Consider the following 72089-nt stretch of genomic DNA (forward strand, 5'->3'; position numbering starts at 1 on the left):
CTGGGGATGGCGGTGGGGCAGCGTTGAGCTTAGCAACTGACTATAGCTGTGCAGCTAGGTCTAATGTACTCTGGTTAAAGGGGGGGGCTGAGGCCGCTGGCCCCCGCCCCCCCGGCGCGCTGTCAACCCTTAGCTCGCCCCTCCTGAACTAGCTACGTCATGACTTCCTGCGCTCAATTTCAGGAGGGACGACCATTAGGTTGAATGGGCTTTATTGACAAGAATGAAGCATACAAGCAGCAATATAGCACATAGAGATAAGCAGCAAATACAGCAGCAACTAATGACATGAGCAGCAGATAGCATAATGGAATAAGCAGCAAGCATGGATAAATGCAGCACTATCTAAACTTCAAGCGGAACCTAGGAGTGGCATATGGATTCTACCATCGGATCAGTGTACCGCGGGTCACGATATATATAACGTTATATCGTGAATTAAGCTCTCCGTGGACACATGATCCGATACCCCCAAAGAAAGGACCCACGCGGGTCCCCCCCCAAAACACGCAATGCTTTAGAATCCATAAGGCTCCTAATCATCGGTGAGGATGATTTGTTTCCGCGGGCCTAACAGCTTGGACACTGCTGTGACCAGAAGCGCATATAACTAAACTAACCTATCTAAGCATACAAAAACATTGCGCCCAGCACCCAGAATACTTTATTAATTTATATACATTTTTATTTTTTATTTTTTATTTTTATGCATTTTATATTTTTTATACATGATTTATGCAGCCCTTTTTAATATTCTACCACCCCCGACCACCTTGCTTTGCTAGGGAAGAAAACCTCCCACAGTATACATGGCTCCGCCTGAAGCACCCTGATTACGCTCAGCTTGACGCAATCAGTCTTTAATCGACCGCTGGTTCGGTCACTCCAGCGTCGCCTGGCTGCTCATGAGCCTCTGAGCTTGGAGAATCTCTGGCCTGCTGAACCTGATGTAACGCACATAGGCTGCCGATGACCATCGACCCAGGGACTGGATTGTAGCCGAAGGCACCAGAAGGGCTGCTGAAGTTGCTGCTCCGATACGCAGGGAGTGCGGCGTGTAGAGGGCCGGCGCCAGGCCTTCGCTCTGGCACAACGCCTTCAGCTTATCAGCGAACCAGGCTCTTGTCATGGGCCTCCCCTCGGTGGTGCGAAACAGTGGATCATTAGGAGCTGACATCGGCCGGACCGCCAAATATCTCGCCATGGAAGTGAAAGGACAAAAAAGTGAGTTAGTTTTTGCCACCACTACCGGCGTGCCTACGCTAAATTTATCAGTTTTTGACTTTTTTAGCAAAACAGTATAATGCGTATCTTCCATTACTAAATCAGAAAAGCAGAGGCCCTCAGATGGGTCGAAAGTCAGGGTGCTCGCCGTGTATTCCCCGCAACGTAGGAAAGCATAGAAGGCGAATAATAGAACAGCTTCCAACATGACATTAATGTGCCATGCGAATAGGCCTCCCCTTAATTTCCCCACCAACCTGTGAAGCACCGCTATAGTGATAGGTAAGCGGCTATCATTGCCTTGAGTTCGCTCCTTCTTGATGCCGTTGAGCAACAGGTGAATGGCTGGGTTGCTTAGAATACTTGGTACCGTCGGGTCACGGCAACGGAGATGGAATTGAATGCCCGAAATAATTGCTTTAATGGACCCGGCCTGTAACTTCCTAGATTCGAAAGCATGAACTATGAACGCACACACCATTGGGATATTGAGGGGAAGCAAGGGACATGCAAAACGTTCACAAAAATTGCAGAAAAACCACCATGCTGAGTCATAGGATTTAATGGTGCTTGGGGCAAGGCCCTTACGCATGTATTTCTCTGCGGCCTCCCATAAGGAGACCAGGGGCCTTTCCTGAATTAATCCAGCGACATCTCCGCGAACGGTGGAACCGCCAGGCCTCTGGCTGCGGCCTCCGGACATAGCATGCGGAATTCCTGGAACTTTAAACGGGACAGAGCGTCAGCAATACGATTTTGTTTGCCTGGAATGGACTCTGCCCGCATGATGAAATTGTTCTGCAAGCCTAGCCAGGTAAGGCGTCTTACGAATTTATTAATAATGCTAATTGAAGAGCGCCCTTTATTAATAACTTGAACTGTTGCTTCGTTATCGCATCGAACGGAGATTTTCCTCCGGGCCCACTTGTCTCCCCATAGGGAGGCAGCTACAACAATGGGGTACAGTTCAAATAATGCAATAGATTTACAACCTTGAGGTAGCATTAGCATTTCATTTGGCCATGAACTGGCAAACCATTCCCCTTTAAAGAATCCCCCGAACCCGACGGAGGGGGCCGCGTCCGTAAAGAACTGCATGGCTTCGGAGGCCTCCTCTTCCTCATTGTAGAAGAAGGAGATTCCGTTCCATTGAGCCAGAAACAGTGACCAGAACTTGAGATCTGACCGGCTCCCCTCGTCTAATTCAATAATATCTGAGAGAGCCTTTTTTCCCTTTGATAGGTCGATTAATCTAGACACAAACGAGCGGCCGTGGGGAATAATGCGCATCGCAAAGTTAAGGTGACCTAGCAAGGATAGCAGCGCCCTTTTTGAAACGGCTGGCGCCTCCGCTGTTTCCTTAATAATCTCTCTAATTCTTAGGAGTTTCTCTAACGGCAAGGCGGCCTGCATTAGAACACTATCCAGCATGATTCCTAAGAATTCGATCCTAGTTAAGGGGCCGACCTTTTTTTCTTCGGAGAGCGGCACTCCGAGACTATTGAACACTTTGCGCACTGTCTCAATACCTCTAGCGGGCGGTGCATTAGCAAAATCAATAGTTAGAAAATCGTCTAACAAGTGGAGAACGAAGGGGAGTTTAAACGTGTTATACAAGATCCAGCATAGCGCTTCCGACAACGTGTCGAAAATGCGGGGGCTGCTGCGGCACCCGAACGTTAGCTTTACCGCAAAATACAGTTTAGAACGCCATTGAATGCCAAACAGGTGCCATTGTGAAGGGTGTAACGGCATAACTTTGAACGCGTCCACAATGTCCGCTTTAGCCAGCCAGGCTCCTGGCCCCGCGGATTTTATCATCTGAGCGGCCTGATCTACTGAAGCGTAAAAGAGAGAAAACGGTGGCAGCGGTATTAAACTGTTAATGCTAGGAACGGTGCCACCATGCGGGGCGGAAAGGTCGAAAATGAGGCGTTTTTTCCCCGAGTATTTCCGAGTGGCTAGCCCTATGGGGCTAACTCTGAACACGCCAAACGGCGCTTCGTCGAACGGACCTATTAAGTGCCCCTTTCCCTTCTCTTTCGCCAGGAGAGAATCCACTATGGATGGCTCCGCGAGAGCTGACTTGAGATTATTGCACACATGCGACACATTAGGCAACCAACAAAGCCCCGCTAGAAACCCCTGAGTCAAACCCGTAATCAGATATTTAACCCAGCATTTGTTCGGGTGATCTGATAGGGCAGCAGAGAGAGCCGGCACGTCCACTGGAGTTGAGGGATGCATCTTTTTTATTTTTTCCCATTCTTGGACTCCGGCCTCGTCCTCCTGGGACACACAGATTTGGGGTGGCTGTCCCCGCACCAACTGCAAGCATGCATATATTTGCATTTAGGAAATGTACAGACATTTTCATTAAACTGTATACACAAAGGAATATTGCGAGTAGGACCATACGACACCTGCTGTCTTGGGTTCGCTGACTGCCCGTACCCCATCTGCGGGTGCTGATTAGCGGGCGGGAAGGATTTAGGCTTACTTGCCGGATTCTGGGCACCGGTCTTGGGGCATAAGTCGGTCCTGTGGCTATGTGAGTCACAGACCAAGCATGACAGCGGCGGGTGCGCCGTGAAATGTCGGCTAATCAAACTAAGGTCTTGAACAGACCAATCGATGCGCTGGTTGAAGCGCTGGATGTGCATCGCAGCCTTCGAGGAGAAACTCTTGTGATACTCATAGAAGAGTCCTCCCCCATAAGTATAAGCTAAGTCGGAAATAATGGACATGTAATTGTCCAACTCGGCCCTGCGCTCCTGATAGATCTCGCACATAGTATCGCGATAAACCCCGAAGGCTACATTAAACTCCGCCAATGTCAGTGACTTAGACAATCTAGGATCGTTGTCCTTCAGAATAACTGAAAAGTCCCCGCAGTCGAGGAACCTCTCTGCCGAGGATTCAGCGGCGCATAAGAGAATCTTGACCAGATTCACATCCTGACCTGCCAACACATTTAAAGCATATTTAGCGGCGGTTTAACCCCAGCCAGCAATAGGGCCAAACAAGCGGTGCTATTTACCTGCGAGAATCTGGCTTCTCAGCGCTTCGGGGATGGCAGCCGCCGGGGAGATGAACGGAGACCCCGCTGCTGGCGCCGCGACTGCGGTTCCTAGATTCCTGCGAGGGATGAAGGGAGCCTCGCTGTCCCTCGGTGGAGCCCCGCTTGGCCCTGGACCTCCGTTGGACGGGCCTGCGCCGCTGTATTCCAGCCGCTGGATGCGCTGGTTCATCCCCGACAAGGTGGACTTCAGGTCCGCCAGCGCTAGAAGCACCTCCATGCTCGCGCCTTTGCCCCCGAAGCCGTCCTCGCCGCCGGCGGGGACAGGAGTGCTGCCGCTGGGTGCGCCGCTGCCGCTTGGTACGCTGCTGCCGCTGGGTACACCGCCTTTCTTCTTTTTCGGTGGAGCCTGGGTGTCGGCTTTTGCGGGCCTCTTCCCCTTGCCTTGCCCTTTCCCCTTGGCCGCCGGGGGCTCTTGATCACCGGCTGGTTTGCGCGCCGCGCACATAAACTGAAACAGCCCCTCGTGGCCGAGCCCCATCGGGGGTGACAACCCGTTCAGATACAGCTCGTCCAGAATCCTGTGAACTGGCCACTCCGATGGGTTCAGCGACTGATGCAGCCTAGGGCTTCTGCGCGGAGTAGCTGGTTCCTCCTGCTGAGCTGGTGGGACCCCGGAGTCCGGGATCATCTCGACTTCCTCTCCCTCACCCTGGGGCTCTTCCGGATCCGACTGAGAACTTCCCGACATGGTGAGTAGACTAAGAAGTAATAAATAATAGACAAAATAGAAAGCGAACCTCATTGATCTACTGATCAGCGACCGCGCAGGCTGGCTAGCCTGGTAGCAGCTCCCGACGACGTGGCAAAATGTGTAGCGATTAGCTCTCGTAGCAGCGACCTCCGTGGCAGCGTTGAGCTTAGCAACTGACTATAGCTGTGCAGCTAGGTCTAATGTACTCTGGTTAAAGGGGGGGGCTGAGGCCGCTGGCCCCCGCCCCCCCCGGCGCGCTGTCAACCCTTAGCTCGCCCCTCCTGAACTAGCTACATCATGACTTCCTGCGCTCAATATGCTGCATTCAAGTTCAGGAGAGCTTGGAAAAGGCAATTCTCTTGAATACTGCCTTCAGATATGGCATGGAAAGAGGGCATCTGCGTTTCTTTCACCATAGTGAAAGAAAACTGCATTCATGGTCTGGAGAGGGCACTTTTTACAAACAGGTAAAAGGGCAGGGCCTCACACCCCCTTTGATGTCTATGTGTGCACATGCCTGGGCACAGCACATAATAGAGGGTATGCGCGTGACATCACTGTTGCTGGAAGTTATGTGGGAAAACACCTACTGAGTGGCAAAAAACTCATTTCTGCCATTGACAGCCCATACATCCAAACAGAAAAGTCCTATCTGATTCTATTAAACAAAGTTAACTCACCAACATTGTGGCTGTACTGACAGCTTGAATTATCCTCTTTCTATCTGCAAAGTTTTTGTTTCATAAATATCCACCATAGGCATGTTAAGAGCTACTTTCTGTCCAGACATTCTGTGCAGGTTTTTATTTTTCCAAGTGTCAGAGTTTGGAAGCACTCATTTTCAACAACACAACATCCTGCTGCCCCCTGCATTATGTGCAATTTAGAAACAGGTGGTATGCAGGACTGTTGAGTGATTTGCAACTAGCACTTCCAAACTCCAATGCTCCATGCTGCTCAATGTTTTGCCACTCAGTCTAGATTAGGGGGGCGGGTCCCAGTGGACGTGCATACCTCTATATAGTCATGTGTAGATCAGCTGGCTCAAGGTGCTGTCCATGGTGCTGAACTGGAGCGACACTCTAAGATGGACACTATATATAGGCCACTTATCTCACATGTGGGAGGATTTTGATGGTCCTCACAAGATCATCATTTGTTATTAGGAACATTTTCAGGTTGGGAACTTGGGATTAGGATTTAGGAGGATTAAACATTTAAGGGCTACTGCCTGATTTATATCATACAGAGTTAGTTAATTAGTGCGCCAGTGTTTTGCACCGAAAATGTAGACGCTTGTGTCGTGCGTGCGTGAAAACTGAAGACTCGGAAGAGTGAAGTTAAAGTTGCACAGGATATTCAATGATAATATAATGCATTGTGACCATCTCACAACATGTGTTGCATGTCTGTGTTGCCAGTCACTCACCGACGCTGTGGACTGTTCATATGCCTCCTCTTGTCTTGACACTCCTAGGGCTGTGAAACTTGAAAGTGATATTTTAAAACCTCTTGAACCCCATTGCCCCCGCCGGCGGGGGCAAAAGGTGTTGACCTCTGAATAGCTGTCAATAAATGTCAATAAATCAATTGAGACCAAATCAAACTACAATTTCTTTGTTGATTATTGTTACAGTGGGCCTCCAGCATAGTAATCAGCTGCCATTGTACTTTTCATCGATACATTACTCATATTACAGTATTATTACAACTTATTGTTACTCGTTTTTGTCATTTTTCACCCTATACTTTAACATTACAAATATTACAGCACTACTCTCACTAAAATATCTGTAGAGTTTACATAGTTTGGAATATATTCATACAATTTTGCCTATCAATTGATGACACCTTGGTGAACAATTTCTCTATTCACTATATATGTTTTCAATGAGGTCTTGAGGCTCATTCACTATTCAGAAGGCAAAATTTCCAAAGGCGGAGGTCTTAGTCAATCATCTTTTCCTAGGTAAATGATCACAGCAGGACAATTTGGTAAGAGAAATGTGATGTATTACAATGCATTTGTGAATTTTCAGGGGTTAGCTGACATTTGGTGGGTCAAGAGAAGCCACAATCATTGTAGTTTTGTGTCCACAACTGTTCCAATTTGGGTATACATTTTAGGCGGATTTTTCCCCTGGACCCCCCTGGGGCTTAAGAGGTAGAAGAAAAACTAACTTAATTTATTGAGTGAAATTAATTGAGTTGAGTGAAAACAGAATTGTATTAATTTAATGTGGCATAAAAAACTGGGTCTCGCTGTATTGCTCAGGCTGCACTGCAGTGCCTATTCACAGGCGCGAACCCACTACTGAGCGGCACGGGGGCTTTGACCTGCTCCGTTTCCGACCTGGGCCGGTTCACCCCTCCTTAGGCGACCTGGTGGTCCCGGGCTCCCCCAGGAGCTCCATATCAATACCGAACTTAGTGCGGACACCCGATCGACATAGTCCACTGCAGCTCAGAACTCCTGAGCTCAAACGATCCGCCAGCCTCAGCCTCCCAGTAGCTTGGATTACAGGCGCACGCCACTGCACCCGGCGAGAAACACAGGCACTTCTAGGGCTTTTAACTTTGAGAGAAATTACGTCATTGATTATAATGCGCTCTACAGTACCACCTAGCGGTGAAGCAGGCAGGCTAATATCCTTCCTACTGTCTGTCTCTCCTACACCGTCTCCCTCTCAGCCATCATACTGTATGTCTCTCCAAACAGTCTTCTCTCTTGGCTACCCTACCCTTCTGACTAAATAAATATAGGAAAAACAGTTATGCAATCTGTTTTAGACATACAGTATGTTCTCTCATGACCTGTGGCATGTGGCTAAGTAGAAATCATCACAAACACACAGAGTACTTAAATAAACTTTATTTATTTAAAAAGGTCAGCAACCTTGATGTTTGACAAACCATGCAAACAGATGACATCAGGATTTAGGGTATGTAGTCATAGTAAAGTGCTAACAGCTTATGCCATCTTGTAATAAAACAGTAGCTAATCAAGGGGTCAACCTTAGAAGATTGATTACATCACATCAACAATACCAGCAAATCAGTACCCATTGCAATTCTATAAACTCATCTGATCCAATGAGCTTGACCTTATTCCAAATGTTTTTTGCATACTTGCCGCCACTATTGTTGAACCAGCCAATTATTTTTATTTAAAAGCAATGAAAATTGCATTTCTTATCGTTGTGTAATTAGTTCTTAATAATGCAAAACCATTGTAGTCAGGCTTCCTGCCTGTCTGTCAGTCTGTCCATAAATGAATTAGCTGATGTACATTTGTTGTTTATTTGTTGACTATTAAGGCTAGGCATATTGGAATGCAGAGGACAGCAAAGTTCTAGGGAAGGCTAGAGGTCCACTTATCTAACCGTTGTCAAATACTGAACAAAATGATGCTCATTGTGCTAGAACTCAATATCAAACATTTTCTGACTGAGTAACTTTACCCATTTTAACTCTCAAACTGAAAAGGAACCATTTCAGGATATGTGGGGAACGAGAGTAGAAAAATAGCACTTTTGAAGTTGAAAAAAGCTAAAGTCTAATTTTAAGACCTAAAGTCTAATTTAAAGAATAATTACACCCCACACAGTGGTACATTTCCCCGGGGGAAAACCAGACTTGCTACGGCATTTCTCTCTAAGTAAAGCTTTCAAGTACATCACTCTATAAAACTATAAAACGAGAGACTTAACTGTTACGGTGAGATATTGATCTGTCCGAGTAATCTGGAAAGCTGTGTTTCATGATAAGAGCTGACTTGATAACCTTTGTAATGCTTACATTTTATCCCCAAAAATGCAGATTTACAAACTTGTAGATCTGCAATTTTCGACGTATAAATGAAGTGTTACTTTCTATTTGTCCACGGTGAACGACTGCAGTCCAGTGATGGCTCTGCCCAGGATTAGAGCATGGATGTCATGTGTACCTGGAAAACAACAGAACCCATGATGACACATTGGTACAACATACAGTATGTACAGAATGATATCACACAGCGCACCCTGTAGACAATATGCCTTCAGGTTGGTTCTAGCGGAAGTGGCGGAAGTCCTGCGTTTAACGGAAGTTACGTCATGCGTTGCAGTCTTCCGGTGAAATTCTCACTGCGGAAGTTGAATGCTTTCTGCCTTATATTGTCACCAGGCTTTTCTCTTCGCAGATGAGTAAGCCTGGCTACGCGAGGCTACACACAGCCCTACTAACTAGGGTTAGGTAATTGGTTGGCATTATCACCTTCAATTGTAAATTATAATCATGAATACACTTATGAAGCGTGTTATAACAGCATGGCTCCGTAGGAGACAGAGTTGTTCTGTCTGTCGGTGTATCCAGAGCTAATCTCGTCCTAATCTGGACTGATCATTTGTTGCATACACAGCCACTAGGCCAAAAAAGTCGGAGGATTATTAAAGCACGACATCTCATTACTCCGACTATGAGACTACTTGTGCGGTTAGGGTTAGGGTCAGAGATGAGCACGGAACTCCATGTACAGTATGGAGATAACTAACGTCACGTTTTTTTTAAAGTGTTTTACTTCCTGTCATTTTGTAATGGAATTCAATTAGGCTCGTATCGGGCTGAAACCTTGTAATTGCCCAAATATGGAATCATGCGTCATGGATATGTCGTAGGTGACTGACGTCATAGATGACTTAGTTTGTGACATCACAGGTTGGCCACATGACGAATTGTAACCAACGGATAATGAGGCATCTATGTTTATATGTACAGTTGGTATACTGTATGCTCCGTAGCAGATCTCGCTCAGCCAGCATTTGTAGAGTAGCTTGGTTTGTGTGCCTACAACACATGTGGGCTTGTAGATTGGCTAGGTTTAGGCCGCATGACTCCCTGGCTCCCTACCTTCGTAGGTGTTGACCGCCTCCAGGTTCATGACGTGACGGATGATGTGGTATTCGTCGGCGATGCCGTTGCCTCCCAGCATGTCCCTGGCCTGCCTGGCGATGTCTAGCGACTTGCCACAGCTGTTCCTTTTCAGCATGGAGATCATCTCTGGGGCCGCTCTGGTGGGAGACACACACACACACACACGCACACACACAGTGTCATACGCCGTTATCCGTCATTTTTGGCCCAATGCACAATGGAGGGAAGGCAACGCCTGGATAATAATTAACCCCCGTCTGGTACAGAGGAGTTAGAAGTGTTATTTACTTCTTGTCGTCGATGAGTCTCCCTAGTTGCAGACAGGCCTGCAGGCCGATGGTAATCTCTGTCAGCATGTCAGCCATCTTCTTCTGCATCAGCTGGTTCCTGGCTAGCGGCACACCGAACTGGATTCTAAAAATCCCCCCCAAAAAAACATAATTTAGAGATCATTTTTACAGACCCCCAAAAGAAAATCTCTGCCATTAGTGCCATACAAGAGCAGCATAGACATAGACCAATCTCGCACTTGTAAGTTGATCTGGTTAAAAGCGTCTGCTAAACGGACGATAAGTGGACATTTGTGGAATACATTTAGTTTCTTTCATGAAAATGTGTTTTCAGGGAAGATATTTAGTGTAGAGGGGGAAAAGGTGAGGGGACAAAGTACAAATCCCTGGGGGACCCCGGGCCAAGGAAGTATATACGGTAAGGCAGGGGTCTTCAATGTTTTCAGGCCAGGGACCCCTTAGTTGAGAGAGAGATGAAACAGGGACCCCCGCAACCTTTTCATGGATTCCATATTGTTTCATAGTTTGACAGCACAATCATCAGTGTATTTTGGATTCATGTCAATTTGTGTTTTCTGATATTTAACCACTTGAACCGTCAATACTTAAAGGAGCTATAGTCAACCTTTTCTTGAAAAAGGGATGCTAAAATAAAAATAATGTTTCGAGAATATTTTATAAAAAAATAAGCTTCATATATGTGTTTCAATTAAAAAATGATCACAAAAAGCATAAAATAATGATAAAATAATCATTTTGGCCATTGTCGGGCCGACACTTTGTTTACATCCTAGTCTAACACTAATAAACTTGACATTTCACTCTGTACTTGGTCTGCTCTTTTTCCCCTCTACACCAAACCTCTTTACCGAAAATAGCCGATCTACAAGCTCACAACGCCTCGCAGCGCGAGGCGTTGTGAGCTTGTAGATCTGCTATTTTTGGCTACAGTTCTTAGAATATGGACGCTAGGGTAGGTGGTCAATATAAAAATCTTTCACACAAAGATTTGGAGGACCCCCTGTAATAACTGAGTTCCCCCTGTTGAAGACCCCTGCACTAAGGTTTAAGTGGTTAAAAACATGGTATAGGAAACGTATCCACCATGGCTGCTTAGTGCTTACCTGTCTAGCGTGTACTGGCGAGCGGCATGGAAGCAGAACTCGGCAGCTCCCAGGGCGCCCCACGCGATGCCGTAGCGAGCGTTGTTTAGACAGCCGAAGGGACCCTGGCACCGCAAAGAAAGATTTAAGAACTTAGTTTACACGCACAAGAAGCAGGAGCCACTTTAAAAAGAAAATCTAAAGCAGTGGTTCTCAACGGGTCTTTGAGACCCTGTGTCACGTAACCAATCTAACCATTATTTGTTATACTTTGGATATTCAAAAATATCAGATTATGAGTTGTAGATCTGCTATTTTTGAAAAAACATTAAGATTTGTGCAAATCTTTATATTTATATTCTTTTTTTTTTTTTAAACAATATGTTTATTCTTTTTTTTTTTACAGACATACAAAACAACATAATACAAGACCATACTGGATCACATACAGACAAAACAAGCAAAAAAAGAAAATACAACATACAAAAAGAATAACCAAAAAACCTGACACTAACACGACACATAAGAATATTAAATAATTCTGATACAAAGAGCACATATACTTTACACTATTTACACCCAGAGTCCCACGCCACAAGGCCGGACAAACGACCGCAGAGGGAATGCAACTACCCCACATCTGGTTCCTCCATTAAGTACGAGAGATCATTGCCCTTGACATACTGGATAAAATTCCCCCATATTTTCTCAAATATCTCTTGTTTGTTCTTGAGAGTGTATGTGATCCTTTCTAATGGAAGGCACAAAGACAATTCCTTAAACCACTGAGCGATGCTAGGTTACCCTGTCTTTTTCCATGAAAGGGCGATAACCCTTTTGGCTTGCAGGAACCCAAGATCCAGAAATCTAATCTCGTTGTTTTTTATCCTATGGCCAATCGGGTAAAGGCGGGCCTAATAAGAAGAGTTTTGGATCTAGCTCAATGTTAATAAGTAGTATCTGTTGTAGCTCCTTTCTAACCTCCTCCCAAAACTCCTTTATTCTTGGGCATGCCCACAAACAATGGAACAGAGTGCCTTTATCATCGTTACATCTGATACAAGTGTCCGGAATATTAGAATTAAATTTGTTCATTTTTTCTGGTGTGATGTACACCCTCATCAACCAATTATATTGTAGCAGTTTTAAACGAGTATTACTAGTCTGTGCTTGTAAATCAGAGTTCCAGGCATTAAATCTAGATTCAGATGATTCAGGCGAGAAGTCCACCAGGAGGGTATAAAACCCAGATATGATGCCCCTTTCAAAGGGATTCCTGATGAGAGCTCTTTCTATTATCGACAGAGGAGGAATCGTCAGAGACTGTGCTTGTTTAACCTTTATAAAGTCCCTGAGTTGGAAAAATTTAAACAGGTGTGTTCTAGGAATATAAAATTTAGCCATAAGTTCTTCAAATGAGAGCAGAGTCTTATTTTTGCCAAAAACATCTTTTAGTTGTTTGATTCCTTTTCCAGCCCAAAGCTTAAAACCTCCATCCGCCCTACCCGGGACAAATGCCTCATTCCCCCAAATCGGGCTGAAGCGAGAAATGGGGATGATATCGCACAAATATTTCCGAACATCTTGCCAGGCCTTAATCATGTTTTTAACAATAGGATTGGTTGTAGCTTTTTTAAGTTTACTTAATGAGTTAGAGTAAAGATAATTGGGCATCGGGATCTTTAACACTTGGGGAGCCAAACTCGTTCAGGGACGAGTTATGGCCACTAGGTGTCCCCCTGCCACAGGAAGTTATATCGTTCACAGACGAGGCAACAAACAGTTAACTTTTTGAGCCTGCAGCTGCCCTTTGAATGACCTGAGTGCATTACGTCACCCAGTCAGTGCAGGCAGCCCCTCTGGGCAAGACATCACGGAAGGACTTAACATTGCTTTAGATTCTACTTTGAAACATAAGAACGGCTTTATCTAAGAATGACATGAAAACAGCCCCATGGAAGCAGAGAGCTGATTGTTTTCACGGCGACACTTTACCGCGATTTTTGGATTTTAGTTTCGCGAGCGTTTGTAAACAAATGGATTATCCTCCTCAATCTTCTCTGGACACGCACGTGCACACGCACGAAGCTTGCGAGGCACGTCAAAACAAAGCGTAAGTCAATGGTGGCAGCAGCAACAGCTATAAATGTTATAAACCTTAGCAGCCCATGTGTTAAGGAATCTGATTCAATGTTTCTCAAACTAGGAGACCCCTCCTCTGTATAGTAGAACATTATAGTTCTCAGCTGTGCTGCCCAATAGTACCACAGCATATTGGGGGTATTTATATTCTTTTAAAGCGAACATTTTTAACTCAAATCTTTGCTTCTGGGGGGTCCCTGGAACAAAATATTTTCACATGGGGGTCCGCAGTCAAATACATATATGGCCCTTTGAGCACCACAGATGAAGAAACACGTTTTTCAGAAAACTAATTAGGATTTAGAAGACATGTTTAGGTATTTTTCAGGTCTTAACTCATACCTCGCGATCCCCGTAGAGCCCGTAGATTTCCCGCTGTACCGCGCTGCCATGCCCGTAGAGCCCGCATAGTTTAATTAGCTTTAATCATTATGAAAGGATTAAAAGTATTAGCGCAGATTTTCGCTGATTCTGGCTCTTTAGGCCCGCCCCCCTAACTGTATCCGGTCATTTCCGGTCTGGACCGGATCCAGCTTTCCGTATCCAGTCTGAGCCTGGGCCATAGTCCCGCCTCCATTGGTTTACTGTGTAACAGAAGTGGAAGCTACTGGGCGATGGAACGCTCGTTTTTCAATCTGATTTTTGCGTTTGGAAACTTTGATCCAGTCTCTACACGCCTGGATTATGATCCCCGCACATATCGTGCGTTTTGTGCGCGAACGTGTCCACGTGTTACCATAGCGCACAGTTGGCTTTTTTCAATGCTTTTTCATGTAAACACTGGCTGATAAGCAGAGATACAGCGTGGCAACGGATATGTCTTTTTCAATGGGGTTTTTTGTATTCGAAAGCTTGTCACCGAGTCTACACGTCTACTAGATGAGTCGCGCACAGATTGTGCACGATGCGTGCGCGTGCCCACGTTAAAAGGTAAGGACAATTTGGCAGCTGCTTACTACAGCTATGTTTAAAATGGCAGAGAAAAAGTTAATGGGTTAAACTATGATTGAACATTTTTATTTACAAAACCAGCTAGACATTTAGTCCAATGAGAGAATATAATATAATAACTCATGGAGTTAAATTCATTTTACACGTGCACACGCTCACCCCCAGGCCGGACACTTTGGGCAGCAGGTTCTCCTCTGGCACCTCCACCTCGTCCATGAGGATCATGCCGGTGGCCGAGGCCCTCAGGGAGAACTTGCCCTCGATCTTGGGCATGGAGAGACCCTTCATGTCACGCTCCAGGATGAAGCCCCGGACTTTGCCGTCGTCGGTTTTAGCCCAGACCACGGCGATGTCGGCTACCGGGGAGTTGGTGATCCTGTGAGAAAATAAAAAAAAACATTTTCTACCCAAGATGGAATGCTCCCTCGGCCAGGGGAGAATGTTGGTCTCTGAGCTTCAAGCAGGGCTGTGACCCTGTGGTCCTACCCGACACCAGGATCTAAATTACACATGGGCAACTGGCGGCCCCCACCTTCACTTTATGCGGCCCACAGGTTAGTATTAGAATACTGACATATTATTGATTTCAGTTACAATTCCAAACATGCAAACATGAGCAGCGTTAATGACTTAATTCTATAGTAGTAGCTTAAAGGGCCAGTTCACCTCTGGGGCAAACAGATCTTATTTTATTATTGTTTGGGACACGATCAACACAATCCTGAGTTATTCTTTGTGTTCAATCTGTGTTTTGAGATATTTTAGTATTTCAGCATGAATGATGATGCATTTTGCATCATATGATGCAGCATGATGACTCATATGATGCAAAATGCATCATCATTCATGCTGAAATACTAAAATATCTCAAAACACAGATTGAACACAAAAAATAACTCAGGATTGTGTTGATCGTGTCCCAAACAACAATAAAATAAGATCTGGTTGTCCCAGAGTTATTGTACTCCCAGTACTTGTCTTTTATACGTACAATGTATTTGTATTTAAATTCATAAAGTTAACATAAGAACATATAAATGCATTTGGAAAAAATATATACTTTTCAGGATTCCAGTTCGCTAAAAAGATTCAGCATTTCAATTCAAAAATAGCAAAAATAGCCGATCTACAAGCTCAAAACGCGTCACACTGCGGCGCGTTTTGAGCTTGTAGATCAGCTATTTTTGACTGTATATGCAATGTGGCCCTCTCGAGTGAGTGTAGAAATATAGTAGACCCATCATCATTAAACCCACCCCTGATCTAATTGCCTCAATGGGAGAGCACCTCCAACCACTGCAGATGTACAAGTTATATTGTATAAAAGCAGTAACAGATTAGTCAAATAACGTTTTATTCACTAAAGTAATTCCAGATTCAAGCTTTGGGCAGAAGACTTTGAACACGTTATGGTGGGAGAGAATGGAATGTGATGTTGGTGACAGCTGTTCAATAAAATATACAAAGAACATTTAAGCTGCTAGGAAACATGCTATAACTTAATTAACGTATGTTATCTGGTTCACACGTGTGCATCTGTTTAAAGCACAGATACACACTTTATAATTCAGAGAGAATCCAGCTGTAAATGTTTTTCTATTGTCTGGCTACAATGGTCCAGTGAAAAGACACTTTAAAATTATGTCAGATTGGGGTTTGGCAAATATGGCTGAAGGGCTCCCCCATGTGGACAAATACAGTAAAGGCCCATTCCCACTGGGCCAGACACAGATACAAATTTGTCTCCATTGAAGTGGAAGAGACTGAACTACCATCCACTCGAATGGACACAGATATTTTTTATCTGCAACAGATAAAAATAAACAATGTAATTTTGTTTTAACAGACCCAAGACTTAACCCTACCCCTACTAAACAAGGAAGTGGAAAACATTTTGCACTCAACTCTGATTTATACCCGTTTATTGAATTTAGACAATATCTACAAGCTCCTACTAATGTGTTCTTGTAGGATCTGGCACTGCTACAGCTCCTTGGTTGAGACCTTGTACCCCGCTCTATTGGCTGCTAAAGCAAACATATGAAATGTAAGCTTATTCTACAGTTACAGTTGTGATATACTAAATTCTGAAATATGATAGATACTATACAATTCACTCAGTGGTTCTCAACGCAGGGTCCCCCGGCCAGGGTTCCTTAAGGGGGTTCCAAATGGAAGCTTAAAGGTCTGTACCCATTTAGAACGGGTACACATTATTGTGTATCATTATTTTATGCTTTAACTATTGAAAAATAGCAGATATACAAGCTCACAGCAAGCTTCTAGATCTGCTATTTTTGAAAAATGTTGAAAATTCGAATTTTGACCCGATTCTATAAGTGTCTTTTGAATCCTTCTAAGGTTTTTTTGAAAAAACTATGTTTCTATGTCAGCAATCTGGCCAGCCATGGTCAAAGAAAAGGTCCTTTTCACTTAACTGGAGCTCAGTTAGTCTGTTCTTGAGAGACTACTATGTCAGTGGTGCTCAAACCTTTTCATGTGAAGGACCCCCAAAATGATATGTATTTGGCCACGGACCCCCATCTCAAAATATTTAGTTCCAGGGACCACCCAGAAGCAAATTTTGAGTTACAAATGTTTGCTTTGAAAATACATATATTCAAAGATTTGCACACATTTTCACGACTTTAAAAAAATAGCAGATCTACAAGCTCGCAGCTGTGAGCTTGTATATCTGCTATTTTTCACTGGTTAAAGCATTCAATAATTCTAGGCCTAAATGGGTTAAATAATAAAATAAAGACACATAAAACATGGAGCTATATCGTTCATTAGAGAACGTACATGGAATACTTAGAATGTCCATTTATCCTCCATGCTGGGAGAAGCAACAGTTGCTACTGTATAACAACAAGGAATTCTCTTTAAGAACAATTAAAATGCCTTTATTGTAATGGCATGGTGATATTAGACTTTTAAAACATTAAGCTATTGTTCTCTAATGTGTCTAATATGACCACGCCGTTACAATAAAGGCATTTTAATTGTTCTTAAAGAGAGTGTTTTTTTTGTATTTTTGATGTCCATTGTGAGCTTGTAGAGCAGTTATCTTCACTATGTTTACTTTGTCCATAATGACATGCACATAAAACATGGATGAATTATGAATTGATCATTTTATTCAATTACTGATTATTTTCATCATCGATTGATTTGATTAGTTGGTAACTATTGCAACCCTATAGTGTTTACCAGGTCTTTGATCCGGTGAGGGAGTAGGTGCGGCTGGAGGGGTTGTACTTGGCTCTGGTCTCCATACCGCCGGGGTCGCTGCCGTGGTTTGGCTCCGTCAGCCCGAAGCAGCCCAGGATCTCCCCACGGGCTGCAGGACAGAGCATGGTACAAAAACCTTAAGGCACATCATAAACCCCACACGCTGTCTACACACACTGGATCCACATGGGTCCTACTCCTCTCAGGCTCGCGACAAACATCGTGTAGAATGAATAATGTTTTTGGAGGCAGCGGTGCTAAACGCTCCTACATCTGGCTTTGTGTGTATGTCCGTCTGTTCGTCCTGCAGAGCTTGGCATTGGCCAAGCTTCGCTCAGGTCACCCCTGTAAATAATATTTTCATCTACAGCACCCCTGAATTACATTGTTACTTAGCAACTTCTGTTATTATTAACGGTACTTAAATATGCACATCTAGCGTCCCTATTCTAGTAGGGGGGGGACATGGTCCCAAAATAGCAGATCTACCAGCTCACAACGCGGCACAATGTGACGTGTTGAGACACGTTGTGAGCTTGTAGATCGGCTATTTTTTAGTGAAGAGACTTGGTGCACTGTAGACTGAAAGAGAACGCACCAAGTAAAGTGCAATTCCAAATATTATCAATTATTAAGTATTCTGACTTTCTGAGGTACCCCTGGACTTGCGTCAATGCACCCACTTAGGCAACCCTGCATTAGACATTGCTCTACACATGCATCTATCGTTTGATGTTCAGTTATTACCGGCTGATTGATCGTTCATGACTGCAGTCATAACACACACAACATTAGGCTAACATGAACATACAGCAATTCAGTTCATAATCACAAGTCGGGCTTCCGGTACGATGCTGAGCTGAGTCAGACGTGTGTCGCGTACCTCCGTCAAAATTGACATAACTACTATCTTAAATGGAAGAGTCGATCATAATCACAAGTCTCCACATCCCCCCTCGTAGTGGGTATATAATTTCACAAATGAGTTCTAATAACTCATTTTGCGGGTCTCCTTACCCAGCCTGGGGAGGTATTTCTCCTTCTGCTCATCGGTGCCATAGGCGTTGATGGGGTGCATGACCAGGGAGGACTGGACGCTCATCACAGAGCGGTAGCCACTGTCCACCCTCTCCACCTCTCTGGCGATCAGGCCGTAGGCCACGTAGCTGGTCCCGGCACAGCCATAGCCTTTACACCACGTCAAGGGTGGGGAAAGAAAAGAGAGAAAATGGTCGAACGTCAATTTTAACCACTTGTATAAATGTTCTTAGTTGACCAGGTCCTCCAGGGCTCTATACTAGGTCTGCTCCTTGGCTGAAAATCTACAAGATCACAACATGCACAACATTAACGCCATGCACACAGAGCGGTAGCCACTGTCCACCCTCTCCACCTCTCTGGCAATCAGGCCGTAGGCCACGTAGCTGGTCCCGGCACAGCCATAGCCTTTACACCACGTCAAGGGTGGGGAAAGAAAAGAGAGAAAATGGTCGAACGTCAATTTTAACCACTTGTATAAATGTTCTTAGTTGATCAGGTCCTCCAGGGCTCTATACTAGGTCTGCTCATTGGCTGAAAATCTACAAGATCACAACATGCACAACATTAACGCCATGCACTGTGAGCTTGTGAGCTGTTCAATTTGCTGAATTACAATATAATAAATGTATTTTACTGGGGGTAAAAACTAAATTGATATAAAAAATACTGATATTAACAAGGCTGTATTTTGTATTGCACATTGGGCCATTAGAGAGTGCTGATGTGAAGTAAATGGCAATATTGAATAGAAGAGATTTGTCGCCAATCTGGCATTGTTGCGACAAACACGTTCCTCACAGTTTAGTCCAACTATGCCACAGGCTCTGAGGCTTGTCTGCTGCCAGTTCTTGCTAAAGAACGTGATTGTATTTTTGTCTTGGAGAAAAACACATAACAGGGTCTCAAACCTTTCGTTTTTACGACCATTATCACCGTTATGTTATGACTGTCACTAAACACGGAACGACCCCACCTGGCCAAGCTGACAGGCTGGGTATATATATATATATACTGTACTGGCAGCAGCTTCTCTGTGTCAAAGGTCTTGGCTACTGGACAGAGTATCACAAGGAAGAGAGACAATATGGGCTGAGCCTTGTTGCTATTAGTAAATAAAAAGGCAAATACAATACAGCAGTGCATTGATTTGATACTTTATATTGGATTCATGAAAACATGAATATATAGAGACATACACATATACAGTGTGTACACACACACACACACACACACACACACACACAGACACACACACACACACACACACACAATAAATTGATAAATATTGTGGTCACAATTTATGATCCTACCCTCATCATAGGCTTACATTTTAGTAATCTGGCATGCTGTGGTACTATGAATGAATCAATAACCCTTTATCCCACATTGTGACGAAGTGATCACCCCACTGTGTGCAAAAGTGACCAAAGTCCATCCCAAGCTGTTAATTTGTTCTAGGTTTTGGGCATATTGTCAAACATAGTCAAAATAGTCGGTCTACAGGCTTGTAGATTGGCTAATTTGTTATTCTGTTATTATTTTGTGTATACATGGCTTAACAGCTGGACCCTAATAGTGTCCGTATTTGGTGTAGAGAGGTTTTCAGACCAAGGACCCCTTAGTTGAGAGAGCGATGAGCAGGGACCCCCCACAACCTTATCATAGATTCCATATAGTTTCATTGTTTGACAGCACAAACATCAGTATATTTTGGATTGGTGTTAATGTGGGTTTTCAGATATTTAACCACTTGAACAGTAAATACTTAATACACTTGAGCTTTCACTGTACTTGGTCTGCTCTTCTCCCCCTCCAAAGCTCTTTGCTAAAAATAGCCGATCTACAAGCTCAAGCTTGTAGATCGGCTATTTTTGGCTAGAGTTATCAGAATATGGACACTAGGGTTCAAGTGGTATAAAAAAGGGGTGAAAAACAAGTTTCTATCACACAACGATTTGGAGGACCCCCTGTAGTAACTCTGAGGACCCCCTAGGGGTCCCGGACCCCCTGTTGAAGACCCCCAATATAGGGGTTAAGTGGTGACTGAACACTCACCTCTGATGGTGGGACCCAGGACGCCAAGCTCTCCCATCTCTGACACGATCTCCCTGTGGAACACTGGCAGACATTTACATACAGGAGAAATCAGGTCAGGTTCGAATTCACTTTCATCAGGATGAACGTACTACTCAACTATAAGGCCACGTTTAGTCGACACCGGTCTCTAGAGGAAACGGCGAAGTCCCGCTGCTTTCTCACTTGTTATTCTGCGACGGACACTCAACAGATTGAAAACGCTGTAGTGTGCATGGAAGGTGGTTATTTTGCCGTTTTCTATAGAAAACAGTGTAGCCTGAACGGTGCCTAAAATGACCATTACACACCAAGTCAACATTATCGATAATCTCAGGACAAAACTGCCATTGTCATTCTGACCAAACAGACAGCTAAATGCATTCACATGACTTGGTGTTGTGGATAGAAGAAACCTATCATTCTCGTGTCAGAGAAATAATGGTTTGTATGACAAATGAAACGCCACATTAAATGAAACCTAAATGAGAGAACATTTAGGTTTCATGCTGAAAAGTTGGGGCATATTGATGTTCAGGTTTTTCCCCGGTAGCTGTGAGGAATAACCTTGCCAGTTAAACGGCTGTAACCTTCTCAACCTTTTGTCCTTGTCATCTGCTGAGACTACAATAAAGCTACTGTATATCACGGATTCAGAAACCACTGCTGTATGTCACGGCATTCTACCTTCGTTTCTGTTGGCCATCAGGATGCGGGGCATGAGTTTCTCCTGGCAGTAGTCACGGAAAGTGTCTCTGATCATGATCTCATCCTCCGTCAGCTGAGCGTCTAGCTCCAGGGCATCGCGCCAGTTGAACTGCACCTTGGCTGGTGGTGGTCACACAATTATGAGAACAATAATCATGATCGTAATAAGCCTTCATTGTCCCATGGGGACATTCGGTATCAGTCTTTTCAACAGACACACAAAAATATAACACAAGGACTCAAAACAACACATCACCGAGGCAGTCTGTTAAGTGCAGAAACAGCTAGATGGACAATACTCCTACTATAACAAACGTTTTGCAATTTTAGTTTAAGAGACTTTATAAGTCTTTCTACTAGTGGTTCTCTAGGGGGTTTTTTTATTTGTTTTTCTAGGTACATCATTGAGCATTGAAATCAGTTTAACCACTTAAACACTGTTCTAAACGTTGGATATTCAAAAATAGACAATCTACAAGCTCACCACGTGATCACAACAGCAACACTTTGTGAGCTTGTGGAGCTGCCATTTTCTTTATAATTTTTGACAATTTTTAACAAAACCTAAATCATTGGCACAGAATGTATTAAGGTGGGGGGTCTGCAGCCAAAAGCATACGTCTTTGACATGGAAATGTTTGAGAACCACTGAATGCAATGTATCCTTTTGATATATTATGTACAAATATATGTTCATTTATATCTGAATGCACTCAAAATGTTTTATCCTTTTGATACATATAAATATGTTAATTTCTTATGCATTTTTTACAATAAAAATATAAATAAATAAAAAGGTTATTGTGTTATAATGCAATAGAATAGTCCAGGGCAACACCTACGTGCTTTGGGCTTCTTCTCAGGCTTGTCCAAATCTGTGGAATTACAACCCAGATATTAGTTGGGTCAGAAATATACATTACACTTTGTCATTTTACAATTTGAAATAGCATTCACAGTCGTTAACACTGTTCATTTTGTAAGACAATGTCAAGACATGGTAATTACTAGTAAGCAATTTTCAGTACAACAGGTGGTCCAACTATCTATGGAACACATTTCACCAAGCATATTTCTACCATTCCTAAGAGGTCTGCACCTGGGGGACAGACATGCTCTTGTGTGCAGCCATGCTTACACGCCAGCATTAATAGTTTTGCTGACAGGTTAAAATGAGAATAGGAGGTGTAGAGCAGTCCTTGAATCGTTACAAAGTTACACAGGTCTGTGAATTAGGCCAGACTTAACCCAAAAAACTGACACGTGTTCACAGCGGGGTTGGGCTCACGTGTCGCAACTTGCAACTCTAGATTTTCTTTTAATATGTTGAATCTAGAGTTGCAGCACCAAATATTGGCAGCCCATACATCCAAACAGAAAAGTCGTATCTGATTGTATTTAACTACGTTAAACTCACAACATTGCAGCTGTATGGAAAGCTTGAATTATCCTTTTTCCCTTTTTTTTAAGTATAAAGTCAAATATGTCATTTATTTGTATATTTAAGTTATGTGTCATATCTGCCATGAGCAACTTCAAAGCCTAAAAGCCAAACATAAATGTAATTGTCAACGACAAAAAAAACACAATTAAATTGTTAATTTTTTTATTTAATATGACAGCTTGTAACCGCTTATAATAGCAGTATATGAAAGGCTTAAGAGTAAAAGTAAAAGGTATTCTACAGTAATTTCATATTCGCCATTACAACTCAATGCTGAATAAATACCCAGTCTAGGAGCAGGTGCTGCAGTTCCCTGGGCTCTGGAGGCTGCGATGAAGGCACACCTCTGTGGGTTGAGTAGCAGCCTGCACACAGCGCTCCGCAAGGCCATGGTGGACATCTGTCTATGAGATGGTATGGGAGACAGAGAGACTTGTCAAAAGCAAAACAATGAATATAACCAACATTTTTTTTTTAAATGAAATGAAGTATCCAATTATATACCTCTAGATTATTTACATTATAAAATCAAGGGAAAACTGGACATTTATGATAAAATATGGACTCCTCAGTCCTTACATATTCTTTCTCAGGCGGTCTGATATGAGGACAGGGCCCCAGAAGAAAAGCAATTTCTGCCGTAAAGCCTTGCAATGTGTGTTTTGTTGCTGTTTTTTAGCATCATTTAAACTTGTCATTGTGGGCTCGCCTATAAGGCGAGCACACTTTAGATATTGTCATTATTTCTATACTAGGCAGGCAGTCAGTGCAAGTATCAAAAAACTTCGGTTCCTTTCTACTCCTACATACTTAGTGAGAAAATGAAAATAAAAACATCAATGTGTTCAGCTTACTGTGGCGACGTGTGCTATTACTTTTTACAGCAATCGGCCAAATGGTGGCGCTGTAGGAAGCCTTCGAAAGTGCGAACTTTGAACAGGTATAGCTCATGCTGTGTTTGAGGTAAAGCCATGAAACCTGTATACATGTATGCGTCTCCTCATGCCGAACAACTTTTACGCTCTGACTTTTGACCTTTGACCTTTAGATCTCCCACAATTTGGAATTATATGAAAAACAGTAAAAATCTATCTCCTCCTGGGTTTTTTTCGTTACGCGCACGAAACTTTTTTCACATGAACTTTGGACCAATACGGTCAGATTTATCTCGGCGGATTTCTTTTAAAGTGAAATATAATTTTTTAATAATTCAATAGATATTGCCGTTTTATGCAAATTATTCTTCTGCCTCTAAATCATACATGCAAAGTTACACGTTCATGGCATTTGGCAAAGATGTAGAGGGTTAGTCAAAGTATCACTGAAACCAATTTTATTCCAATCGGCCAAAAGGGGGCGCTATATGCAGCGTTTGAAAATTCAAACTTCAAACGGGCATAAGTCATGACTCGTTTCGTTTTAAGACATGAAACTTGTTACACGCGTGCTTTGACTCGAGCGGAAGACATCTGTGTCGTTGTTAAGTAAGCTCCGCCCTTCGGTTTTCCGCCATTTTGAGCAGTTTGTAAAACGCGTAAACCCGCTTTTATTCTGGAATTTTCGCTCCACGTGCACAAAACTTTTTTTACGTGAGCTTTGGACCGATATCTAAAGATCTGTCAGATCGGATTTCTTTAAAATTGAAACATGCTTTTTTAAATAAATTCAATGAATATTGCAGTTTTATGCAAATTATTCTTCTGCCTCTAAATCATACATGCAAAGTAACATGTTCATGGCATTTGGCAAAGATGTAGAGTGTTAGTCCAAATATCACTAAAACCAATCTTACCCCAATTGGCCAAAGGGGGGCGCTATATCATTTTGAGCAGTTTGTGAAACGCTTAAACCTGTTAGGATTTTTTTTTTTGCAATTTGCATGAAACATTCTACACACAATCTAAGGACCTTTATCTAATATGCCTATGAAGTGCACACACACAAAAAAATTATAATAATAATGAATATAGCTGTAAGCAGCGATAAAGTGTCCAAAGCCAAAAACACCTCAAATCATGAACACAGCCTGCAATGTGCGTGAAATCTTGCAAACACATTCCCAATAGGTCAAGGAGCAGATACCACCCTTCTTACATTGGCCTGTTATAGCGCCACCAGCGGGTCAACTTTTGCACAACAAATTTTTGGAACAAAATGGACCAATCTTTGACGTCAGTAACGTCAAAGAGAGCACTGCCTGCGATCTTGACATTTTGTACTTTTATAGCCATTGTTTTCTGGCTTGAAGCGAGCCCACAATTGTTTCGAAGGAACAATATTTTTCTAGTGACAATATCTAACCGTCATATCAAGTTCTCCTCAAAACTTCGGTTCCTTTCTACTCCTACATACTTAGACAGAAAATGAAAATAAAAACATCAATGTGTTCAGCTTACAGTGGCGAAGTGTGCTATTATTTTTTACAGCAATCGGCCAAATGGTGGCGCTGTAGGAAGCCTTCGAAAGTGCGAACTTTGAACAGGTATGGCTCATGCTCTGATATACGTACAGCCATGAAACCTGTATACACGTATGCGTCTCCTCATGCCGAACAACTTTTACGCTCTGACTTTTGACCTTTGACCTTTAGATCTCCCACAATTTGGAATTATATGAAAAACAGTAAAAATCTATCTCCTCCTGGGATTTTCGCGTTACGCTCACAAAACTTTTTTCACATGAACTTTGGACCAATACGGTCAAACTAGTCTCGGCGGATTTCTTTTAATGTGAAATATATTTTTTTAATAATTCAATCCATATCGCGGTTTTATGCAAATTATTCTTCGGCCTCTAAATCATACATGCAAAGTTACACATTCATGGCATTTGGCAAAGATGTAGAGGGTTAGTCAAAGTATCACTGAAACCAATTTTATTCCAATCGGCCAAAGGGGGGCGCTATACGAAGCGTCTGAAAATTCAAACTTCAAACGGGCATAAGTCATGACTCGTTTTGTTTGAAGACATGCAACTTGTTACACGCGTGCTTTGACTCAAGCGGAAGACATCTGTGTCGTTGTTAAGTAAGCTCCGCCCTTCAATTTTCCGCCATTTTGAGCAGTTTGTAAAACGCGTAAACCCGCTTTTATTCTGGAATTTTCGCTCCACGTGCACAAAACCTTTTTTACGTGAACTTTGGACCAATATCTAAAGATCTGTCAGATCGGATTTCTTTAAAATTGAAACATGCTTTTTTAAATAAATTCAATGAATATTGCAGTTTTATGCAAATTATTCTTCTGCCTCTAAATCATACATGCAAAGCAACATGTTCATGGCATTTGGCAAAGATGTAGAGTGTTAGTCCAAATATCACTAAAACCAATCTTACCCCAATTGGCCAAAGGGGGGCGCTATATCATTTTGAGCAGTTTGTGAAACGCTTAAACCCGTTAGGATTTTCTTTTGCAATTTGCATGAAACATTCTACACACAATCTAAGGACCTTTATCTAATATGCCTATGAAGTGCACTCACACAAAAAAAAAATAATAATAATGAATATAGCTGCAAGCAGCGATAAAGTGGCCAAAGCCAAAAACACCTCAAATCATGAACACAGCCTGCAATGTGCGTGAAATCTTGCAAGCACATTCCCAATAGGTCAAGGAACAGATACCACCCTTCTTACATTGGCCTGTTATAGCGCCACCAGCGGGTCAATTTTTGCACAACACATTTTTGGAACAAAATGGACCAATCTTTGACGTCAGTAACGTCAAAGAGAGCACTGCCTGCGATCTTCACATTTTGTACTTTTATAGCCATTGTTTTCTGGCTTGAAGCGAGCCCACAATTGTTTCGAAGGAACAATATTTTTCTAGTTATTAGTGTAATGTTGGTCTGTTTTGATGGTGTTTGCTTTTGTTTGTCTGCTATACACTCACTGTACTGTCTTATAAGTTGTCACAAAAGATAAAATATATATAAAAAATGAAATGATTGACATCAATACAAGTCAACCACCGTATGAAGGCAATGCACTAGCCTTCACACATATGACACTCTAGTCTCTATATCTCGACAATCATTCAACCACCACAAGTTATTAGTGACATTACATGTAGTAATAAAGCAGTGGTTCTCAATTTTTTTTATTTCAAGGACCCTTCGACCCTTCGAGCCATTAAGAGTGACCACAAAGATTCCGACGACTCAAGAGTTCCAATTTTTCAGTATCCTCTCTCTCCGATTTACAGACTTGTAAGGGTCTGTTTGGTGACTGAACTATCAGGCATTTAGCTGGGGACCCCCTGTAACCAGTAACCACTCCCCACTGATTAAAGAAAATAGCAATACGTGCATTATAGAGCTCAGCTCATCTTGCTGTAGCTTCACAGAATGATCAGTTCGTTGTCTGTCCTGAAATATTTTCATAGTGCAAACTGCAAATCTCAACAGAAATTGGTCTCTTATAAAGACTCCAGACGGTAACCGGTCTTCTCGCCAAAAATCCAACTCGCCAAATTGTCCACACTCATTGGGCAGGCTTGTCAATGCTCCTGGATTTGCCAGGATGATTGGCAATTACATCTACTATGTTAAATATTTTCTGGGGGAGGACCCCCAGATGAGAAGTCATTATTAAGGATGTCTTACTTTGCTTCAGTCATCAAATCTGTACACCTACATTTGGCATTTTAAGGCTGAAATTGTACCCATGCTAGTAAAGCAAGCCTGATAAAAGTATCAAACATGCACAAAATTCAACAGAACACAGGAAAATATATCTGTTAAGAAGTTTTGGGGGAAGGACCACCAGACCCCTGTTGGGGAGTTCCTAGCTCTGGTCCATAGCGTTAGTGGAGTTCTCCCTAACGCTATGTTCCTCTACCTCCGTATTCCTTGGCAAAACCGGAACACCCCGCCGTCTGGTCCAAAAATAACAAAAACTGTTTCGCCCCTCATCAAACCAAAGGTATCAGTGGACAGTTGAAAGCTTACTCTACTTAGTGGACGAGGTCTGAGCCCCCCACCACACGATTAAAATACATTTCTAGGGCAAAATGAAAAATATTCCACCGGATGGAGACGCTCTTCCAGGTTTTTACGAAACAGCGCTTCCAACGTCGCAGAGTTGAATAACACCCAGTGAGACTAATGCTCAGTGTAATTCGGTCCTCTGACCTGCGCGGCAGTAGTGAGTTGGCACCTTGATGGCGACGACAAATAGTGAAAAACGAGAAGAAATGGAGTCTCCATCCGGTAGAATATTTTTCATTTTGCCCTAGAAATGTATTTTAATCGTGTGGTGGGGGGCTCAGCCCGCGTCCACTAAGTAGAGTAAGCTTTCAACTGTCCACTGATACCTTTGGTTTGATGAGGGGCGAAACAGTTTTTGTTATTTTCGGACCAGACGGCAGGGTTTTCCGGTTTTGCCAAGGAATACGGAGGTAGAGGAACATAGCGTTAGGGAGAACTCCACTAACGCTATGGACCAGAGCTAGGGAGTTCCGTGCACCCCCTAAAAAATAAATCTCCTGGATTCTCCTGGACTGACAGTCCAATGTTGACAACCCTGCTCATTGGCGAGGTGTCCTAGCAAGTTGATTTGGCGAGTTGGAAATTTGGTGAGTGGAGTCAGTGGACCTGTATTCCTACAGACAAATTGTTTGTAGTTTGTGTCTCACAGAGACAGCTTGAGTTTCTTTTAGTACTGGGACAAACAACCGGTCTCATTTTAACAAAAGACAAACACTATATCAGACAAACTGTCTCTTACCATCTCTCATATATACAGACTAGGCTATTTCTCATATACAGAGAGAATATCATTGGTGTAAAGTAACATTTTTATGCCAATACTTTTGTACTATTACTCAAGTACATTTTGAATTATGTACTTTTACTAGCCATAAATCATAACTCTTGTAGAGGTCGCTTATATTGGGACGAGAATAAACGTCCCAATATAAGCACACACCACAAAGATTCCGACGACTCAAGAGTTCCAATTTTTCAGTATCCTCTCTCTCCGATTTACAGACTTGTAAGGGTCTGTTTGGTGACTGAACTATCAGGCATTTAGCTGGGGACCCCCTGTAACCAGTAACCACTCCCCACTGATTAAAGAAAATAGCAATACGTGCATTATAGAGCTCAGCTCATCTTGCTGTAGCTTCACAGAATGATCAGTTCGTTGTCTGTCCTGAAATATTTTCATAGTGCAAACTGCAAATCTCAACAGAAATTGGTCTCTTATAAAGACTCCAGACGGTAACCGGTCTTCTCGCCAAAAATCCAACTCGCCAAATTGTCCACACTCATTGGGCAGGCTTGTCAATGCTCCTGGATTTGCCAGGATGATTGGCAATTACATCTACTATGTTAAATATTTTCTGGGGGAGGACCCCCAGATGAGAAGTCATTATTAAGGATGTCTTACTTTGCTTCAGTCATCAAATCTGTACACCTACATTTGGCATTTTAAGGCTGAAATTGTACCCATGCTAGTAAAGCAAGCCTGATAAAAGTATCAAACATGCACAAAATTCAACAGAACACAGGAAAATATATCTGTTAAGAAGTTTTGGGGGAAGGACCACCAGACCCCTGTTGGGGAGTTCCTAGCTCTGGTCCATAGCGTTAGTGGAGTTCTCCCTAACGCTATGTTCCTCTACCTCCGTATTCCTTGGCAAAACCGGAACACCCCGCCGTCTGGTCCAAAAATAACAAAAACTGTTTCGCCCCTCATCAAACCAAAGGTATCAGTGGACAGTTGAAAGCTTACTCTACTTAGTGGACGAGGTCTGAGCCCCCCACCACACGATTAAAATACATTTCTAGGGCAAAATGAAAAATATTCCACCGGATGGAGACGCTCTTCCAGGTTTTTACGAAACAGCGCTTCCAACGTCGCAGAGTTGAATAACACCCAGTGAGACTAATGCTCAGTGTAATTCGGTCCTCTGACCTGCGCGGCAGTAGTGAGTTGGCACCTTGATGGCGACGACAAATAGTGAAAAACGAGAAGAAATGGAGTCTCCATCCGGTAGAATATTTTTCATTTTGCCCTAGAAATGTATTTTAATCGTGTGGTGGGGGGCTCAGCCCGCGTCCACTAAGTAGAGTAAGCTTTCAACTGTCCACTGATACCTTTGGTTTGATGAGGGGCGAAACAGTTTTTGTTATTTTCGGACCAGACGGCAGGGTTTTCCGGTTTTGCCAAGGAATACGGAGGTAGAGGAACATAGCGTTAGGGAGAACTCCACTAACGCTATGGACCAGAGCTAGGGAGTTCCGTGCACCCCCTAAAAAATAAATCTCCTGGATTCTCCTGGACTGACAGTCCAATGTTGACAACCCTGCTCATTGGCGAGGTGTCCTAGCAAGTTGATTTGGCGAGTTGGAAATTTGGTGAGTGGAGTCAGTGGACCTGTATTCCTACAGACAAATTGTTTGTAGTTTGTGTCTCACAGAGACAGCTTGAGTTTCTTTTAGTACTGGGACAAACAACCGGTCTCATTTTAACAAAAGACAAACACTATATCAGACAAACTGTCTCTTACCATCTCTCATATATACAGACTAGGCTATTTCTCATATACAGAGAGAATATCATTGGTGTAAAGTAACATTTTTATGCCAATACTTTTGTACTATTACTCAAGTACATTTTGAATTATGTACTTTTACTAGCCATAAATCATAACTCTTGTAGAGGTCGCTTATATTGGGACGAGAATAAACGTCCCAATATAAGCCACCTCTACAAGAGTTATGATTTATGGCTATACTTTTACAGACAGAGTATGTATTTTGTCCACCACTGGAGACAAATACTATCAGACAAACTGTCTCTTACTATCTTCTCATACAGACAGACTTTGAGAGAGAATATAGCATTGCTTCTAAATAGCCAGCTATTAGCTTTATGTAACGTAATGCTCTCTATAGTTAGCTTAGCAAGTCAGGTGTCCCACTATAGCGGATTATTCGCAAACATAAAACCCACGTCCACGAAGTAAACGGACACACAGTGCATTTTCAACCATCTGAAAAGCCATAAGAACCGTTAAAAGCACTTACTCTAGCTTTAGTGTACAATATGTCACGTTTGTTCACCTCTCAGGTTGTTGACACCAGAGCAGTAGGAGGAGGACGTCCAAAAGAGGCGTTGCTGCCTACGTCATGACGTCAACGTGTCATGACGTAAACATGTCATGTCGAGGATAAAATGGATAAAATGAGTTCATTTGAGCGTTATTTCACAGACACGTATTTCATGCTAATTAACTTGTTTTTATAAAAAATTGAAAAGAGGAAATTTTAAAATAATTAAATATAATTTCTTCTTTTGTAAAAAAAAATATAATATCTGTCAAGAAGTCACAGCTGGAAGCCTGAACCATTCAGAAGTGACAAAATCAGAACAAGCAAGGCCAAGTGGATTTGTTCTTGTATCAGAAACAAAACATTTGCCTTTCCTTTGAGACGTTTGTCAAGTTCATTGTTCCACGGGTCATTCGTTTGCTCAGAGGAACCAACTCAAAATGAACCCCAACGCTCCCAGCTACCCCATGGCCTCCCTGTATGTCGGGGACCTGCACCAGGACGTGACCGAGGCCATGCTGTATGAGAAGTTCAGCCCGGTCGGAGCCATCCTCTCCATTCGAGTGTGCAGGGACATGATCATACAGAGGTCACTCGGATACGCCTATGTGAACTTCCAGCAGCCGGCCGACGCCGAACGCGCCATGGACACAATGAACTTCGAAGTGATCAAGGGGCGGCCCGTGCGCATAATGTGGTCCCAGCGCGACCCCTCGCTGAGAAAGAGCGGCGTCGGCAACATCTTCATTAAGAACCTGGACAAGTCCATCGACAACAAGGCCCTGTACAACACCTTCTCTAACTTTGGCACCATCTTGTCCTGCAAGGTGGTGTGTGATGAGAGCGGCTCTAAAGGCTATGGCTTTGTCCATTTCGCGACACAGGAGGCAGCCAAACTGGCCATTGAGAAAATGAACGGCATGCTACTCAATGACCGGAAGGTATTTGTGGGAAGCTTCAAATCTCGCAAAGAGCGCGAGGCTGAGTTAGGTGCCCGAGCCAAGGAGTTCACAAATATCTATATTAAGAACTTTGGCGAGGACATGGATGATGACAGTCTGCGGGAGGTCTTCAATGAGTATGGCAAAGCAATCAGTATTCGTGTCATGAAGGACGAAAGTGGCAAGTCGCGAGGCTTTGGCTTTGTGAGCTTCGAGAGGCACGAAGATGCTCAGAAGGCAGTGGATGAGATGAATGGGAAGGAGCTGAATGGCAAGCTGCTATATGTGGGACGCGCCCAGAAGAAAATGGAGCGACAGTCCGAGCTCAAGCGCAAATTTGAGCAACTGAGCAAGGAGCGAGTGACTCGCTACCAGGGCGTAAACCTGTACGTGAAGAACCTAGACGACAGCATTGACGACGAACGCCTGCACAAGGAGTTCATGCCGTTCGGCAGCATCACCAGTGCCAAGGTCATGATGGACGGCGAGCGCAGCAGAGGCTTCGGCTTCGTCTGCTTCTCGTCTCCGGAGGAGGCCACCAAAGCCATAACGGAGATGAACGGCCGCGACGTGGCCGCCAAGCCTCTGTACGTGGCCCTGGCTCAGCGGAAGGCGGACCGCCAGGCTCACCTGATGCAGCGCATGCCCGGCATGTGTGCCGTAGCCAACCCGGTCATCACTCCCTACCAGCCAGTCCCTCCCTACTTCATGACAACCATACCGCAGGGCCAGAATGGTGCCACCTACTACCAGGCCGCCGGCCAGATGACCCAGCTCCGTCCCACCCAAAAGGTGCGGACTCAACACCTACAAAACGTGGCGGGTGCCATGCGTCACTTACACCGTCAGACCTCCGGCACCGCGAAGCCTGGGTCTCGAGTTCCCCGCATATTAACCACCTCTCGCATCATTCAGACCATGGGCCCTCAGCCAGCTACCACTGCCACCGCCGTCACTCCCATATGTGGGGTCGTCCACAATCCCCGACCCCAACGGCACATGAGCAAGCAGAACCAAGGTGCTATTGAGCAGCGGCCTGCTGCTGTGTATGTGCACGGTCAAGAGCCCATGCTAGCCCCTGCTCCTGTGGTGTACGTGCAGCCTCAGGAGCCCCTGACTGCTTCCATGCTGGCTACTGCTACTCCACAGGAACAGAAGGAGATGCTGGGCAATCGCCTGTTCCCCTTGATCCAGAACATCAATTCCAAGCTTGTGCAGAAGATCACCGGCATGCTGCTGGAGATGGACAACTCGGAGCTTCTCCCCCTGCTGGAGTCGCCCGAGTCCCTCCGCTCCAAGGTGGACGAGGCGGTGGCCGTGCTCAAGGAGCACCAGGAGCACCAGGCCAACGAGGCCGCCCAGAAGAAGAAGAAGAATTGGCCGCAGCAGCAGCAGACCAAAGCAAAGGGCGCTGTCCCCAGCATCGACACCCAGGGAAAGGGGAGCGTTGAGACTAGCTTCACCGATGGGGAGGAAGGGGAAGGCCTAAGCAATGAAAAACATGAAAATACATTCAACAAAATCAATACAATAATAAATGTATAATGAATAAGTAAAATAATGTAAAAACAAAGAAATCCTAACAAAAAAAAGGAAATACCTCAATCCAACCAGGCCTAGAGAAGAGAATCTCAGGTCTTGTTAATTCAAGTAAAACCTAAAATAAAATAAAAACACGTAAAACAAGAAGCAGTGCTCTTCCGAGCACAGATCTCCACCAGGTCAGGTATATTATTGTGGCCTCCTGGTGGCGCTATAACAGGCCAATGTGAAAAGATTGGCATTTGTTTCTTGACCTAGTGGGAACATGCATGCACAATTTCACCAAACTTGCACGTTGTGTTCATGATTTGAGGCATTTTATTCAAAACGGACAAATCCTGCAAACTTTGGAAGCCAATCATAATGCTGTGTGCACTGTGTGCACAGTTTGGCAGCGACCGGGCCAACGGCATGACCGCATGGGAGATTAGCTGGTGACAGACGGACGGACAGACATACGCACAGACACACTGACGGACGGACGGACAGGATGCAAAACATAGTCTCTCCCCATGCCTTCGGCCTGGTGGAGACAATAAAAAATATCAACGAAATGCTTCTATACCGGTACCTTTTAATTATGAACTTTTTTTTTCTCATTTATTATTATGCAAATTAAATTAACCTGAAGCTATGGGGTGGAGACTGCCCCTCCCAGAGACACCCAATGGAATTATTGTAGCCCTATAGTCTTTTAGATAAGTACCGGTAGGTGCCTTCCTAACTCCCATGTTAGCACATAATCAGCTTGCTGTCCTGTGGTTTTGCTCTCCAAAATACTGGACTGGTCCTCTCGTTGACTAATGCTGCCGGAATCCACTTCTGGAACCCTCTCCCACAGTCTTTGCCAGCTAACAAAGAGAACGCACTCAGCAGACGTCTTGTGGAGCATTTACACTGGCCTTAACCTTGTCAGCAACTGGATGAGTCTCTTGGTGGAATCCCTCTGGCACCAGGAAGACATTTGCCCCTCAGATGCAGTCCTGCTGCTGCTGGGACCACCCCATTCTGCACATATCTAAATGGTGTCATCCTCGGTCACCAAAATATCATCTATCCACACAACTACCTGGTTAAAGGAATAGTTCACCCAAAACATGAGTGTGTTTTCTATAAATTATACACCCTTATGAAGCCTTGAATTCATGTGTTTGTCGCATTCCCAAGCCAATAATTTCACAAACAGCGGAGTCTTCGCTAGTCCGTTAGGAGATTCACTGAGTCTCCTATACTAGCCGATGAATCGCTCATCAAATTATTGTCTCAGGAATGTGACAAAAACAAACAAAATCTCCATGTATTCAAGGCCTCATTTGTGGGCCAGTGGGGCCCCAACGTTACAGTAATGTACAGTATTTTTTGGTCTGGGCGGCCACTAAAAGATGAGGGCCAATCCTTCAGTAGCACCGGCCCGCAGAGCAGAGAGACATCACATGATTGGCCCACACACTCAAACCAAACATATAACAGCTGACACAAGCCCACACCGCGTTGCTGCCTCGACATGTAGATCTATATTCGGTTGCTGTGGGACCTTTCCCCCCACACACACTCAGGAAGATGCCTCACTGGTGTACTTCATGTGATTTTGTTAGCCACAAAATAGAAGTCCAGGCACTACTGTTTGCGTGAATAAAACATACTAAAAAACAAGAAATGACAGTCCTTTTATACCAGCGTCTTGTGGACTAGCCTTGTGGAGCAGTTTAGTGGCCAGTTTAGTGGCCTTGACGGAATCCACTGGGAACTGAATTCCGTCTTACCATTTATATTATAATAATATAAATAAATTATAAGATAATATAATAATATCTAATAATATATACATTCACACTTGTTCTCCTCCTTTTTATCCATATATGGTAAAGATTCAGGAGATTTTCGCATACTGGATGACATCATCGGCTGACTATCTGTATAGACCAGCTTGGAAAGCTGGTAAAAACAGACAAGAAACAAGAGTTAAGGCTGTTATCATCATCTAGTTGTTTTGATAGGTCACCATAGTTACCATTAAGTTGAATTAGTCCCAGTTGTCATGGTCACTAGACGTCTGACCATATCATCATATCACCTTGAACTCCATATATGGTGCTCACTAACACATTTACATCTGACATCATGGACTCCATATTAGGGCATGGCTGACCTTGAGAGTCCATATATGGACTCAACGTGGTATCACCAAGATGACTCCATGCAGCGCCTCAACGGGTCAGTATGAAAGACACTTCAGTGTCTGTCATTTGCAGGCGGCAGCTGTTCAGGGCTGTGTTGTCATGTCCATCATCTCCATACGTGTGGGTAACTTGCAGACAGACAAATACAACAAGGTTCCTGAGGTTCCTGATTTAGATTAAAAAAAATAAAATACAGAAGATAGATGGCCTGTCAGCATGCAGACCAACAGCAAAGTTACTCAAGTCGATTTGGATTTGTTGGATTCCGATGGTAAGTTGTGTGTCCTTGTTGGCGTGACCGGTAGTGTCGCAGCACTGAAGCTGCCTCTTTTGGTCTCCCAGCTCCTTGAAGTACCCGGCGTGGACGTACGGGTGGTCGCCACAGAGCATGCCGGGCACTTCTATGACCCCGGTGAGGTCCCCGTGAAACTCTACAGAGACAAGGACGAGTGGGAGCTGTGGACGCAACCATCGGACCCGGTCCTGCACATCGAACTGAGGCGCTGGGCAGATTTATTTGTCATCTCCCCGCTCGATGCCAACACCCTGGGCAAGATCGCCAGTGGCATCTGCGACAATCTGCTGACATGTGTAGTAAGAGCCTGGGACACTGCTCGACCTCTGCTATTCTGCCCCGCCATGAACACGGCCATGTGGCAGCACCCCATAACAGCGAGGCAGGTTTCCAGCCTCAAAGACTTTGGATATGTGGAGATCCCCTGCATTGCCAAGAAGCTGGTGTGTGGCGATGAAGGTGAAGGGGCCATTAGCTAGGCAGATAAAGTGCATATTACAGGTGAATCGTTCACTTGCGGATACAAGCACCAAAATTGGCACACATACTCCTTAGGCATTGCTCTTTTCAGAAAACCATCTGGCCAAAAATAAAATCAAGATGGCGGCCAATTTTCATGATGGCCGCCATTGAATATACAGTAATCTTGCATTCCGCAATAAAATCCCATAGACTTGTCCTATTTGAATAATTTTGGTGTCAAATCATACATTTATCACTATGTAGAATCCAAATTTGGACCCATGAACTTACTCATTGGCTTCCTTGTACCATATATCAGTCCCGGAATCTTAATATTCTGCTAATAGTGTGGTGCGATGCGTCCAAAAAACAGCTCCCGTAGGATTTTTGTGCTAAAATTGATCTTTTTGCAGATCCTGGTTCTATAGAGTCCAAACTATGAGAAAATGATGGGTGTCAACTTTTCCGGATCCCCACCCCCTTTCTGGGGGTCATCTAGTTTGGGACCTGCCAGAACAGTACGCCAGCCAGTTAATGTCCAATTTTCTTAATATTAGGGTTGTTTTGTAGGTTTTAAAACATTCTGAGTTCATTTATTACACTTTTGAAGCAGCCAGAATAAGCTTTCTGACTTTTGGTTGGGGTCTTTCCTCACCTGGGACCCCCCAGATGGACCCCTGAGCCTTTCTCAGTACTCGCTCTGCTCCTGCTCCAAAACAATGTCATATTAGATCATAATTGAAGCATAAACTTTTTTCTGAAAACAAAAAAAAAGTAGTAACAAATACCAGGGGTCTTCCACAGGGGCTTCGGGACCCCTGGGGGTCCTCGGAGTTACTACCTAGTGTGATAAGAAGTGTACTTCTAAGGATTTCTTTGCTAAAATGTATTTTTTTACTGCTTTGGCTTTTATAGGGACCAAACTGTCAGAAAATGATGGGTGTCAGATTTTCCTGACCCCAGCCCCCTTTCTGGGGGGTCATCTATTTTAGGACCTCGCAGAACAGTATGTCAGCCAGTTAATGTCCAATTTTCATAATATTAGAGTTGTTTTGAAGGTTTTAAAACATTCTAAGTTCATATATTGCACTTTTGAAGCAGCCAGAATAACCTTTATGACTATTGGTGGGGGTCTCTCCTCACCTGGGACCCCCGGAATGACCCCTGAGCCTATCTCAGTACAGTCCTTGCTCTGCTCCTGCTCCAGAACAGTGTCAAATTAGATCATAATTGAAGCATAAAAGCTTTTGTACCTGTACCTGGGCTCTGTAGCTAATACCAGGGGTCTTCCACAGGGTCCGGGACCCCCAGGTGTCCTCAGCGTTACTACAGGGGGCCATCCAAACGGCTGTTTCAGTTTTGGCCCTATTCTTGCAAGAATAATATTAGAAACTGTTAGTTTTATGTATCCTGGGTTTATGTAGTGTACTTGATGGTTTATTAGTATTCTCTATTATTTACTAGTTAGATGCCTCAGGGTGCCAATTCTTTGCCATCTGGCCAGTGATGTATCGGACCTGTTACCCATATATGAAGACCCCCTGGTACCCATATATGGAGATCCATGTACTGTATATGGAGATATGCTGTGAGAGCCCAAACATGCTTACCCAGTTATTTGTTATGTGAAAGTACTATGATGTCCATGACAACTGACAACATACCCTTTTATGCCCATACATGGAGATCCCTGTCTGTAGAACCAGTCACACAGATATGGGCTGTCTTGGCCATCTGTCTTGGCCATATATGGATTCTGTTAGTGTGGTATGTGGCCAATGTGGCCTCCATATATGGGCATTCCCATATGAAGTCCTGTTAGATATGGGCTTAATATTGAAGACATCAGGGAACTCCATATATGGACCTTGTCATACATCTTGAATCTATGACCTCAGCATCAAAGGCTGGATTGGGGTATGTCCCTGTGACAAACTATTATCATGTCCACTAGGGGTACTTAATGTACATCAAGCAGCCTCACAGAAACAGGACATAGACTCCTGCCCTATGAGCCTCAGGGCTGGGCAGTGGGTTGCCTTTGGCCAAAGACAGAACTTAAAGTGGATTCTGTTCATGACCTGTGTTGCACTCTTGCAGAAAAGAGCAAAGGGATGCTCTTCTTCCATGCCTTCACTGGCTGCGATGTTTCAGCATTCCGCGGAAAGGGGAAGAAGTCTGCGTGGCAAACCTGGAATGTTTGTGATGAGGCTTCCGGTGTCTTCAGCAAACTCAGCCATTACCCACCTGTAGTGGATGATGAAGACCTGAAAACCTTGGAGAAGTTTGTTGTCATGATGTACGACCGATCCAGCACAGCTGAAGGTGTCAATGATGCGAGGTTGGACTTGTTTGCTCGGAAGCAGAGGCCATACGAAGCCATTCCTCCAACGCAAGCAGCACTGAAGCAACATGTGAAGCGCGCTTCCTATCAAGCGGCCTGCATCTGGAGTCAGTCAACAGTATGTCAACCAGAAGTGCAGACTCCTGACAACTGGGGCTGGACCAAGAAAGGAGATCTGTGGCAGATTGATTGGACTGAGCTCCCACCCATTGCAGAGAGTTGCCAGCAGCTGACCAAGTGTGGATGCAAGTTGGAATGCTGCAGTCGATGCAAATGCTACCACTTTGGTCTGACCTGCACGGCACTGTGCAGCTGCAGGTGCGAGGTTTAGAAGCGTTGTAGTCTAGGCCTACTATACTAATGTACTATACTGCCTAGGCCCTAGATAACAAAAAAAAAAGAAAAGACAAAAAAAAACTACCTCCTGCCTCGACGGGATCATCACCTTATCGTGGTGAGGCAGTTTGCGTGTCTCCATGACCCCCAGAGCTATGTCGGCAGGAGTCTTGTACAAAGAGTGATCCCACGGCGCTATTATATCTACCATGCATTTTAGCCGCGTCAGCCGCTGTGCATTGAAATCCGCTCTGTTGAGTTACTACATTACTACATTACCCCCCCCCCCCCCCTCACACACACACACACACACACACACACACACACACATACACACTATAAACCTCTAACAATACTAAGATATACACTACCACCCATTTTACCCGAGTCAGACATAACACAAACCTCTAATTTAGCAGAATATTAGGATTCCGGGACTGATATATGGTACAAGGAAGCCAGTGAGTAAGTCCATGGGTCCAAATTTGGATTCTACATAGTGAAAAATTTATGATTTGACACCAAGATCATTCAAATAGGACAGGTCTATGGTATTTTATTGCGTAATGCAAGATTACTGTATATTCAATGGCGGCCATCTTGAAAAATGGCCGCCATCTTGAAATTTGATTTGGCCAGATGGTTTTATGAAAAGAGCAATCCCTAAGGAGTATGTGTGCCAATTTTGGTGCTTGTATCCGCAAGTGAACGATTATTTCTGTTATCTGCCCGGCTACATGGCGGAGGTGTCAACCATCATTAATTCCATCAAACAGCATCTTAAAAAACGTGAAAGGAACATGTGAGCATCTATGTCATGTTGTGTGCTGTGAAGAATGTGATGTGATGCAACCCACTCAGTGTCTCGGAGCAATAATGATCATTATAAACCATTTTTGTCTACTCACTCTGTCTCAGAGGAGGGCTGTAGACATTACAGAAACCCACCTAACAGTGACCATCATCCATGCATCATCCTTGGGAATCCAAGCTAATAGAAATGGCAGGCTAAATATTCCTAGAAAGTTAGCATGCTATAATAGAATAAGCCATTGTTCTAACATTAATTAATTAGAATAAAATAATAGTTTTTTGAAATGTCCAAACCTGCCCTATCAATGATGTCACTGGTAGGCACTAGGCAGGTTTCTGAACTGACCCGTCCTCTGGGACACAGGCAGAGTAGACAAAATGGTGCCAGGTTATAATGAGCATTAGTGAGGACCAATATGAAGATATAGGTTGGAAATGGGTGTGTTTTTGATGATATTAACGTATAGAAAAATTATAAACCTTTTTTTTTTACTTGTTTCTCCAAATGTATTTGATTTGGAAAATTCCCACTTCCCATTGTTACTGCTATGCTGTGCTGAGCCCTACTCAATGGTTTGTTAGGGAGACGAACGAGCAAGACAGCATGAAGTCGGCAGCCACTTCTATTCACATGACAGTGAGGAGTTTCACTAGAAGACAAATGTCATGATACATGGGCAGCTAATAAAGCGAAACCGTCCTGAACACATTACACCCATAGTACTCAGATAACTTCACTGGCTCTCATGTACTGAACTGATTTCAAACATAGAGGTATAGATTTCAAAATACTAATTGTTTCGAAGGCTCTTAATTGTGCCAGAATGCATCTCTACGTACAAACCAATCTCACTACAGTAATTAACATGCAGTTATTAGTCCCAGGGGAAGTTTAGACCTTACTCAAGTACCCCTACATTTCATATCAGCACCACAAAAAGGGAGAAAAAAGGGGGGAAAGTCAAATAAAAACAATGTTGAATGTCCCCCACATATAATTTGGCTGCAAGTGAAATCTCATTCCGATCATTGTATATTTTACAGTTTGGCATGCCAAGATAACATCCTGTTGTGAATGGGGTCAGGCAATGTAGGCTAGAACTTCTAGAAGCAGCTGGCCTTATAATGCCATAAACGCATGAGTCAAACAGAGTGCAATCAGTCAGCTCCTGTTATTGGCTGAATTGTGAATTATTGAATAGGTGACATTAATATTTAATATCTTGAATGTTATCTGGACAGTTGAAATATAAGGTTATTGTTTGCTGTTGCAGTGACAACAACAACACATTCAATATGGACAATCAAGTGGGTGGGTGTCTGTCTGTCTGTCTGTCTGTCTGTCTGTCTATCTATCTATCTATCTATCTATCTATCTATCTATCTATCTATCTATCTATCTATCTATCTATCTATCTATCTATCTATCTATTTATCTATCTATTTAGATATCTCATCATTATTGCTGCATAAACATGAGCAATATAATTATAAAGTGTATATATCAATCTGTGTTTACATCTCTCTGTTTCCCCTGTTTTAGAATAAAAGGTCCCGTTACTGAGAGCATTCCGTTGAGTGCGTAAACTCCCGCCCACGTTGTGGGATTGGTTTAACCATACTGTCAATCGAAGGTTTAACCATTTTGATTGGCTGGTACTCGACAGTCGCCCCCCAGAGGAATTTCTCGAAATGTTTTGAAGCCAGTTCAGATTTGGAGAGCGGACTTCAGCCAAGTGTTCAACTACTGACACAGACGGGACGACAGTAGCAGGCAGCTCTATCAAAGCTGGGAATTATGGTCTAGCGTTCCTTTTTTGGGGTTTACTTGTAAACAGAAGACACAGCCCAGCACCCGATCACCATGGAACTGGAGGAGAAACCGAAATATGGTAATTATTTAAAGCTCAAGAAGTGATCGACCATATGGCTTCGCTGCATCTGTCCCCCTGTCCCGGCTGGGAATACCACTCTAAAGTAGTTTCCCTTTCATTTCTTTTTTTTTTTATTGCGATTGTGTAAGAAATGGTCTTCCTCCTATTTTTCCATGTCGAGGTTGACATGGCTGCTTTTGAGTTTAACTGTAACTCACTGGGTGTGCAATATAGTCTAACTGTAAACGAATCTGAATCAAATTAACCCTAATATGCCATTTTCCACTTCTAATTGACTGTGACAGCTGCATACAAAAACATTGAGTAGTTCACTTCTGGGAGTGGTGCAATGGACTTTAGATCGAGCTACTACACATACTGTATAGCCTATTATGACTTCCATGGGCATGCATGTGTGAGTTGAGTTATATTGCCTCGTGTAGGCTATTGCCAGCCTGCCAGGGTGTACAATGTCCCAGTTAAGCCTGTGCTTATGTGCAGTTGTTACATTCCACAGACTGCTATGACAGACAGGAGAATGACTGAACACTTTACAGGGTTATTTCAGACACAACCACGATATCAGTCTATGTATAGGGCATAATTAAAAAATGCCTTACACATAACAGTGGCATTCAATGGTTGATTTCAATACAATGTTGTTTGTTGTTTTAACTTTGTACCTAAAACAGTATTACATAGTCATACTTATATATATAAATATATATATATATATATATATATATATATATATATATATAAACACACACACACACACACACACACACACACACACACACACACACTGAATGTGTGTGTGTGTGTGTGTGTGTGTGTGTGTGTGTGTGTGTGTGTGTGTGTGTGTGTGTGTGTGTGTGTGTGTGTGTGTGTGTGTGTGTGTGTGTGTGTGTGTGGGTGGGTGTGTAGGTGGGTGGGTGGGTGTGTTTGTGCTCGTGCATGCATTCATGATGCTCAACTCTTGTAATTTTAGCTTAAGCTTTAGTTTCATTTCTGATCTCTCTAGGCCTAGGGTGTTGTCAAATAGGAGTGACCTGGCATGGTCCTCCAGCTGCTTTCCTCTCCTGCTCTCCTCCCCTCCCCTCTCATCTCTTCTCTTCTCCTCTCCCAGCCATAATGAATCCTTAATGCTTGTTTTCCTCTTCTGCACAGTGCACACACCCCTTTTCTGCCTCATGATCACTAATTGTGTTTTCAGTTGCTGATACCCATTTGAGACCCTTTTGCACTGGACATTACAAAGGTGCATTGTTTTCAAAAGGCCAGTGTCATATATCACATGTGTACCTTTCAAGCACATGAGTGGAATACAGTGATGATGATGATGATGATGATGATGATGATGACAAACAGGAAGAATGAAAGGGAGTAGCTTAATTGCATCTAGACACAAGGAACTGACCGATGGTGACACTCGCTTGAGGTCAGCCGCAAAGTTTATTGCCTCAAGAACACTATGATTAACCTTTGTCATCTACTTTAACTGACATAATGTGTCCGACCCCATGAGACAAAGTCATAAGAATAGGGTCGGGGTGATATTGTGTGGGATGGATCTTTTTTGTCCACCTCATGTGAGATGAGTCATGATGTTTTTCACATTACATGTTTTAATCTCCTCATGGCAACCTTCAACGGGGGTGAACTGAAGGAGATGGTCTGATAAATAGAACTGCAATGATGCTTTTCCTGCATGGATACATACCGGTACAGAGCAAAGAACATGCAGTGATATTAAACCGTTTCGATTTCCTGGCCGTGATATCAATGTTTCAATTCGTGCCCTATGAATCAGAGAGTGTTGCAGTGTTGTTGTAGATATTGTATTTGCAGGGTTTCTACTACTGAGTATTTCAGAAACGAGAGAGTGTCTGCTACTCCGCATAACGCACTCCACAATCCACTACTACTTAACATGTTGGAGTAATTTCAGACTGTGGTGTCGGGAAACCTCAATGACAGGCCGGGATCTGAGCCTTCCTACAGCCATGCCCAGTGGTACATAGAGGGTAATTACAGTATATGAGCCCGATTTAGGAGGGTGGTTTAAAACCTGATCTCAATGCTCTCTCATCTCTGTTTTACAGTACATACATCAAGTTTGCTAAATTGAAGGGTTCGTTTTTTTCTTTCAGCTACTCTAATTAGACCTTAACATTTTGGGCTGCTCCGTCTTTCTTTTTCAATTGACTTGTTACCTTGCAGTCCTCTTGTTACAGTCATGTTGAGCAGACAGCCCTGCCCTGGCCCAGAAATAAGTGCCAGTCACAGTTTCGCCTTTTCCATTTTGATGTGAATGTGTGATTATGCCTGCAAAACACAGTCATACCCACTTAAACAACATGCTCTTAAATCTGCCACTTAGCCTATACGCTCTGAAACTGAATGGCATGTCAGTGCTGCCAGAGATTTAAAAGCTACAATCTGTATGTTTCATATCCATTGCCTCTCAAGATAGAGAAACTTAATCGTTTTCCGCTGTAGTGCCCAAACTGTGGAACAAGCTTCCACCCCACGTTAGAGCGTCTCACACTGCTTGTGTTTAAATCACGTTTGAAAACTCAGAGACTGAGAGATGCTGTTTCCACAAGGCAATGTGTCTATATGTTGTCCTGTTTATTTTGTATTATATTTTACTCTTGGCATTTTAGTAGTTTAGTTGTTCAATGCTGCCATTTTAAATGTGCTCTATAAATGAAGTGATGTGAGAGAGGTAGTTACTATGTCCAAATTACAATAAAGATGGCTGCACATTTAGTGTCCACTCCGTTGCACTGTCTGCTTCAGATGACTTAACTGACATTGTCAACTAGTACATTTCTCAGTGGATCAACCACTGCAACTGAAGGGCAGATCTGAATCTGGGCCCACCCAGATTGATAGGTTAGGTTTCCTGGGGTCTTGCCTCAGCCCTATGTTTCCCCACCATATTGAGAATCCATGTGAACTTCGGACTTCCGATAGTATCACCAAGATGCTGTAGCCACACTGATTGTGGCCACTCTACAGTACATTATGCTTATGATTTTGCATCAGGGGCCTTTCAGACATGTCCCAGAATTGGCAAAGCGCATGTGTTCTAGGCCCTCCTAGAGCTTTTTTTTTTTTAAATCCTCTTAGTAGACCTTGTATTGAACTGTACTTTCCTGTGCTTTTTTTTGTGCAAACTTCTGATAAAGTATTCAATCAATCAATCAATCAATCAGAGTCATTATCTGCCACTGTCGCAGATGTGTTAGTTACTGTATATTGCATGAACATACTGTACCATATAAAGATTGCTAAAATAACATTTATGAATTAAAATAAGTCCTGGATTGTAGCTTTAAGGCTTATTGAGGGCAGGTAGAATTTGAATGTAGAGGTGAAGCATACTTTCTGTGGTGAGTTAAAGGGCCAGGGCCACCCCTAAAGACCCATGGGAACTTCCTGTCTATTTTTGTACAGGGCATTGGCCTTCCTTTTTCCCGACCAGTAGCATTGGCTTGTTGACCTTGGCCGATCTCGCAGCCTTTCCTCAGCAAAGCTGTCACTCCTTGTTAACGAGAAAACGTGCATTCTTGGCCTTCTGCCGGCCCCGTCCGTTCTATTGGGTGTTCCCAGACAACATGTTCTTTAAGTTTATGACATTTGGGTCAAAACTCTGCATATACTGTAGGGTGTAGTGGCACTAATAAAAGGTTATGATGAACGCTGGTGCCGCTTTGATATGATTTTCAGACAGGACAATACGATCATGTTTCCCCCTTCTTACTTCATCTGCTGTCGTCAGTAAACCGCCTCGCTAATTAGATGGATTCTTGAATCCGTTATGAAGCGCTACTGCAGACTGCTGATAACATGCTGTGCTGCGTGTTCTGTCGAGACAGAAAAGGTTCGGTTTCCAGGGATTGCACTAAAAATAGTGGACTCTACCATCCTTGACTTATCACACAATGCACGGGGATGTTTGCGTTGGTTTCTTAATTCTGTGCAGTGGGTTATTGTTGGTGTTGTCATTCCCAGGTTCACCTTTCATTAATACAGAGCGGAGGACAGTTGTCAGTCTTTTTTCAGTTCTCTGTGCTCTAGTCGAGTCTAGTCCTCCTAGCCAGTGGCATCAGTTCAGCAAAAGCTAGGGTATGGCAAAGATGGGAGTCCTCAAGGAAAAGAGGCATTACATGCTGCGAGGCGTTGTGAGCATGTAGATCGGATATTTTCAGTTTTTTACACAGGTTTCTATGGTTTCTTGGGCTGCATGGATATGGCAGCCCGGAAATGGTTGTTAAGCGTGCCACAATTAACAATAATGCATTGCACCTGTGCAGCTGACCTGCGGAACCTGGGAATATACCATTCTGTCAAGATGGGGAGAATACAAGCATGGAGAATATAATCATAGTACCTTGTTAAAGTGACCATTTAGTTAAATTTTGCATTTGTAGTTATGTTACTGTAATATAACAACATAATAACCAGCGCAGATAGACAAAAAGACATTCATGGATTTATATTTAAAAGTAACTTTTATTCTCCCCCCCTGGACCCAGGGTATGGCAGCTGCATACCCCTGCCATACCCAATTGACGCCCCTGCTCCTAGCCACAGTATCAGCAGGGGTTGTGTTATCTCCAGCAGACAGCCCTTTTGGCTCGCTAGACGTGAACTCCATGTAGTCATTGCTGTCACACAATGACTACACTATTCTTACTTGTGTAGTAAATGTGTCATCCGCCACATTTACTTCACAATGTGTCGGGTGGTAGCTTTTTATTACATTTTAAATGTTTCCTCTTTTGGCTGAAATATGCACAGTGTGATTGGCGTATCTTTTGCTGTCTGAGATACAGTAGTGTTGAAGTTTCACACAGGAAGCTGGACATTAGAGCACCACCACGCCCACTTAGAGGTTACTGTAATGAGAGACATGTGGGGGAGAGAGGCAGAAAGTGGCTTCCAGATCGTATTATGGTCTGCCTACTGTACTGGCTGGCTGGCAATGACATTGGCAACCTCATGCAGTGCTAGCTAATAGATAGATAGAAGATAGATAGAAGACAGACAGATAGACAGACATACAGAGTAAATTGATAGCGGCAATTAAATTCATAACAATGGTCTACTCATCAGGCCAGTCAGCTGAGTTACTAAACTATAACAACAACAACAACAGCAGCAACAAGCCCGGCGGCACGAGGGGGACGCCTGGGGCTCATCCTCCTCACTCGGACCGCCCGTTCCCATCAGTGATACTCGAAAACAAAGGCGAAACACTAATTTGCCTAGTGATCGCAACCTTAAACTCACGGATGGCCCCCCTAAGCCATTGAGTCCTGCCGCCGGGCCTGAGCATCAATGACATAGTTACCATTCAGATCACCCATTTTCAACCAACCATGGACCGGGAGTCTCTATTTTGGCTATGTCATTATATTGAAAACTTGATGCAAGATACAACGTGTTGTGTTGTGTAGATCGGCCATTTTCACAATAACATGATATTTTTTCTAGCTTTTTTGTTTCGCTTTACTTTCATTTATAGTCATAATGGTCCATTTGTGTTAATGTTTACAAATAATGCATCTCTTGCGACTTATGTCTTGAAACATACCCCAACTGTTGAGTGTGACAATACAGTTTATATTGTTATCTCAACATGTATAGAATTGAATGATAGGAGGTAGGATAGGGGTTTGCCGTTCTGACTGCAAAGTGGAGTTTATTCCAGGCTCGGAGCCAGGAGAGAGAAGAGTCTAGGATGTATCTGTATAAATCATTGTTTGGGAAAGAGCAAGGCATCTCATAATTCAATAAAAAAACAAACCTGCGTGCCAAATTGTATTTGTCTTTGTAATGATTTTAGTGGATGCAGCAGAGCATGAATGCCACACACAGTGTAGGTTTTTGAGAATTGGATTAGACCCCTCAATGAGAATGCTTTTAACAGATTAAAACTGCCGCCCATTACTACTCACTGTGTGGGTTCCAGAAAGAATCTTTGGCATATGATTTTCAATAGAACAATTACTTAAATAACTCCTTCTCTACACCACAGAAACAATGTGTTCTTCCAATATTAGTGACTTTTTATCAATAAAAAGGAAGATGTAGAAGAATGAACAACACAGGAACAATGCGGTGAGTGTGTGATGTCTAGTATCATGCAGCAGCAACAACAACAACAACAACAACTCGTGAATGTAATTACAATTACATTTGGTAGTACAGCAGTAGTCTGTTTTTTCCACACACAGTTTTTGTGGGAGGAAAATAGGCCAATGGCAGATGGGCCTGCCCTTTTGCAGTTAGCCATAACAACAGGCTGGATGGAAAGTTTCAGTCAGTTTCAGTTGAATGCCACTGTTCCCCTCACAGCGTGTTTTCGAAAGAGTTTGAAACACATAGATAGACCATAGACACAGGGAGGTTGTCTGCTGTCGGAATACTGGCCTCTTGTAGAGCTGCTTGAGTGAAAGCTACACATGCTCTCTAATTGCTTTCTACCAGAGAATGTGATGAATCGCATCCAAGAACTCCCATGAATGCGAGCAGCAACAGTGAAGGAAGGCAGTTCTGACGTCACTACTGTAGCAAGAACCCTAAAAGTTGGTTCGGAAGTGACTATTCTACAGGTTGGAAGATGCAGATGCGATATAAACAATTAAAAAAAGCAAGTGAAAAATCTTCATTAAAAAAGATAAGAAAAGGGAAACTAATTTGCCATTGACAATTGAATTCTCCACATTAAATGGACACTTTGCAACACATTTCTGGAATCAAACCTGGGGCAACTCCTGCGCCTAATTGCAATTTCTACTTTAAACTGAAGGAAATGCGTCCTGTTTTAGAATCTAGAACGGAACCAGTTCTAAAACCAAAGTTATTTTGGTGGAAAAGGGGCCTCTGTGAATTTGTGCGAAAAATGCAATACTACAGTATGCCCACAAGATGGCAGTAAACACTTGTGCTTTACTGAGCAGGGGACATTGGGCCATATGAGGTCATCTCCTGTTTTGTCAACATTAACATAGAAGTGAGTGATGCATTTGGCTGGTTCAGGAATTGTTGAAACATGTACACCAAATCTGGGCAACCACTTTTCAGTTGAGTTGGTCAAAAATAACCATTATTATATAATTACCCTTTATTGTTTCTCCTCGGGTAGTCAGAATTAATCTTTACTTTTAATATTACATAATCGCTCATTCTTTATGTTGAACTTTGAATATTACTGTACCTTGTTATGGGAAAATAGCCGATCTACAATAACCTGCCCAAAATAGGGATGCCAGCCTGGCAATAATTTAACCGCTTTCAACCATTGCCAGGTTGAAAGTGGTTAAATGATTGACTTATTCTATACTTACAGCCAATAAGACATAAAAGCAATGGTAGTTTTCACTGTCTGTAACTTGGTGATCGTGCCAGCCTTGGAAAACGGCTAAGTGATCACAACATGCCCAAAAAGGTATAGCCCACTTAAGCCTCTATCAGAGTCCAGGGTGAAGAGCTATTCACTTCACCGCAGTGTAGTTTTCTAGCTATCACCTATATACATAACAAAGCCTAGGTGATAGCTAGGAAACTACAACGAGGTGAAGTGAATAGCTCTTCACCCTGGACTCTGTTAGAGTCTTTATAGGCTATACACAGTCAATGAACAAAACTTGTTGTTTGGGCGTTCTGCCAGTGGATGAAATGGGTTAATTTGAGAGTCAAATAGCCATTGTGTTCCTTGGCGTCCACAGCAGTTGAGATAGACTGCACAGTGCACACCTGGCTGAATGTCATCTAAACCCTCCCACCTTCTATCTAACACATGTTTCTGATAACAGTGACTGGTATTCGACCAAATAGCCAACATTCTTTTTCTCCCAATGCAATTAAATGGGGATTTATTCTCAAAGGAAACATACCTGTTGTGTTTACAAATCAAGGCTGCAATAAAAACAAACTACTACTGTAGGCCTACAGTTAAACCATAGGCCATATGCCTACTAAAATAAGGACATAAACATAGGTGTGTAACATAGCTCTCTCTCTCTCTCTCTCTATCTATCAATTCAATTACATTCAAAGGGCTTTATTGGTATAAGAAAACATAGGTCTACAATTGCCAAAGCAGAAGTGTACACAGTAGGCTACAGTATAATCAATCAACATAATACAATCAAAATAAAATATGTACAATTGAAAGGGGTCTCTCTGTCTCTCTCTATCTGTCTGTCTCTCTCTTTCTCTCTCCCTGAAATAGGTTGGGGTCGCCTGTCCGTGTCAAACTAGTGTCTACACGTCCGTCTCTCGACCCCCTCCCCCGCTTATACGTGAGCTGCGTCAGCCTGCGTGCCTGTTTGGCCAGTTCAGTTTAGCAGCCTACCTGTCCGGGGAGAAACAAAAGAAAGAGAGGGCAGATTGGAGAAGAGAAAGGGGGGAGTAAGATGAGACCAAATCTGCTATATGGGAGAGAGAGAAGAGAAAGAAGGGGGTGGAGAGAGAGAGAGAGAGAGAGAGAGAGAGAGAGAGAGAGAGAGAGAGAGAGAGAGAGAGAGAGAGTACACTACACATTAACCACTTCACCCTAGGGGTGTCAAACAGTTTTCTCGAGTTTTGAATTCCCTGGATATTTCTATGTTGCAGTATTTGATACTTTTACTTAAAGGAGTAGTTCACCCCAAAATGACTTTTTTTCTATTGATTAGTCACACCAGGAGACTTGAGTTCAATAATACTTTTTTTGTATTTGTCGCATTCCTAAGACAAAAGAAATGGGCATGGGGACCCAAATGCATGGGCCTAGATGGGGACCCAAAAGCATTTGTTTGAGAATCAATGGGGTAAATTTACTTGACCCTTGACCCTAAATGTACCCCCATTGAATCTGACCCAAATGCTTTTGGGTCCCCAATCCATCCCTTATTTGGGTCCCCATTCAGAATCAATGGGGAAAAATGTACTATAATTTTTTTTTTGTCTTAGGAATGCAACAAATACAAAAAAATATTATTGAACTCAAGTCTCCATGGTGTGACTAATCAATAGGGAAACAAAAGTCATTTGGGGGGTGAACTACTCCTTTAAGTATAACATATGTGAGTTACCTTTTCCACCAACGGGGGAGGAGACTGGAGAGAGAGAGAGAGAGAGAGAGAGAGAGAATGAAACAGGTGGAGGAGATTTCACAGCAGAGCCTCTCCTCTCCTGTTGCAGCCAGGGCACCGCCATTCACACTCTGACTGGTCGAGCAGGTTTTACCTGTGTGTTCCCTCCCTCTCTCCCTCCCTCTTCATTTGGTCAGAGTCAGAGATAGCCTACTAAACATGAGTGGACAGTAGCCCCAAACTGAAGCCAACAATAGAAGAGGAAGGGTGTGTGTGAATTAGGAGGAAAGACTCAACGGTTGTTTTAACTCCCCAACACTCACTGTCCTCGTCAGCAGAACAGAGAACAGTCAGTGTGACCTAGAAAGGATTGTGAAGATGCCGGAGGAGGGAGGTTATTACGGAAAGCATGGTAACTATGAGCTACATACCCGTCTGACTGCACTTTATGTTGACTTCAGAACTTAGCATTGTTGTAGTTTTATTTAAAGCCTAGGAACTGCACCTTGCTCAACGGCTCAAGTGGAGCTTTACTTTCCCACTGCAGAAAATGAGTTTTTGTAAGCTCAAGGTGTTAGATAGATAGTAGATACCTTTAAAATCAGTCGCACAGAGAAGTATGTTCCTTTTAAAGTCAGCGTAGCCTGAGGCAGACTGGCTTGAATGAGTGTGAGAGGCACTGAGAGCTTCTGTAGCCTACTTGGAGTGAGAGCTTGTCCATGTGCAAATTTGAAATTGTAGCATTTTTTTTTAAATATTTTATGTTGACATATTCATACACCTGTGTTTGGAATGTTAAGTCACAGGGGAAAAAATATGATAACATTTTAATTTAAACATTTACATTTTCCAGTCAGTTTTGGGGAGCGCAATATTGATTGATTTTAGCAGTTCAAAAAAGGAAACACAGGAAAGTACTGTTCAACTTCCATTGGGGTCCTTTTTACTCAATTCATCAAATTTTGGTGGGGTTCTAAAGCCCCTCCCCCTATGAAGAACATTCATTGGGGGCCCAAAGTGAATCCTTGTCCCCAGAGGGGCCCATAATGTGGCAGAACACCCCTGGGCAGGTTTCTGAACTGTCCACAGCCCTCATCTGAGAGATACAGTCAGATTAGTGTGAGGACCAATTATATGAAGATAGGCCGTTAAACATGAAGTGAAGCGGTCCTTTAACAAATGCATCACTTTTCTAATCACTTGGAAGTAAGACAGTTGTGGTGGTAGCCAGGAAGGAAGGGACTTGCCATGTGTGTGATTGCACCAAGCAGGCAAGTTGCATGTGGTTTGCACCATACGCAAGTTGCATGTGGTCAAGAGTGCTGACTGCTGTTTGATCTGCAAGGTTCTAGCCGGTTGACAGTTTGCTTCCTGTTTTAGTTTTTCTCTGTTCAAAACAATATTTTCAGATTTTTATTTTTATTTTTATTGCAACCATAGGTCGCAGTTTAGTATGTGAACGGTCACAGCTTGACCGTATCTCTGTCTGTCTGTCTCTAACGCCTGACACTGTGGTTCCCCTGACACATCACTGTGACATCACATGTGACATCAGTTTACTATCAGAACCGCCACAGTTTGTCCGTAGACGTCCGTCCATCTGTCTGGACATGTACACTTTTTTACGGTCTATGGGTTTGTCGCTCTGACATCATGCTCTGACATCACTGTGATGTCAGGGGAACCACTCTTAACAGGGGCGGCATAGGCATAGCTCAGGGGTAGAGAAACCGTTATCAGAGAACGAAGGGTACCCGCAGGGTTCCCAGTTTGAATCCGGGCTCCCCCTGAGTTAATGTCGAAGAGTCCTTGAGCAAGACTCTGAACCCCTAGTTGCTCCCGGTGAGTAGGTTGGTGCCTTGCATGGTTTCCTCCGCCACCGGTGTATGAATGTGTGTGTGAATGGGTGAATGTAATGCACAATCTCTGTAAAGCGCCTTGGATGAAAGCGCTATATAAATGCACCATTTACCATTTAACAGAATGGGTTTGCCGCTCTGACATCACACTCTGGCTTCACTGTGATCTCACACTAACAGAATCCCTTTTATGCCAATATATAGAGTTCCCTGATGTCGTCAATATTAAGCCCATATCTAACAGGACTTCATATGGGAATGCCCATATATGGAGGCCACATTGGCCACATACTGTACCACACTAACAGAAGTGTGGCATATAAGGGTATGATGTCAGATGTCATAGACATCATAGGACTTTCACATTTTTGGGAAAGAATCGATCAGAATCTTGGTCTGTGCCAACTCAAATTAACAGCATCACAACACCACATCAACCGCCCGTTCAAATTTGATGGCTGATTTGTGTTTCATTATGTTTGTACAGGGGTTGGCACTGTACAAACAACGGGCACAAGTCGGTATCCTTTAGGCCTTTATCATAGCCCTTAGCACACATTTGCCCCATGCCTTTTCACGCGTGAGCGCAACCCCAAAACATTGTCATCATATGCTGCACCATACTCCCATAAAGTTTTGTGCTCCTTGAGTGTAACGTTTCTAGATTCTACAAGCTTGTTTTAGTTTTTTGTCTGACTTAAATACAGTTTATACGCATGAATATTTTATACAAGTGAAATTGAAAACATTCAAGATGAGTTCATATTCGTATACGGTATAAATATTAAGTCTACAAGCTGTGTGCTATGTATCTTTGCTGGTGCTGTTGTTGACAGTAGAGGTGTGTAGGATTGCAGCTATTTCGTTATCAACATTTTATCTTAGATAAATGTCACCGCTACAGGCTGGCTAATACTTTGGAACATGTGGGAATAAAATCAACACTTATTTTATTATAAAGATGTGTACTGGCGAATATTGTTGTAGATTTGTACCTTATTCGGCTTCCCACCCCGAGGTAGTCCTTGGGATGCATTGTATTGTAGAACAACCCTTATCTTGTTGCTTGGTAAACAATAAACCTAGCTTAGTTCAACTATGTTTTGTTGCCATACTGCAAAGGGCGCCTCAGTGTCATAATTCTGATTCAAATCAACACCACATTATAGCCTGGCGAGTGCTTGATTCTTGGGACTGATCCTCATTTTAGATTGATTTATTCAATACTTTATTTGTCAGAAATGTAAACAGCATGAGGTACCTCATGCTGTTAAGGTCAGACATTTAGGCTATTCAATAAACAAATATAAAACACTGTATGTAGGCCTACAAAGGAGAAAAGGGAGAAATGTCGCCTGTGAATGTCACCTCCTTTCTATGGGAGGTGGTTTGGCTTCTCGGCTGCCGATTACAGATGTTTTTTTGACGCACATTTTTGTATGTATAAGCAAAAAACAAGACAAACAAATGTATTTTATTTCATCACAACTCCACAAGCCCTATTGAACATCTTTCAAAAAGGATATGACCAAATTAGGGACTCCGGGTTGAAAGTGGTTACAAATCAAACTGCAGATACCTATGCCATCAAAAAAGTCAAGCTCATTATTGAGCCTGGTTCTAACACTGATTATTCCCTCTAATTGGAACCTGTGTTTGGTGGATGTATATCTGTCAGAGAGAGCTTTGTCTTGGTAAATGCATGTAGCAGCATTAGTATCCTGTCCACATACATTATTAATGAGCCGAGACGCCACTGAGAACCTTATACTCCTCGGTCTAGACCCGGTGGTTTGTGCGTCAGGAGGATGTGGATTTCATGGTTCTGTTGTGCTGGGTGGTATTTACAGTCTTACTGTATCTCTCCTCCTCAGTCACTATGCTCTGCACACTCTGACTTTGAATAACCTGCTTTTGTCTGAATGTATGAGACTCACTGAATCGTATCAGAACATGATGCTGAACTGGCCTCACCTCCTTTGGAGTCACATGTCTTGATTGAGTGCTTGAGGAGAGAAAAAGTGGACACACACACACACACACACACACACACACACACACACACACACACACACACACACACACACACACACACACACACACACACACACACACACACACGCACACAGCAAATTGAAATATTGATGTTCCACTTTGCAGGTTGGCATGGCTTTGTTGGTGGTGCTATTGTCAGACAGAGGGCTTTGTTACTGAGAGAAGTGTTACTTCCCCCAGGATTTGCTATGTCAGTCTGTCATTATTCCTTGCATTTTAGCTGAACATCAAATTGAAATTACAAACATATATACAAGCTTATACTTTGGTGTGTTTGAAAGAAATATGTGGTGATAACTTGGTCTATGCAGGGGTCTTCAATGTTTTCAGGCCAAGGACCCTTTAGTTTAGAAATAGATGAAGCAGGGACCCACACAACCTGTTTATAGATTCCATATAGTTTCATTATTTGACAGCACAATCGGTGTATTTTGGATTCATGTAAATTTGTGTTTTCAGATATTTAACCACTTGAACCTTCAATACTTAATAAACTTGACTGTTCACTCTGTACTTAGTCTGCTCTGTTTCCCCTCTACACCAAACGTCTTTGCCGATTTGGAGTTCCCCCTGTAGTGACTCTGAGGACCCCCTAGGGGTCCCGGACCCCTTAGGGGTCCCGGACCCCCTGTTGAAGACCCCTGGTCTATATAGTCTGACATTCATGGTCTTGACATATTGTACTAGCAACCCTAAAGTTTTCCAATTAATATGATATGATATAGTTTTGTGGCAGGTGTTATCTTTACCCCCTCTTGTGGCCTTGGCAAGTGCATTCTGCATGGTAGAGGAGTCACCAGGGTGGAATTTCTCAGGTTTCTAGGCGTGTCTACTTCTGCCTGTAGGGGAGAATGTGAGGACAGAGGTTGAATCCACCCTTAGGGTGCCCACACACCAAAGTACCTATGAGAGTGGAATCCGCATTCTGCCAATGCATTTCATTGAGAATGGAGCAGTTTCATGCCAGTAGAGGATTTCTGCAAAAAACGCAACATTCTCATTGAAATGCATTGGTGGAGTGCGGATTCCACTCTCATAGGTATTTTGGTGTGTGGGCACCCTTAGTTCATCAACCCTTAAAATTTGCAGTGGTGGAAAAAAATACTTCATAAAAAGAAAATAGTGTCAATACTGCAATGTAAAACTGCTCCGGAATTCAAAATCATTGGCGTCAAAGTAACAAAAAGTACAAAGTACTCATTGTCAAAAAGTATTTTGAAAATAGCAGGTCTACAATGTGTTGCATCGCGTGGCGATATGTGTGGCTGAAATGGTTGATGTGTTTTGTAATAATAATCAACATCTACAAAGTAACTAAAGTGTTCAATGTAGTGAGTAAAAGTACAATATTGTCCTCTAAGATGTAGTGGAGTAGAAGTAAAAGTATTGCAAACTAGAAATACTCCAATAAAGTCAAAATACCGGTTTGTACAGTACAGTACTTGAGTAAATGTACGTAGTTACTTTACACCACTGAAACCATCTGCTGCTGTGTAAAACCGTTTGATTACTCGGAGTCAGAGCTCTCATCAATGACTCATTGTCTACAGTAGCACGGTGCAAGCTGCATGCTTAAAGCTTAAAGATAATTCTGTTTGTGTCTGTGTTTGTAGGTGAACCAAGGAAATATGATCCCGCCTTCAAGGGTCCGCTACATAACAGGTGAGTTGGCGGTTTGGTATTGTTCGGCGCTGTCACATAGCTGTCTTCTATGTTTTGTTAATTGTGAAATTTCATCACCGGCATCCTGTTCTCTGTATTCCAGGGGCTGTACTGATATCGTGTGCTGCATACTCTTCATTCTTGCCATCCTGGCTTATGTCGCCGTGGGAATACTTGGTAAGGAAACAGCGCTGTTGCGTAGTGTGTGTCCCAATACGAACCTTGTTTTGATTATGTGCTGCGTTGACATTAGGGAAAAATGACAAAATGCCCATGTGCATGCTTACTAACTTAGCTTAATTTGTAGACTTGCTTTAAGTGTCTTGACAGACACTTTTGTCCCGCAATGAATATTGGAAGAGGGAGGGGTGTTACTGTGCTAGAAACCAATTTATTCTGAGGCAATAAGACTGTTGAAATGGCACCATGGTGGTAGCAACTTAAATATATATGTATAACATATTTGAGGCATGTCACTACCCTAGTCTCTCTTCCGGTCACTACACTTCACATATCAAACAAGCCCTTATGATGATAAAACATAAAAGACAAAATGACTGTTAACTATTGGAGCATTATTCAGGCTGCTGACACTATTTTCTATTTAAACATATTCTATATAGCATCACATGTTTATCTTTTGGACGTGCATGCTTTTTTAAACTTTTTGCATAACCAATCAACTGCATTGGCAACGTTGTCTCTGGAGAACAATAAACGACGGTTATATCGTTTGGGAAAACATTTCGCAATTTTTGTAATTATGGTTTCATAAGTCACAGCTTGATTACATCTGTGGTTGTCCTGTGTCATTTCATGTTGGAACCAAAAGCATGGTGAGAAATGTTAAACATGATGAATAAAGTTTAGTATAGTACTGTACAGTATTTGTATATAATTGGGAAACTGCTTTAATTTGTTGAAGATGTAGTGCGCAAAGTTGAGTTTTCGCCTGCGGGAACCAGTGAAGCGCTGCAATGTAGACTATGCTATCAAATGTTCATTTAAAAAGAATGTAAAGCAATTTTGGGTGCTTAGAAAAGTGCTCTTATTATAAAGATCCTATAGACTTATCTCTCCTTCTGTCTCTGTCTTGTCTCTCTCTGTGTCTCTCTCCGTCCTCCTAGCATGGTCCCAGGGTGACCCCAGGAAGGTGATCTACCCCACAGACAGCAGAGGACAGTTCTGTGGGCATGCTGGCACTCCACAGGAGTAAGTGGTCTTTCCTATCAGAGCACCGACTGTTGCAGCACTAGACTAGACCAGGGGTTCTCAACCTTTTCAGGCCGCGACCCCCAAAATAATCATATTTTAACTGGGGACCCCCCCACCCTGACGAGCACTAACAGTTGAGGCATTACATTTTGTATAACACTGTTCTATTGTGAAAATAGCACACACATGCTTAAGTGTTGCGAGGTGTTGTGAGCATGTAGATGGCTATTTTCAAACAATTTCAAATGGCCGGCCTCTCCAAAAGGAGGGCCAAACAGTTGGCGTGTGTTTGTGACCTTTGTACAAGGCCCTCTTGTTCTTCTGTTTATGTGGATATAAATACATATTTTGTGTATGTGTGTCCTGAGCAGGAAGAAGCCTCTATTGTTCTACTTCAACATAATGAAGTGTGCAAGCCCCATGGTGCTCCTAGAGTTCCAGTGTCCAACCACACAGGTGAGGTCTTCACGCTCTACTCTGTGTGGATTGGAAGAAAAAAAATAATAATAAATAAATGAACCACACATGCGGTTTTAGTTATTGGTCTTGTTTTAACTGGTATTGAAACGATTGTTTCCTCCTCAGATATGCGTGGAGAAATGCCCCGATAAGTTCATGACGCTGTTTAAGGCCTCCTTAATCCCTAAGGACTTTGAATATTACAAGAACTTCTGCAAAGAGGGGGTGACTAAAGAAATGGTGAGTAGAACCGTGACACTGGGAACGCAGTTGTAGTGACTGTTGTGACTGAACCAGGACCTATGCAGAAGGGTGGGGTACATGCTTTAGGCACTGAGATGACACTTGTATAACACGCCCTATTCTGGGGGGAGCAATTGCCAGAAATAGCCGATCTGATCTAGATCTGCTATTTCTGGCAAGGAGAATTTGTATAGAGGGAAACAGCAGACCAAATACAGTTGCAACTCTGGTTTGTTTCACTAAGAATGGAGTTAACTACAGATTTGTTACATTCTCTTGCTGAAGATCAGCAACAGCATTATTGAGCTGCTCGCACTTAAAGGGCGGGTGGGTGTGAGAGAAAAACTGAGGCCATGTTTCTCAGAACTATGTCCACCATCTCTACCCTCCTACTCATGGTGACGGGAGTCAGGGGTTCCTTCTTGCTCTGTCGATAGTCCACCACCAGCTCCTTGGTCTTGCCTATGTTGAGGTGAAGGTGGTTGTTGTCACTCCACTCTATGAAGCTCTCCATCAAGACTGCAGCTGACAATTATTCTGTGAACTTCTGTAATTGGCACGACCAATCTCAAAGATGTTCATGAACGACATTACAGAGCACTGTGGCTGGGAGGACAAATCAAACCTATCACACGCGCACGCGCGCGCACACACATACAGAGTTGTTAACCCCTCCAGTTTGTTCCCTGAAGCAGTCCTTGGCCTTTTTCAGATCACTCTTGACGGCTTTGACCTCCTCAGTGTCATGGGCCATGAAAGCCATCTTCTTTGTAGCATTGTTGGAATTGTTTAAATGTCCAGAAGAATATCTGTGACAAACTGAAACACAACACATACAACAACTATTCTTTTTTTCTCTCCTCCTGACACAGATCATCCAGAAAGGTGTTCCAACGGTCTTGTCGGAGGGTCTATGTCCTGCCATGCTGACACCTAGCAGGCCCTGTAAGTCACTTAGAGTATCAATCCTTCCTTCCTCATTCACAGACTGTCTGTCTGTCTGTCTGTCTGTCTGTCTGTCTCTGTCTGGACAATGTACATCATGTTGGGTGACAAATTCTATAGCAATTCTAGTGAACAAATACTATAGCATTGAGTACCGTCAGAGTATAGATGGAGCTATTTAACACTTACTTTAAAGCCATACTGTGTAAGATGCCCAACTAGTGGTCATTAGCCCTATAGCAAACCGCGGTCGCGTCCGCGTCTTTCGGACGTTTTTCGTACCTTCAGACCCCCGCGTCTGCCTCCACCTCGCTGAGATCTATCTTTTAAGGGGTCCCTTGTTCCTGTGCGTTCAGTAATTCCAGAGATACGGACTCCTTCACCCTGCCTGGTAGGCGAAATTACCTAGAGAAGGGATGGTACAAACGGGCGACAACAAATATGGCTGCCATAGCGACCCCACTTCAAGATGCGCTGTGATTGGCCGGCAGTTGTATAACCCTCGCTGTGATTGGCCGGTAGTGTGATGACGCAATTTTGGCGCGAGATCCGGTCCACGGCAAGGATCTCAGTTTACATACAGAGAAGGCTTTACAGGCTGAAATTCACGGCGCGGATCTTCTAAAACTTTTGTGATTTAATAGTTAGGAGAATTTTAAGATTTGTTTTATAAAAAAAGTTACATAGTACAACTTTAACAAAGGAAAATCACTTACCCTACATTTTTTAATAGAAGATATTTGTAATAAATAATAATAACAATAAGTAATAAATAGAAAACACAATATCTAATCGTAAACTGTTGTTTGTTCCGTGTCACTTCAGTCACTCGTCGATGCTTCCCAGCCCTGGGTGGCAAGGGAGGAGTGATCACGGTGGGGAATCAAACCACGTTTGATGATGGAAGTGGAATAAGAGATGCCAAAGACCTGGTGGACGGAGTCAAGTGAGTTCATCACCTTCACACTGATACATTAAACTTTTCTAAAATGGCCTTTAACTTAAAGGATTTTTTTTCCCCTACAAAATATTCTTATGGCGCCTTTTTATGTCTTCCGGGGGAAGTTCAGGCTAGTCACGAGTCACAAGTCCCGATTTTCAAGACAAAAGTCTGACTCTCACACACACACACACACACACACACACACACACACACACACACACACACACACACACACACACACACACACACACGTGCGCACTGATTTCACCAAGCTGTTAATGTTGATTACATGTTCTTGGTCGCAGTTCTGTGTGGAAGCTGTCAATGGCACAGACACACACGCCGCGACCGTGCGCACACGCTCGCACAAAATTCCCTCCCCCAGAAATTGTTCAGACGGGGCACAATGTCAGACTCAAGCGTCAGCTGAGTCTGAAATCAGGCTTGTAAAGTCCTGATGTTCGTTATTTAAAGCTTGAGCAGAGACTAAATCTCAGGTCCCTTTCTCTAATCCTTTGAATACCAGAAAATGTCTATACTGTTCTGCATCCTGCCACAACCTGCCCCAACATACACAGTATAAACAGTAGGCGCGATCCAGTTGAGCAGGTCTTAATCGCTGTTGAGGTATCATAACGGAAGCCTCTTCCCCTCTCACTTAATACCACCTGTTTATCTTTCCCACACAGGAATGCAACTGTGGTCATTGAGGCTCGTCAGGTGGTCATGAAGATCTTTGAGGATTACACAAAGTCCTGGTACTGGATCCTCATGTAAGAACCACCCCACACATCCTAAATCTTCTAGCACCATGGGTCTTCAACAGGGGGTCCGGGACCCCGAGGGGGTCCTCAGTGTTACTACGGGCTGTCCTCCAAATCTTTGAGTGATAGAAACCTTTTTTTCTTCTTTTTTATATTAACCACTTGAACCCTAGTGTCCATATTCTGAGAACTTTAGCCAAAAATAGCAGATATACAAGCTCACAACGCCTCGCAGAAAGAGCTTTTGTGTAGAGGGGAAAGAGAGCGGACTAGCAGAGTGAAAGGTCAAGTTTACTGAGTATTGACGGTTCAAGTGGTTAAATATCTGAAAACACAAATTGACACGAATCCGTCAAACAATGAAACTACTGTATATGGAATCTATGAACAAGTTGTGGGGGTCCCTGCTTCATCTATTTCTCAACTAAAGGGTCCTGCTCATAGCAGCAAATCACTTGCACTGTTCCAAAAAAAAAAACACACCAGCAAACTACAATTTGTCTGTAAAGTGTGAAATCATGTTTCCTCTTTATTTGTGTCCCCCCCCTCCCCCCTCCTCCAGTGGGCTGGTGATCGCCATGCTCACCAGCCTCCTCTTCATCGTCCTGCTTCGCTTCCTGGCAGGAATCATGGTGTGGGTGATTATCGTCATGGTGATACTGGTCATAGGCTACGGTAAGGACTTACTCTTAAAACAAATGGAAAATAGCTGATCTACAAGCTCATAACGACTCACAGTGCAAGTCATTGTGAGCTTGTAGACCCCTCCAAAATATGATTTGGGGGGTAGCGGCCTGAAAAGTTTGGGAACCCCTGACCTAGAAGACATATATAGGCTTAAGGGAGGGCGCAAAAAAATTCAAGTCCTGACCGAGAGGTGGTTTTTCAGGGGAATTTTAAAGGATGCTAGATATGTTGTTTATATGAAAGCTGAAATTCAATGTAAGTCATTGAAAGTGTCAGAAGTTTGACATCAGTAATCAATCAATTAGAATACAACAGATGCTTTGCATACCCTGCATACCCATACCTCTTCCAGGGAAATTGTTTTTTTGTTTTGGGTCAGTGGTAGTAATGGGTATGTGTCTCCCCCTGGTGGTGATGGTATGTACTATGTGTCACAGGTATCTTCCACTGTTCCATGGAGTATTACTCCCTGAAGGGAGAGCCTGGAGCAGATGTCACACTGCAGGACCTGGGCTTTCAGACAGACTTTGCCGTCTACCTGCAGATCAGACAGACCTGGCTGGCCTTCGGTGAGTACAGACACCCCCTCCCACCCACTCATCCACTCATATACTGTGGATGTGAGTACATGCTCACATGGCTGATCTGTATGGATTAGCACCAGCAGTGGTGGGAAAAGTACTCTCATGTTGTGCTTATGTACAAGTATCAATACTGCAATGTAGAAATACTAAAAGTCCAGAATTCAAAATGTACTCAGGTAAAAGTACAAAGGTATTGGTATCAATGTACTTAAATTACAAAAAGTAAAAGTACTCGTTCTGTGTCATTTTAAGTTTTCAGATGTGTGCAAATATTTTGAAAATAGTCGATCTACAAGCTCACAATGTGTCGCGGTAGATCGGCCATTTTCAAATGGCCGAAATGTATATAGGTCTGAAGTTGTTAATGTAAGTTTTGTAATAATTATCAAAATCTTCAATGTAACTAACTAAAACTTATATAATATTGACGGAGTAAAGGTACAATATTTGGATCCGAGATGTAGTGGAGTAGAAGTAAAAGTATTGGAAATGTTCAAGTAAAGTAAAGTACAGTACAGTTACTTTACACCACTGACCATCAGGTACTCATACATGTGTTTACAAATGCATTTGAGCAACATTTATAATTGAATAAATGACTGTGAACAAGCGCTGCCCCAGCGAATTGAATGCTTTATGTCTGTCTCTGTCTCCCTCTCTCTCAGTGATCATCCTAGCCATCGTTGAGGTCATAATCATCCTGTTGCTCATCTTCCTCAGGAAGAGGATCCTCATTGCCATCGCTCTCATCAAAGAGGCCAGCAGGTAAGATTTGCTATCAGACTGTTCTTTCTTTTAGAATTACAGCGCACAGAGCTGGGAGGGGCTGCGGACTATCGATGGAGGAAAAGAATGTCAAATGAGGACAGATTGTGAATTAAGTCATCATAATGGATTGAAATGTCGAGTTAACCCTGCAAGGCCCAGCGTTGCTTTTTGGCAACGTTTTTTAAATCATTTTTATTTTATTTTAATTAATGTTAATTAATAATTAGTTTTCCTGTTATTTTTTAACATTAACATCACCATTAAATCCTATTGTTTAGTATTACAATGCCATTGGCCACGATATTTGCATATAAATACCCCCCAGAGCGAGTGATATTCACACCTCCCAGAGAAGTTGAAATTCCTGCGTCCGGACGAACAACATCTCAATTTTTAACTGAAGCTATTCCTCACTAAAACATAAGTAAAATGCCTGTAATGTTTTTTTTCGTGATCATTAGAATGTCTAGAACATGTATATGTGTTATTATTGTGAAAAATATCCCCAAAATGCAAATTAGAGCATGATTTATGATGTATGGCTATAAAACCTTACAAAACATTATTAATTTTTTAACATTACATTTTCCTGTGATTAGGACTCCTACAACACCATCTGATTTTTTTATTTTTATTTGGCCAGTAGAAATTAATTCGGGCCTTGCAGGGTTAAGGGCCCATGCAGAGATGATGTCTCTAAAATGGAACAATGTAATGATGATGGATTATATTTGGGTTTGATTTGAATGCAGAAAATCAGTCTAGAAAAAAGAAGCTGAGATCCGAGCACTCGAGGAGATTAAAATAAAGCAAAGTTTATTCTATAAAACCAAAAAAAGCAGAAAGTCACTCATTTGTATTCAGCATTGTTTTGTGAGCGGGGCCTGCCGCTCCAACATTTGACCGAGTGTGTATGTCCGTATGAGTACGGCCTGTATGTTCATGTCCATATGAGTGCGGCTACAAACTACTACGCAAGAACATCAAACCACACCATTCCCATTGAAATGCATCGGCAGAATCATATGTCGAATAAAAGTGCTGTGTTGACCGTGCCCTTACTGAGCCCACCAAAACTCAACTGTTGTTGTTTTTCTTTTTGCAGAGCTATTGGACACGTGATGTCTTCCCTGTTTTACCCGCTGTTCACCTTTGCACTCCTGGCCATGGTCATTGCCTACTGGGCAGTCACTGCTGTGTATCCTTCTTACAGTGAATGACTGTCGACTGTATTGGGACCTTGCACAGATATGGTGTTATGATTAAGCCCCTTGTTTCTGGAACCGTATATGTACCCCTCTCAGCTTTCCTGCATCTGTCACACCTACATTGTTTCCCTCTCAACTCTCTCTCAGCCTACCTACAGTCTGTCTCTCCTACACTGTCTCTCACTCTCTCAGCTTTGCTTTTCTCAAGATTAACAGGTGTCATCTTAAGTGAATTTGATGGGTGAATCATTTGCTGATTCTAGTTTTTACCCGAGGTGGTCTATTTAGTGGGAGTCATGCCTAATATTGTACACGCCACTCAGTGGGGGAAATGTTGAGTCGTTTAAAGTCATGCTAGTCGTTGTCCTTGACGGATTGATTAGCTTCCTGTCCACCTCCAACGAGCCCATCTATAAGGTGTTTAATGAAACGGCATGTGAGCACGGCAGGAAAACGTGTGAGCCAGCTGTAAGTTACCTTATGTTTTATCCTCTCCGTTGTAAAGTACAATACATGATTGTCCTCAGTGTAAAAAAGGCATCTTATTGTTGGTATCAGCTGAGCAACAAGGGTGTCTATTCCCTTCACAAATGTGCTAGACCAGGGACATGAATTGATGTGGTGGGGCTGGGTTGGTGGTTGAGGATCGTCTAGGATCGAACCCAGAACCTTAACGATTCAAAGGCTAGCAGTCTAACGACTGAGCTACTCTGACACACGGCTTGGGTATCATGTAGTAAGTACTGGGAGCTGATGGTAGGCGTGGCATTTCACCTAAGCAATCCATCTCCCAGGGATGCAGCGCATTATACAGGCAGGGGCCAGATGGCCTCTTTGCTCGGCTGATACCAACTATAAGCCTTGTCCACATGTCAATGTCAATATTAACCTACAGTAGTTTACATAAATCTTCATCCCCAAATGTCTTTATTTTTCCGATGTCACGTTTGTTCATAGTTTTGTCCATAATTCAAGCATTCAATCATTGACACTTTATGTGCTGCATTCAGAACTTCACCACATCTGAGATGAAGAAAGAATGCCCCGACAGTGAATGCCTGTTTGCCTTCTACGGCGGTGAGACGGTTTACCACAAGTACCTGATCGGCCTGCAGTTCTACAACGTCTTCCTCTTCTTCTGGTGCGCCAACTTCGTCACGGCCCTGGGGCAGATGACCCTGGCGGGGGCCTTCGCCTCCTACTACTGGGCCTTCGTGAAGCCAGACGACATGCCTGCCTTTCCCGTCTTCGCTTCCCTGGGGAGATCTCTCAGGTGTGTGTGTGTGTGTGTGTGTGTGTGTGTGTTTTATTTCGTTTTCGTCTGTGAAAAAAGGTACTCGACCAACATTTTTCGTCTAGTTTTAGTCTACGAATCAACACTGGTGTGTGTTTACATTTAACTTAGAGTTTGACCAGTAATTTAGCTAACTCTCATTCGCTGCCACTTAACATGGGTTTGGGTATAGTGTCTTGATCAAGGATCCGTGTTTGTCTATGCATTTCTCTAGTCTATAGTATGCAATTGTATAGTTTTGTTTTTAGCACTTACATATTTCCTCAAACGTGTTCGTCTTACAGTAATGTAATGTGTGTGTGTTTGTGTCAGGTACCACACAGGGTCTCTGGCGTTCGGCTCTCTCATTCTGTCCATCGTTCAGATCATCAGGGTTTTATTGGAGTACCTGGACCACAAACTCAAAGGTGTGTTACCATTGATTTTCCTTGGTTGTGTGACACCGCACACAACTAAGTATACATCACTCTTTATCGTCTTGATGGATGGACGATTTTATTTTGTCATTGAACACAAGTGTCCAACGAATCAAATCAATTCAATAAAAAAGGAGCAACATAATGCATAGGGGGGGTGTAAGAGTTCAACAAATTAATAATAGGAAAAAAGCCGTTTTCGTCTCTGAACGGGAGGGGTGGAACAGTCTATTGTCTATATCTATCTATTGTTGGAGTGGGAGGCATCCTAGTATTGTCTATATCTATCTATTGTTGGAGTGGGAGGCATCCTAGTATTGTTGGGGTGGGAGGTATCCTGTCTATTGTTGGGGTGGGAGGCATCCTAGTCATCCAAAGGCTGCACCCATGAATTTCAGTTGTCCTCTAGCTGTGTTTCCAGTAATCTCAATCCTCCATGCGTCTGTCTAGCTTATTCGTTGTAGTTGATGTTAGTTTACTGTAAGTAGCATCCATCCAGGGACTTCTGCAGGGCAGGCTTCAGTGTCCAGCATACAGACCAGAGAAGAGGCTGAGCTGGATGTGTCTGGGGAGTTTGGGAGTTTTAGTTTTCAGAGCCCTCCATGCGTACCCCTTCCTCACTTTTAAGGTCTTGCTCTGTCGAGTCGACCCATGAGCCCAGTTATTTGAAGTCATTAGCCAGATCCAAATAGTAGAGAGTGTTTTCTGCAGGTCTTTCAGTCCGAGCATATCAAAGGGTGCGTTCGGAAATGCGCACCGGGTGTGTGCTCAGTGTAGTGAGTGCCTAAACCCAACCCTAATCCTAACCCTAACCTCAGTAAAACTATGCCTAAACCCAACCCTAACCCTAACCTCAGTAAAACTATTCCTAAAACTAACCCTAACCAGACCCGGTGCACATTTCCGAACGCACCCTTTGATACACTCGGACTGAAAGATCTGCAGAACCGTCCTCTAGCATGGTGGTGTTACAGAGAAACCGATGACCTGCGGGTGATAACCTTGGTTTTCTTAGCATTTACCTTGGTACACATCTCCACTCTGGTCACGTGCAGCTGTACCTGCTCCACATGGTCAGATAGTAGGCAGATGTCATCCACATAGGAAAGAGTCATCTGATTCTGGACCTCCTAGGTATAGTGAGGCAGAGTACCTGCTTCCATCCACTGATGCCTGCCTGTCTTAAGTGTATAGTCCAGACTCCAGAACTATATTGATGAGGTTGAGGGTGTCCCCTTGCAAACCCCCCTGCCAGAATGTCAAACTCCTAACTGTTGCCATCTGGGGTCACCACCTTATCTCTTGTACCCATGTAATGTACATGGTCCCTACGGCCCAGAATAGGTTGGGAGAGATGGCATATCTTCATGTAGTGTAGCGAGTCAAATGCAAAAGTCGATGCTACTAAATAAATTACTGAATGTTTTTCTTGTGTGTTTTCTTTTTTTTTCTGTAAATTGTTAAATCTTTGTTCTTGTTGTGTGATCCCTCACAGGAGCCCAGAATAAGTTTGCCAAGTTCTGCATCTGCTGTCTAAAGTGCTGCTTCTGGTGTCTGGAGAAATGTATCAAGTTCCTCAACAGAAATGCCTACATTATGGTGCGTGTGCTGGCCACTTGCATCATTACAATACTCCGAATTTGAAGATGCATTTGTTATGAATGTAACAAGTGTCTTTTGTCCCTAGGTGGCCATATATGGTAAACACTTTTGCGCTTCTGCCAGAGATGCCTTTTTCCTTCTCATGAGGAACATGATCAGGTGAGTCTGTGTGAGTTCGTGTTTGCATTAGTGTCCCTTTAATTAATAATACGTCAAATCCAGGATATCTTGTAATTAATACATCGTTATTTTAGCTATACTGAAGTCAAGAGATCCGGGCAAGAACTAGCTAAGGTTTCCTATGCAGGAGAGATGTGCGTTTGAATCCAGGTGGCAATTCCTTTTGGGATGTATATTTAAGGGGGTTGAATGTAGCAAAGTAGACCGAGTAGACGAGTGCCTGAAGACCAGAAACCTAAAATCTCCCTTGGCCAAGGGAGAATTCCCCTTAGGTTTGAGTGGTGGGTTTGAATCCAGGTGGTACCATATTGTAACTGTAAAACTGCACATTAACTGTTTGCTGCCATGAAATGCTGATGCCGTTGTCATTTCGCATCTTTCCTACGGTGCTAGCAGTTTATACAGCAATTGCTGGGAGCCCACATTTTGCGATATTTACATAATTGTAAGCTACTTTCAAGTAGACACTTTTATGTGCCTACTTTCTTCCCTTCAGTAAATATATTTGGCGTTTGTGTTTCTTGGTCCGTTCATGTCACCTCCACTCCACTGGAAATGTGACATGATTTAAATTTCCTCTCACTACCAGAGAGGCCAGTCATTTAATGTATATTTACCCACTGTTAATTAATTCTGACTTTTTGGTTTTACAGGGTAGCTGTTCTGGACAAAGTGACAGATTTCCTCTTGTTTTTGGGCAAGCTCCTCATCGTAGGGCTTGTGGGTAAGTCAGCAGTTGACCGGTCCATCACATTCATCCACCCATCGTTCAACTGTACATTTTGTTTAGACGGATAACCTTCTATCCCGTTTGTGACATGTCTTCCATTTTGCTGCCCCAGGGATCTTTGCTTTCTTCTTCTTCTCGGGGAGAGTGAAGGCCTTTGAGGACACAGCCCCAAATCTCCACTATTACTGGGTCCCCATCCTGGTAGGTGTGACGGATGCTCTAGATTTCACTTTGATATTCAGGCAGCTCGGAACAGGCTTTAGCAAGACATGATGAATGTGTCCGTCTTAACGGAAAGAAACTCGTTTTTTCCTGGTTGTTTTGGATGTGATATTTCCATTAATTAATAATGAACGGTGTCACGACTTGTCAGACTGCGTCTCAAAGGTGGACAAAGTGGAGACCACACATGACTGTTTCAATTATAATTAGATTGATTTAGAATAATAAATAAGAAAAGTAAGTATTGTAAGAGAAATACACTTTTTTGAATTTTGTAATCAGTAAGTCAGTGATGTATGAAATGTATGAATGTGTGAGAAAGCTCCAAAGCAACCAGGCAACTCAAAACAACTCAAAGCAACCAAACAAACCAACCCAAATAACCCAGCAGGCCAAAGATCTAAAGCCAAGGGGCCGTCACATTTTATTTCAACCATTCGCATGTCTTTGCTCCAAGCTAAGGGCTCATTTAAATTTCAGTTTCACTTGACAAAAATAAGTGGTACACGGCCTCTCATTTATCATAGTTGTGCAACAAAATGTACATTTGGCCTGAATGTGTGTATGTTCTCTTTGTCCTCTATTGTAGACGGTGGTGGTCGGCTCCTACCTCATTGCCCACGGCTTTTTCAGCGTTTACGCCATGTGTGTGGACACGCTCTTCCTCTGCTTCTGTAAGTACTTACTTACCGGTATACGTATATACAGTAACACCTGGTTATTGTATTCTCATTGGTAGTGCAAGTGCCAACTATTTGTCCACAAACACACAAATGGAACATTGTGAATATCTAGAGTTAACAGGGTGAAAGGAATGGTCGTTTTGTGAGGACTGACCATTCAACTGCGTAAGGAAATTCAATGCTCTGTGATGGACTGTATCAAATGCACTTCCACACCTTTTCAACACTTTTAAATTGATTTGGTGTTGGGCTGCTGCTAATTTTAAACTGCATGGTGTTGCTGAACGCACACATTTAACACATTCTGTGATTTATCTTCAGGTTAAGTTCAGTGATTTTAGACACATTATGTATTCCTTTTATAACATTCAGGCTTGAAAGTCCTAGCATGTTGCTAAGAACATTGATTTAGTCCAACAGGGTATCGTCTCTGTCGGGTGGAAACCTCATGTGTCCAAAACTGTTTCTTCTCAGGATTCAGATAAAAAAATAGACAGAAATAGTAGATTCAGTCAGTACAGTACAACTGATGCTGTATCATGATATCATGGTAGGGCATTGACTTACGAAGAAACACAAAAGGTTTGAATATGGAGATAAGAGGTTTCAGTCCGACAGCAATGATATCAAAGTAACTCCAAAAGGCTATAGGCTACATGGGGAAGCTGTGAGTAACTGAGGATGGAGTGATCGGAAATAAAACAAATCCTAAACTCTTACACACTATTCACTGACCTGTCTGCTCTGCACACGACTCCTCCACACCACCCCGGCACTCTGTGCTGCACCATTTCCTGACTTCATGTACTACTTTGTAACTTCTCCATTTACTCTCAGCTCTCCTGCCAAGCCTTTTTTTTAGGTTTCTTTCATTGATCACCAATTGTTGGACTAATTGTTTTTTAGTATATGCTAGCAAATAGCACCCTATTGTTGCAGTTAAAAGAGCCTGAATGGGTCCAAGTAATTTGGTTCCCAACTACCAATCATCTCTGTGGACCCCCTTCTGTGCCATGTAATGCTACTTTAGTAGCACCAGGACAATATTTTATTGCTAAAGTCTTTGTTCACATTTGGCCAGGCGTGTGGTTCCCCCTAGAGCTTGGTGCCCATGCAGGCCTGCTGGCCCTAAAGCCAGCTGAACAATGACTCCTGGGGGTCCCTCCTTGGACCCCACTTTGAAAACCACTGATACAAACTTCTAAAATCACTCACCTTACCCTTTCTAACCTTTTTAATTGCCTGTACTGGGTGTGTAATGCATGTGGGTGCCTTTTGGCTTTGTGGTTCTGACTTTCTCTTCCTTTCTCTTCTCTTCTTTCCTTATCCCTCAATCTTCTTACTGTTTCTCTGACCACCAAACCTTTCATCGTTTCATCCCCTTAACCACACACACACAAACACTATTTACCCATTAAAAAAAAGGCGAGGACCTGGAGCGCAATGACGGCTCAGCCGAGAGGCCGTATTACATGTCTTCGACCCTGCATGAGATCCTATGGGAGGACAAAGGCGAGGTGAAGACAGAGGAGCAGTTGTCTTCTGCTTCGCCTCAACCCGGGCCAGAGGAGGACGAGCGCGTCCAGCTGCGCGAGCAGCCCCAGCGCTGACGCAGCAGGACGACTCTGTTTAGCCAGTCCAACCTCAAATCCCATTTTCACTTCAAGGACAACCCAGTTTGATATAGTTGCTGTCAGGCAGAAAACTCTTATTTTTTACTTCCCTAAATTAATGCCCTACTTGATCATACTACAGCGCCACACATAAGCATCAAAAGTAGCAGGTCGTTTCGAGCTTTATTGAATTTTTCTTTTTTACAGTTTTTGCATTAGGCTATGCCACAGACCCACCGCCCCCATTTGAACAGCTGTTTTTAAAATCTGTGGAACCTCAATCTACAGACACTGAAGAATCGGATTTGAATCGGACTTTAGTTCAAACTACCTAGGAATGTGTTTCAAATGTGTGTGTGTGTGTGTGTGTGTTCTCTTCTTTCGTTTTCTGGTAAGACAAGTTGGTTCCAATCTGGTTTAGGCTACAATCAGGATTTTTGGGCTGCCAGCCTGAACTTAAGATATAGCCTATCTTTTGTTCAGGGCAGATTTGTCACAGACACAGTTAAACTCAAAAGGAAGAAGCCGTGTCCTGGTCAATGATATCAAAGTTGCTGTTTCCCTTTGGCAAGTGACTAATGATGGCTTTTATATTGGTATCCTATGGGGATCGCTTGCTGCTAATGACTTTAGCTGGATAAGAGTTATATTTGTACCTCAGATAAGAGCAGAGTTGTGATTATCATAAGTTAAAGCTGCAATCCATAACTTTGTCTGTGAATACATTTTAATACCAATCTATAATGGACCGTTACTTTTTATTATTTTAAAAAGATTTAACAATAGTGCCAATAACGATCTGATGAAAATGACTCTTCAAGGTCACAACATGACATGTTTTGAGCTTGTAGAGCTGTTATTTTCACTACTCTTGTATGCTCAAATCGCAATCCTGCCCACGCAGGTGTCCTGTCTTAGCCCAGAGTTCAGATCTCAGAAATTAAACATCTTACGGATTGCAGCTTTAAGGGAGGAGCTAAGCTAACATTGAAAGCATTTTCTTTTTATTAGTTTTCCTACCACTGCCACTGGTCAAACTTGAAGTCACTTATGTGCCTAATTTACAGCATTATGTTGTGTGCAATGTTTGCACTTTGACCTAAACCCCTTTAAAGGTATATTTTTA

At 43.1% G+C, this 72089-nt stretch overlaps 4 protein-coding genes across 4 annotated transcripts in view; 3 read left to right on the forward strand and 1 right to left on the reverse strand.

Annotated features, from left to right (window-relative positions):
* Positions 1-7856: 7856 nt before the first annotated feature.
* Positions 7857-31000, reverse strand: LOC308284274 (glutaryl-CoA dehydrogenase, mitochondrial-like). The gene is made up of 12 exons (XM_080724850.1): positions 30926-31000; positions 23180-23298; positions 22293-22325; positions 21430-21570; positions 20725-20787; positions 18646-18816; positions 17608-17737; positions 14554-14770; positions 11323-11426; positions 10197-10322; positions 9885-10045; positions 7857-8943 (listed from the first exon to the last, which is right to left on the reverse strand). The coding sequence occupies exons 2-12, from the start codon at positions 23292-23294 to the stop codon at positions 8870-8872; spliced, it is 1335 nt and encodes a 444-aa protein (XP_080580976.1). The 5' UTR covers positions 23295-23298; positions 30926-31000; the 3' UTR covers positions 7857-8869.
* Positions 31001-31389: 389 nt separating this feature from the next.
* Positions 31390-34454, forward strand: LOC308282709 (polyadenylate-binding protein 1-like; the record flags this gene model as incomplete). Its single annotated transcript, XM_080723097.1, has 2 exons — positions 31390-33336; positions 34389-34454. The coding sequence occupies 2 exons, from the start codon at positions 31390-31392 to the stop codon at positions 34452-34454; spliced, it is 2013 nt and encodes a 670-aa protein (XP_080579223.1).
* Positions 34455-35828: 1374 nt separating this feature from the next.
* On the forward strand, positions 35829-36386 carry LOC308282710 (phosphopantothenoylcysteine decarboxylase-like; the record flags this gene model as incomplete). Its single annotated transcript, XM_080723098.1, has 1 exon — positions 35829-36386. The coding sequence occupies one exon, from the start codon at positions 35829-35831 to the stop codon at positions 36384-36386; it is 558 nt and encodes a 185-aa protein (XP_080579224.1).
* Positions 36387-41602: 5216 nt separating this feature from the next.
* Positions 41603-72089, forward strand: part of LOC308284268 (choline transporter-like protein 2) — a 33998-nt gene continuing 3511 nt past the window's right edge. The window contains exons 1-21 of the mRNA XM_080724842.1: positions 41603-41754; positions 56359-56407; positions 56511-56584; positions 57535-57619; positions 57994-58078; positions 58208-58321; positions 59197-59269; positions 60095-60215; positions 60902-60985; positions 61539-61651; positions 62101-62232; positions 62913-63012; positions 64121-64213; positions 64607-64691; positions 65234-65496; positions 65830-65924; positions 67429-67532; positions 67621-67694; positions 68369-68439; positions 68558-68646; positions 69257-69341. Of these exons, the coding sequence (XP_080580968.1) occupies positions 41727-41754; positions 56359-56407; positions 56511-56584; positions 57535-57619; positions 57994-58078; positions 58208-58321; positions 59197-59269; positions 60095-60215; positions 60902-60985; positions 61539-61651; positions 62101-62232; positions 62913-63012; positions 64121-64213; positions 64607-64691; positions 65234-65496; positions 65830-65924; positions 67429-67532; positions 67621-67694; positions 68369-68439; positions 68558-68646; positions 69257-69341 (2017 nt within the window). The 5' untranslated portion in view covers positions 41603-41726. The remainder of the gene's footprint in view (positions 41755-56358; positions 56408-56510; positions 56585-57534; positions 57620-57993; positions 58079-58207; positions 58322-59196; positions 59270-60094; positions 60216-60901; positions 60986-61538; positions 61652-62100; positions 62233-62912; positions 63013-64120; positions 64214-64606; positions 64692-65233; positions 65497-65829; positions 65925-67428; positions 67533-67620; positions 67695-68368; positions 68440-68557; positions 68647-69256; positions 69342-72089) is intronic.

Source organism: Nannobrachium achirus (assembly GCF_963921795.1).
Source record: "Nannobrachium achirus genome assembly, chromosome: 4".
Classification (NCBI taxonomy): Eukaryota; Metazoa; Chordata; class Actinopteri; order Myctophiformes; family Myctophidae; genus Nannobrachium; species Nannobrachium achirus.

Excerpts from the sequence above, each read along its gene's own strand:
- LOC308284274 (XM_080724850.1), bottom strand. The coding sequence starts at position 23,294 with ATGTCCACCATGGCCTTGCGGAGCGCTGTGTGCAGGCTGCTACTCAAC. Across the intron at positions 20,788-21,429 it reads GATGGCCAACAGAAACGAAG|TGTTCCACAGGGAGATCGTG; the intron begins GTAGAATGCCGT and ends AATGTCTGCCAG. Across the intron at positions 11,427-14,553 it reads CCAAAGTGTCCGGCCTGGGG|GGTCCCTTCGGCTGTCTAAA; the intron begins GTGAGCGTGTGC and ends TTGCGGTGCCAG.